The 72,089-nt window shown below is 33.6% G+C and overlaps 5 protein-coding genes, 1 long non-coding RNA gene and 1 pseudogene across 15 annotated transcripts; 5 read left to right on the top strand and 2 right to left on the bottom strand.

Annotated features, from left to right (window-relative positions):
• The first annotated feature begins 12,059 nt into the window (after window positions 1-12,059).
• On the top strand, window positions 12,060-15,029 carry LOC106415498 (polycomb group protein VERNALIZATION 2). 9 transcript variants are annotated; one of them, XM_048766133.1, is made up of 15 exons: window positions 12,060-12,204; window positions 12,344-12,529; window positions 12,600-12,655; window positions 12,736-12,803; window positions 12,883-12,935; window positions 13,012-13,089; window positions 13,168-13,230; window positions 13,306-13,349; window positions 13,451-13,581; window positions 13,704-13,875; window positions 13,964-14,012; window positions 14,122-14,205; window positions 14,292-14,377; window positions 14,509-14,598; window positions 14,674-15,029. In XM_048766133.1, exons 2-15 carry the CDS (start codon window positions 12,398-12,400, stop codon window positions 14,879-14,881), a joined length of 1,314 nt encoding a protein of 437 aa, XP_048622090.1. In that variant the 5' UTR covers window positions 12,060-12,204; window positions 12,344-12,397; the 3' UTR covers window positions 14,882-15,029. The 9 variants fall into 9 exon arrangements, with proteins under 9 accessions (XP_048622090.1, XP_048622093.1, XP_048622092.1 ...); XM_048766136.1 differs by having other exon boundaries at window positions 12,061-12,204; window positions 13,036-13,089; window positions 14,298-14,377; XM_048766135.1 differs by having other exon boundaries at window positions 12,061-12,204; window positions 14,298-14,377.
• A 1,942-nt stretch (window positions 15,030-16,971) lies between these two features.
• BNACNNG59140D lies at window positions 16,972-19,348 on the top strand. Of its 2 annotated transcripts, none has more exons than XM_013854834.3 (8): window positions 16,972-17,086; window positions 17,180-17,219; window positions 17,315-17,481; window positions 17,580-17,619; window positions 17,722-17,951; window positions 18,047-18,083; window positions 18,196-18,413; window positions 18,518-19,348. In XM_013854834.3, the coding sequence occupies exons 1-8, from the start codon at window positions 17,063-17,065 to the stop codon at window positions 19,178-19,180; spliced, it is 1,419 nt and encodes a 472-aa protein (XP_013710288.1). In that variant the 5' UTR covers window positions 16,972-17,062; the 3' UTR covers window positions 19,181-19,348. The 2 variants fall into 2 exon arrangements, with proteins under 2 accessions (XP_013710288.1, XP_013710287.1); XM_013854833.3 differs by having other exon boundaries at window positions 17,315-17,490.
• Window positions 19,349-21,451: 2,103 nt separating this feature from the next.
• On the top strand, window positions 21,452-23,583 carry LOC125575133 (probable enoyl-CoA hydratase 2, mitochondrial). The gene is made up of 7 exons (XM_048766130.1): window positions 21,452-21,761; window positions 22,068-22,237; window positions 22,357-22,431; window positions 22,661-22,751; window positions 22,840-22,891; window positions 22,975-23,078; window positions 23,187-23,583. Exons 1-7 carry the CDS (start codon window positions 21,602-21,604, stop codon window positions 23,438-23,440), a joined length of 906 nt encoding a protein of 301 aa, XP_048622087.1. The 5' UTR covers window positions 21,452-21,601; the 3' UTR covers window positions 23,441-23,583.
• Window positions 23,584-23,712: 129 nt separating this feature from the next.
• On the bottom strand, window positions 23,713-27,584 carry LOC125591624 (GTPase Der-like). The gene is made up of 2 exons (XM_048766131.1): window positions 26,978-27,584; window positions 23,713-26,898 (listed from the first exon to the last, which is right to left on the bottom strand). Exons 1-2 carry the CDS (start codon window positions 27,224-27,226, stop codon window positions 26,725-26,727), a joined length of 423 nt encoding a protein of 140 aa, XP_048622088.1. The 5' UTR covers window positions 27,227-27,584; the 3' UTR covers window positions 23,713-26,724.
• A 12,621-nt stretch (window positions 27,585-40,205) lies between these two features.
• LOC106411886 (serine/arginine repetitive matrix protein 1) lies at window positions 40,206-41,884 on the top strand. The gene has a single exon (XM_013852741.3). It carries the CDS (start codon window positions 40,353-40,355, stop codon window positions 41,712-41,714), a length of 1,362 nt encoding a protein of 453 aa, XP_013708195.2. The 5' UTR covers window positions 40,206-40,352; the 3' UTR covers window positions 41,715-41,884.
• Window positions 41,885-45,692: 3,808 nt separating this feature from the next.
• LOC106412869 lies at window positions 45,693-48,574 on the top strand (annotated as a pseudogene).
• A 4,142-nt stretch (window positions 48,575-52,716) lies between these two features.
• On the bottom strand, window positions 52,717-62,485 carry LOC111208513. Its single transcript, XR_002660417.2, has 6 exons — window positions 59,795-62,485; window positions 59,446-59,650; window positions 59,224-59,265; window positions 59,042-59,150; window positions 58,856-58,957; window positions 52,717-58,673 (listed from the first exon to the last, which is right to left on the bottom strand). It is a non-coding gene; the product is annotated as an uncharacterized LOC111208513 (long non-coding RNA).
• Between the last annotated feature and the right edge of the window lie 9,604 nt (window positions 62,486-72,089).

Below are 72,089 nucleotides of genomic sequence, written 5' to 3'. Positions count from 1 at the left end.
AAGATAGTAGTATATTACTTTGTTTTGAAGTTAAACTTAAAGAGAAATATTGTAAGTGGTTTTCTGATCGATTCAATAAAAATAAAATAAATGTGTTTGGTTTGTGATTATCTTGTTTGAATGAAAATAATAAATTATTTTATCCTCTTAAAGTAGTAACAATCGTCGCATGTTTTGTCAATGTCATGGATGTGGCAATCTATTAGGGGTTTCAGTGTAGACGTATTGATTAATTATTCTGTCTTTAAAATGATTTTGAATCCAGTAACTGAATTTTTTTTTTATCAAGGTCCAACATTGATCGGACCTAAATTAATTATTTTATTAGAATAGCTAAATTGTCTAAGGTGTGCGTTTTTGGTATTTTACAAATCGTAGTTGGTAAGTCGGATAGAGTAGCAATGGAGAGGGGTTCATTAAGTATTTTGTCTAACATTTGTTTTCATTTTGAACCATTTCATAATATATTAGGTGTGAATCAGTATTTCCGTTATTACTATTCTTATATGATTGTTGAGATTGTTTTCCTGGAGTATGATATGTTTTTCTTTTGGCGGTGTAGATTTTTACATCTACTGATTTTATTTTAAGTCATATATTGTTATTATTTTTCTTATGCATTTTTCATATTATTGTATATTGTGTCTTCCGTTTGGACAATGCCATTAAACAATTTTTATTTTAATATCAATATTAGATTTATGTTCAAGGCTTTTTGGAATTAACGAGATAACATTTTTAAGAATCAATTTTATTTTGTTTTATTTTTATATTTTGTTGTCATCCTATTTTTTTTTCTTTTTTTTGGGTTATGGTTTTGCATCAATATCTTGTTAATTTTAGCTAACATGAGTTTAGCAATTAAAAGAGAAAAAAATGTTAAATTCACTCTTTTGTTTTTTAGTTGATCTTGGTTTGATGAAACTTGAAAAATAAATATTATGAATGGATTTGTAATGAAGTTTAAATGGTTTAATGGGTGGCCTCTTATTTGTTGACTGGGTGCAACAATGGATGTTGCAGGTTGAACAGGAACAAATCAGTTTATACTGTTTTGTGCGTAAAACATTTTAGTTGCAATGAAGGTAGACTGGGTAGTAAGAGCATCGTTATCGGCGGCCCTTAGATCCGGACCTTATGTTATATTGGGTCGAAAATAAATCAAAAACATATAAAACCGTTTGGAACGGGCCTTAACTAAGGGGTGTTCGGCCTGGTCCTTAAGGCTACGTGGCAGCACTGGAGTGGGAGATGTAACCGAAGATGCAAAAGTCTTTTTCGTTGTGTTCTTCTGTCTTTCTCCAAATCTCAATCGGATTCCCTAATCGAAAACAAAAATCGAAAGCTCGATGGCGAAGACCTGATCTCCAGAACGATCTCTTCAAATCGAAAGCCAAAGCTCAGTCCACATCCGTCTTCTCTCTTTCATAATCTCCGAAGGCGAAGTCCCAGCTTCTGTCAGCGTTTGATCCCCAGATCGAAATCCAAACTCAATCCACATCGGTTCGCTTCCGGTCCTGTACGTCGAGAACCTATCATCCCCAAATCCTTTGAGAATCGACCCAATCTTAGCAAGGTATGTCTTTCACCTCCGATCTGAGATTGAATATTTGAGTAGGGTTGTGTAGGTTGCATGCGAATAAAATCGTATAGATTATATGGTTGTTTGATATCATTCTATGGTTGATATAGATTCTATGGTTCGAGAACAATTGTATAGATTCTATGGTTCGGAAAAAAACATCCTCCGTATAGATTGTATGATTGTTTCGTATAGATTTTATGATATTCGTATAGATTGTATGATTGTATGTGAAAATAACTGATTTATAGTTTGATATCTGTGAAAATTTACAATTTTTGGAATGAACAAATTAGAATTATAGTTTGATATCTGTGAAAATTTGAAAAAAAATCGTTTATTTTTACAATGTTAAAGTACATTTGTTGTTAATGTTAGCTGTATATTAAAGAAGACGCACCAGTAGACATTAGAATTATAGTTTGATATCCCGTTATAGTTTGATATCCCGTTATATTTTAATGATCTTGTTAGGATAGTTGATAGCTTGTAGTTGTGTAATAACTTCAGATTAGACATTTTTTGTTGATGGTTATTCATTATGTGCGTAACTTATTACTCTTCACTTCCTCCTATTAAACCCCATCTCATCCCGCTTAAATATACACAGCTACTTTCTCTTTTCTATCATCTCATTAGGATTTCTCCAATAAATCTCTTCTCTTTTCTTACTGGTATGGATCCAAGGAATCTTCATACTCAGTCCCCTAGTTACGTAGGACTGCTTCACAGTCAACAAGGAAGTGTTTTCCATGAAAACTTTCCTTATGAAAGTTTTCATTCTAGTGTTAACTTTGGAGAATCAGAAATTCCGGCTTTCAGTTCACAACAATCTGAAGACGCGTCAGTAGACACACCAGTGGAGCGTCTTGTAAGATGCAAATGGACCCCAACTGATGACGAGGTTCTAATCAGTGCGTGGCTTAACACTTCTAAGGATGCTATTGTTGGAAATGAGCAGAAGTCGGGGACCTTCTGGAAACGGGTTGGAGATTATTATGCAGCAAGTCCTCATGGAGGAGAGGATGGTGAAAAGAGAGAGCATCTTCATTGCAAGAAGAGGTGGCAGAGAATCAATGATCAGGTTAACAAGTTTTGTGCTGCATACTCGGCAGCAGAGAGACAAATAAGCAGTGGTATAATCCACTTGTATGGCGACGAATACCTAAGACGTCCCACACCGGAGGATCTACAAAGACTACTATATATTGGAGAAGAACGTGGATTTCCAGGGTTGGTTGAAAGCATCGACTGTATGCATTGAGAGTGGAAGAATTGCCCCACCGCTTGGAAAGAAATGTATTCACGAGGAACCGGAAAACCAACAATTGTCTTTGAGGCCGTAGCTTCATATGACCTCTGGATATGGCACGTGTTTTTTGGAGCTCCAGGTACTATGAACGATCTTAATATTCTTGATCGATCACCCGTTTTTGATGACATTATTAACGGAATAGCGCCACAAGTAAACTTCTATGTAAATGGTAATCCGTACCATTTGGCATATTATCTTATGGATGGTATTTATCCAAAATGGGCGACTTTTATTCAATCTATCCGACTACCACAAGGTCCGAAAAATTCATTATTTTCTAAAACCCAAGAAGTTGTGCGAAAAGATGTCGAGCGTGCCTTTGGAGTCCTGCAAGCTAGATTTGCCGTTGTCAAAAATCCTTCTAATTTATGGGATAAAGACAAAATAGCAAATATTATGAGAGCATGTATCATACTCCATAATATGATTGTCGAAGATGAACGATCATCATTCACTCAGTATGATGTTGATGAATTTCAAGAAAGAGAAGAGGTGGATACATTTTCCATCACTATGCCTTCAACCCTCGGCACTACAATTGATCGTCGAACGAGCGTTCGGAATAGACAAGACCATCAACATTTAAAAAATGATTTGATTGAAAATATATGGGCTAAATTTGGATATCTTCCAAATAACATATAATTTATAAGTTTCTATGAATTGAAAAAAATGTTTGTTTGCTTTTATTTATTATGATGTTTGTATTTTTTTCTTTTCAACTTTGTAATTTTCTTATGTTTTCAATTTTAATGTTAAACTTCTCTTTTATATGTTTTATTTAAAACTTCTCTTTTATATGTCATTAATTATTAAAATAAACAATTAATTTACTAAGGGACAAGAAAAGTCCTACCAATAATCTACAAATTTTAAAAAGTCCTTAGCTTTGTCCCTAAACATAAAAGTACTAATATAATATGTTAAGGGCTTTCATTTTAGTCCCACCAGTAATGATGCTCTAATGTGACTGCTAACCTCCTATGTTTGTTTCCTGCTTCAAAGAACCTGTTGAAAGAGTAAGACGCAGTGATTAGTTCCAGTTTTCTTTTCCAACTGCAGTTACAAAAAAAACTGAGAGTTCATATCAACTGGCTATGACGCTACGTTAGTGTGATTAGCAAAACATGTTACGACAGCCTAAATCATTACATTGTGACCATAAAGAAACTCGTTTATGACCTAAATTACTAATTTAATTGTTTATTAAATTGTTATAAAGCATAAATCTGAAGATGGGCTTCAGTCTTTTCTTTTCTCCAACTTAAAAGATGCTTTTAAAGTAAATAAATAAACCAAAGTACCAATATCAGAAAAGAAACGAAATTGTGTTTTTTTAAAAGTTGCTAAACGACAACATTAATGACTCGAACTAAAAACTGCAAACGCGTATGAACAATTTGTTGGGCGCTCATACTCTCCATAGTTGTAGTGTTTAGGTGGTGCAAGCCTTCTTACAACTTGGACTTTCTCATCGTTTGTTGTAGAATCAACGGCGGCAACAACTAAATGACTTTGCGGAGGCTGCGGTTCTAGGAGTACTGGTGGAGCATCGATAAATGAAGCAATATCAAACCTGTTGGTGTTATCTTCACCATTTCTTTTCACAACTGGGTTGGGATCCACAGAGAGCTTAACAGATCTTGCATATCGTCCCCTGGTGTGAGTTTTGTTTTAAAATGGTTATATGTACGGTACATTAAAACGTGTACGGAGTTGACCCGGTTTGCAAATTTAGCAACTGGTAGACGATTGGGGGGGGGGGGGATGGGAGACAGTGAACGATTGGTGCTTGCAGGTGAAGTTGAAATGAGATATCTTAAGCTGGAAAGTTGAAGTCCTCCCAGCAATATCTTTGAGGCACTCCGCTGACCTTCTCCAGCTGCGTCTAGTCTAAATGACATTTAAGAACATTTAAGTCAGGTTCTTAACAGAAAACCAGGTTTCCTCAATTTAATTATAATGTTCATACCATTAGTTGAGTAACCTCAGATGCACGTTGGTTAGCTTGGTTATTGGATCATCAAAGGCCACAAAAATTGCTGAATTTGAAAGTCTAGAATGCGTCACTCAACCATGCCTTTCGCAACCGAATGCCTTAACAGCATACATTAACTTATAACTTGGTTTCAAACCTTTGCCTTACTATAGAAACTGCTCTCTCATCATTGCATCCAGTGCACGTGAATAATAGAATCCACGTTGCAGTTTCCGTGAGCACTTTGAGCAGGAGATGTAGGAACATCCATTCATTGTCTTAATATCAGAGACCGAACTCAATTGCCTAGAGTTTACACAAGTTCAAAAGGATGTAAATGCAGTAGGATGAGTGGTAAACCTGATTGGAGTTAAATCATTTGTCATTAGCGAGTGAAAGTGCATGTGGGGATGAATTGAGGACATAGCTATTAAGCACAGAAAGTGTGTCAGTCTCGAGTTTCTTAACACTACCATATTTGCAAGAAGTAGAAGAGGATCCTTTCTCACATCGACGTAACCTGCGAAATGTGGTGTAATCTATGATTTGAAACAATACAAATCAAACGAAGAACATCAACTTTTGTTTCAAGTTACTTACTTTTTTTGAAAAAACCTGAGTGGCTTCGCTTTTGTTGTCGAAGTAGAAGTGCGTCCTTGAGGTAGTATTTAGGTATAGGTGATCTGAAATAAGATCGTGGTCAGGTAATTAAACTTACGCTATGATGTTTTTATAAATGAAAATTTTAAACAAAACATCTATACCTCCAACTATTTTGGGATTGAGTTGGTTGCAAACTTTCAACCATGGCCTTTGGTTCCAGATCCAAGACAACCAATTTTTCATGTAGGATAGTAGAAACCTTGTCAAATACGCTGACACACACAGTTGTTATCCTGCAGAAGTAGGTTAGGGATATCAAACCCACTATAAACCACACATCTAAATAATCTCAACAGCATAACACTATTTTCTTTAGGATTCCCTACTTGTCCATTTGGATAGTAATCATCACATTCTGAGTGGACTGGCTCTCATTGATGAGATGGTATTGATACTCACTCAACTCACCAAAAATATCTGATAAAACATTGTTGACATTGGCTGAATTAAAAAGAGATCATTATGCTTTTAAAATAAGTATATTAGGAGAAATACATACTTGGAAAATAAATGTCATTACTACTCATACTTATGAAACCTGAAATTCACTAATAAAATGCTTGCCGGCGTCTCCATACCTCGACAAAGTTGGTATTTTTGGTGAATCAAATACAAACATGTACATCGAAAAACTTGAAGTGGTTGTTGCTTCTAGAAACATCAAAATTACTAAGCTCATACAATCCACCTTCCCTGAATAGATTCTTGAAAGTGTTAAGTCTATGTGCTACGATTGAAATCTTGAATCAAGTTTGACTGCAAATTTTAGACATTGTGGATTCTAGGCTCATTAAAGTAGGCAACCTGGAATCAATCAAAAGAAAAATGTATCACACAAGTTTATAAGTACCTTCTCGTCAAGTAGAACCATGTCGAACCCAATTAGGTTGCCTTTTTTCTTCAGATTGCAAGCGTCCCAGAAACGAAAGCAGCAGTGTAACCACAACATCTTTACATCGCCCACCCTTAAAATCAGGAAAGAGGACTAGAAGCTTTAGTTTGAAGAGGATTTGTGAGATTAGGAGATGCAGAAACTGTGAGTTTGCAGCAAGAAGCCGAAAAAATACATCGTAGACTCTTTACAGAGAAGGTGGAACATCTCAACTGAAGAATACTTATTGAGTGGAAGTGTTTGTCTTGTCATTTAAGATGAGTTACACCGTAGAAGGGATGAGAAAGGAAGGAGAGCCGTCGATGGTTATACGCAACCGTATCGTCCCTAGGGTTGTGACTGTGGGCCTCCGGCGATCTTACTTATTGAGCTAATGGGTCAAATAAAATCATAAAGTCTGGATAAATAAAACAGATTTGTTAGCCCACAAAATAATAGATGACATTAAATGCTTAATCAGGAAGTGACAAGTGTCATAAAATGCCCTATGCAATGTGATGAGGTGGAGGAAGGAAGAAAGAGCATAGTCTATTTTATTGTATAAGATGTTATTTACACATGGAAACAATAAAAACACACTTCTTCTTCTTTTGACATAAAATATAGTAAAAATAATATTTTCTGTTCAGAATACTCTCTTCTAATTTTGTTCTAATATGATTTTAAAGTAATTTCCAAACACACATGGAAATAATACTTTATGTTCCATTGAAAATGGCCATCACGAACATCAAGACATTTTAATGTCAAGTATGAGTCCTACATTTCAGTGGCAATTATGCCAAAATATTTTCATGGATCAGACAATGTTATAGAAAATACATATTTCTATAAAAACTAACAGAAACACATTATATGTTTAATAAAGTTTTAACTTAACCCAAGCTGCGTTTTCATCTCAGTTCCAAGCTTAGGATTTATGTTGCCATGTTTTTTTTTTTTGACGTCAAACGGCCATTCTATTATTCAAGCTTGAGGTGGTCTGGGTAACCAGACCGGAATAGAACAACCAATGAAAAGTAGCTCCCTATGAAAGCTCCTAGCAGTCTTACCTAAAAAATCAGGAAACTGATTGCACAGACGTGTTACATGGGTGATTTTGAAATCCGGAAAACAAACCTGCAGAGTCTCTATCTTCTCCAGCTCTGTCGCAAATCTTGGCCACTTCTGGGGTTCATTTATCATTGCGATCAGCTCTTTGCAGTCCGTTCCAAAGCTCTGGCATGGTGAGTGTTGAAGCATGTTCTCCATCGCCCATCGCAGCGCCTCTACCTCCAAATGCAACGCTGATTCACATCGAGTAAAGTTTCATGTTCCCATAAGTTGTATGTCCTCCCTACTATCCATCCAGACCCATCCACATCCACTAAAGCGATCAGAAGCTGTCCAAGATCCATCTAGCAAGCAGATATTACCCAAGCTTAAGACTTGGTTTACATCATTATTGCTGTCCCGGACTTGTGGCGGTATCATCTCATTTGCGTTAAACCAGGCTTGGCATTCACTCTCTGCGTATCGAACGAGTTCCAAAGGGTCTCTATCTATACCCCTGAAAAGCTTATCATTGCGAGCCTTCCAAATATACCATATTATCCAGGGATACGGATCCCTGTCTTGGTCTGGTACAATGATATTATTTTTCCTCCAGAAAAGATAGTCCATGTTTGTGTAGATGTTCGCCGCTGGGAATATACGTGGACTTGTAGGAGTTACCGATAAAGACCATACTTGCAAGTAGGGGTGTCAATTCGGGTTGGCCTGGCCCGGTCCGGCCCAAACCCGCTAAGCCCGTAAATATTAGAGCCCGGCCCGGCCCGGCCCGAAAATAATTTGGGCCTAGAATTCAAAGCCCGGCCCGGCCCTTATAGGGTTACAGGGCTTTTCGGGCTTTTGTGGGCTTTTCGAAAAATAATTTGTCATTGTCACTTCCATCGTTTTAATACATGTGAATTTTCATTAAAAAAAGAGTTTCATTTTTAAAAAATAAAAAAAGTATAAAGTGAGTTTAAAATTTCTTGTCTATCACAAATTTTTTATTTTTTCGTATGTTTTAAAAACATTTTATACACAAACCAAATTTAATAAGATTTAAATAATCAAATATCAATTAAAACAAAAAAAATATAAGAGAACAAAATTTATGATAAACATGGTCAAACGTTTTATACTTTATATTTTGAAAATAAAAACATGTTGTACATGAAAGAAGAATGTAATTTTGTAAAATTTAAAATGTAACACTTGTAATGATGAAACAATAAAGTGCATTAAAAACTTTTATATTTGCTTTATTAGAGTTTAGATAAAAATATTAAAATAATATATCAATACTAATAATAGTTTCGATTACAAGAAAGAAGGATAATATTTACGCTAAAATATAAATTTCGGGTTTTCGGGCCGGCCCTAGCCCAAACGGACTTAAGCCCAAAATACCCAAAGCCCAAATGGGCTTAGCCCGAAAGGCCCAATTTTTTTGGGCTTATAAAGCTAAGCCCAAGCCCGGTAATTTTTAGGGCTGGGCGAGCTCGGGCTACGGGCTTCGGCCCTAATTGACATGTCTACTTGCAAGGCTAGAGGGCATTCAAATATTGCATGAGTTACATATTCCTCTATTTCCCCACACCTTGGGCAATAATTATCGCACCTCATATTACGCCTTACTAGATTCCTCGTTACTGCTACCTGACCCGTGATCAATTGCCATATAAGATGGCACATCTTCCTTGGCGCTTTCAACTTCCAAGCAAAGGCTTGAAGTTTAGTGATACTTGGCTCTAATATTTCATTTTCCTCTTCTTGCTTCAATAGGTTCTGAGCAACCCAGTATCCAGACTTGACTGTGTATTGGCCATTTCTCGTGTAGTTCCAACAAAAAGTATCTCGACGGTGAGTAGAGCTTATAGCCATACTGCGGATGAGAGGTATATCATCAGGATGGACATAATCATCTAGTAATCCTACATCCCACTCCTTTGATTCCTGATTAATGATGTCACTGACTCTCATGTTTAGGTTCATCACAGGGGCTATAGGTCTAGCCGGTCTAGCAGGCGTCGTTGGAATCCACAGATCCTCCCACACCCTGACGTCGTAACCAGAGTGAATCTTTTGTCTGATTCCTAGCAGTAAAAGCTTCCTTGCTGCGGAGATGCGTGTCCACACATATGATGGGCTGCTAGTAGAGGTTGCCCTCAATGGCGAGGTCATCCTATAATATCGCCCCCTTAATACTGGGGCAACCAGTGAATCAGGGTATTGGACCAGTCTCCATAATTGCTTTGCCAGTAGTGCTAAATTGAACTCATGAATTAGCCGGAAGCCAATACTGCCCTCTTCTTTGGGTAAACAAACATTGTCCCATTTTGCCCAGTGTCTCCCTTTTTTGGAGGATTCGAGCTCCACCAAAATTGTGCAATGGCACTTTCACAGATCTCCAATGGGAGCAGAAACGTCGACATAACGTATGTCGGAAGAGCTAGTAAAATGGATTTGATCATTACTTCCTTTCCTCCTTTTGAGAGCCATCGACCAATCCATCCATTGACTATGTGCATCAGATTATCCTTTAGAAATGCAAAAAGTTTACATTTAGAGCCACTAATATCCTCTGGGATCCCCAAATACTTTCCCATCCCTCCATCATTGAGTATTCCAAGTGTATCTTTAACCTCTTGCCGGGTGGCTGCATTAATCCTCTTACCAAAGAGTAAGGAAGACTTGTCAAAGTTTATACATTGGCCAGATGCTTTACCATATTTCCTGACTACTTTCATTACTTCTTCACATTCACGGGGCTCCGCCTTACCGAAGAAAAGGCTATCATCAACAAAGAGAAGGTGGAATACCAAAGGACATGCGCGTGTAATCTCTATATATTACATACTATATATTATATTTTATTTCCTGCATAAGTTGCAGGTCATATACGAGGGACAATATATAAATATGTAATACTTAAAAAATTTTGTTTAGTAATTACACAGCTACAAAAGAAAATATTTATTATTCCAAGAGAATATAACTTAAACATACGTAAACTTTTAATAAAAAAACATCAATATATATTTCACTCCGCACAGAGTGCGGGTTATCACCTAGTTAATGTTTTATTTTTGAAAAATATTTTATGTTACTTGTTGTGTTTTTGATAGGATATACTAATATTTTGGCTTGCAATGTATATTTTTTTTTGGGTTAGAATTTCCACTTAATTTATTTTAAAATAATATAATTTATTTTATTAGATTAAGGGTTATTTTAAAATATAGATTTTATTCATCTAAAATATTTAATCAAATTAATCAGAAATTAATATATATTTTTTACATTTTTAAATCCAAACTATTTTGTTTTTTTTTGTGTTTCAAAAAAAAACAAGCTAAAATTTATAAATATATACATATATATATATTTGTACTCGTTCGGGCTCAGATCAGATTTTTTGGATTTCAGTTTTATTTATAACACGTCCTATGTCTCATACTAGTAAATTTATAAGTATAGATCGGGATCGGATATAACACATCAGTTTCAGGTCTGTTTTGTATAACATCATGGAATTCATAAAATAACCATATATCGTTTGGATTCAAACTATATTGATCGGTTCGGTTATGGCTGAAGTAAAATCTAAAATTGTAAAGTAAAACATAAATAATATATATTTATTTATATAGAATTAGGAATTTAAGGTATTTATTTAAATTTAAAATACTTATTGTTAGATATGATATCAAAATAAATATGAAACTGAATATTTGATGTACATATTCATGTTTTAAATATTTATATTGTATATTAATTTGGACATTCAGATCGAATTTTTGGATATTTTACCCGCTCAGGTTCGATTAATAACATTTTGGTTCTTATATGTTTTATAAAACCCTACAAGACCCATTTGGGTATTTTTTTACATTTCGGACCGGCTACAGTTCGGATTTTTTTGGTTTTGGTTCGGTTTAGACTTCGGGTTACGAATTTTGTGTTCAGCCCTATACATATTAGTAACATGAAAGTAATAACAACCAAACTGAACTAGAAAATTGGTCAAAAAGTCAGTTAAAGTCGTCAAAACTGGTGACTCGGTTTCAATATCAAAACTTGGTTTTGAAATTTAAATTTAAAACAAAACGGGTAAATTAAAAGATATTTTATATTATTTTTAATCGAACAAAACCGCACTACTTTTTAATCAAAACCGCACTATTTTTTTTTATAAAATCAACACTTGTCCCGCAAACCATATGAACCGCAGTGTAATTCCGCACTGCTTATATTATCAAAACCGCGGTTATCATTCGGACTCAATGTATAGCCTAGTTGTGAACATATATTTATGTGAACTGGGAGTTGTTTTGATCAATGATAACAATCAATTAATAATGTAGATGATGGATGTAACATGTTTACAACCTATGCAAATTATGCTGGCCAAAACGAAACTGCCCTTTGGATGTCAACTTCCAAATGTTGTTGTTTATCATGTTTTCAACTTTTATTATTGTAAAACGTTAGATTTCAGTTCTTAATTCTACATACTTCCCATCAATTTTCTTTCAATTGTCATATTAAAAGGAAATAGGTTTTTTTTTAAATGTAAATTATATAATTGCTTACAAAGGAAACAGAAATTAGCAAAAATAAAATAAAAAATAGTAGAAAAGAAAGTACAAAAAAGAGAAAGAGAAGATGGCGTGGCGATGACTCAGTGGCTTGCATCTACTCCTCATCCTCCTCCTCTCTCTCTCTCTCTCTCTCTCTCTCATCAGGTTCCAGAGCTTCTCATGTTAGCTAATTTAGCCCTTGATTTCACTTTGTTCTTTTTAGGTTCAACTCCTTTTTGTTGCTTTTCATGGATCTGTTTCTTCGAACTTTAATTTTGATTTCAATTAATAATCCTAATTGCAGAAACTCAACACGGAAGAAGAAGATTAGGAGATCTAATTGAGTAGAGGAGAGAGAATGTGTAGGCATAATTGTTGCGCGAAATCGTCACAAGAGGAGGAGGTGATTTCACCACCTGATGAGAATCTCTTGATCTACTGTAAACCTGTTCGTCTCTACAACATTCTTCGCATTCGCTCCCTTTTCAACGTAAATCAACCTCCTTCTCTAAATCATTCTTTTAGTGTGATTCTCTTAACTTGTTTCTTTGTTTGTGCAGCCATCGTTTCTTCCTAGATGCTTGAGTTACAAAATTCGAGCAAAGGGCAAAAGAAAGTATGATTCTTTAATCCTTTTCTCGGGTCTAATTATGGAAACTCATGAATGGTTTCTTCTCGTTTTTTTTTTTGGTTTAGGTCCGGATCTGCTGGGATTGTAGTTTTTAATTATAAGGATTGTAATAACACATTGCAGAAAACTGAAGGTGTGTGTTTTATTAGTTTCTACTTCTTCCGTAATTCCATATCTGTTTCCTTTTTTTTATTTACTATTTTTTCATGCAGTTACGGAGAATTGTTCTTGTCCTTTTTGCTATATGACATGTGGTAGCTTCAAGGTGTGCGTTTCCATATGTTGTGTTTCTTGCTCTTGTTATCTGAGAAAAGGTGTTCGAGATTGAGCTTACATTACAGTCCATTGTTCTTGTGTCTGCGCAGGGGCTGCAACTTCATTTGAATTCGTTTCATGACTTGTTTGAATTTGAGTTCATGGTATGCTGTTTTTTTTTATTCCAACTCTCTTGTTTTGCTATGAAATTCTAGTTACAGCAAAAAAAATTCCTATTGTAGCTTTCAGAAGATGATTACCAGACAGTTAATGTCTCTGTAAGACTTGATGCATTCGAATCAGAGGTCAGTTACTTTAAACTTGGTTAACTTGGGAGCTGGTAGAAATTGTAGTTGATATTCATTCCTTCTTTGTACCAGGAAGAAGTCAACCATCAAGAGAAATATGAGCTTATCTCTTTTTGGTAACTTTCAGAAGCCCTTAATAAGTTAAATGTATATACATTAATAGCAGCAACTCCTTGTCAGAACATCTCTATTAACCCCAACCAATAATGTTCTGCAGCTCGAAACGTCGTAAGCGTAGACAAAGAGGTGGTAGAAATAACGCCAGGCGACTAAACGTAACCTTTTTACCCATGGATTCACCTAGTTTAGCCAATGGCACAGATAATGGAACCTCCCTACTGAGTAATGGTAAACTCTCTTCTTCTCATGTGGTATACTGTGTCTTGATTATTCAGTTAATGTACTTGTCCTCTGATTCTTTTCAAAATATTTACCATGACTTATGTACATAAATGAATGGCATTCTACAGGAAACCATGGTTTAGGATATCCCGTGGCAACACAATTTGGGATGAACAATTCTTCACCAGCCATAGCTCAATGTTCGCTAGACTCGAATGCCAAAGCTGTGTTAGCAAGCGAAGCTGTGGTCTCGGCTGCTAAGTCAAGAAAGTTATCTGCTGAGCGATCAGAGGCTAGAAGGTTTGTTATGTTGTTCCAAATTGTTCTTCCTGATTATGAATAGGTGTTTACTCTACTTCCGTATTGACTCGAGAAATTTTTCTTCCAGCAACCTACTTCTTCAGAAACGCCAGTTCTATCATTCTCACAGAGTTCAGGTGATTCAATAAGCTCTTTTACATACTTAATAATGCTATGTCCATGTTGTTGTCACGGTTTTACTGTCACTAACCCAAAAAAAAAACTGCATGGGTTTGTGTGATAAAGCCAATGTCACTTGAGCAAGTAATGTCTGATCGAGATAGCGAAGATGAAGTGGATGATGACGTTGCAGATCTGGAAGATCGCCAGGTATTACCATGATTTCTTTCTGCGTTCATTAATATATGGTATATTGATGTAACGTGGTAATGGATTATGAAATATTTTTGTAAAAGCTGCAGATGCTTGATGATTTCGTGGATGTGAACAAGAACGAAAAAAGATTCATGCATCTTTGGAACTCTTTTGTAAGAAAACAAAGGTAAACTACTTTTCTTACAAGTTTAATGCGACATTCATGCCAACTATAAGAATAATTGATCTGGTAATATCCACCAGTAGCATGTCTGAATGATGGAACATTTTGGAAAATTAATGAGTTTTTGGTTACAGGGTTGTGGCGGATGGTCATATACCATGGGCATGTGAAGCATTTTCCAAGTTTCACAAGGAAGAGTTGCTTCATTCCTCACCACTCTTCTGGTAAATTCATCTCGTAAATATACACAATAACAAGTATTTGTGTTTGATTGTGGGATAAACCATAAACATGAGCAGGTGCTGGAGATTATTTATGATAAAACTATGGAACATTGGACTTGTAGACTCGGCCACCATCAACAACTGCAATATCATCCTCGAGAATTGTGATAGTAACTCAGACAACAAGAACAAGAACAAGAACAAGAGTGCGGACGTTGGCATCGACATTAACAGTAACGCCATGGATGTTGACGACGATGTCAATAACAGCAAAGCCAAGTGATAGGAAGATTTTCCTGACTTAAAGAACCCGGCTGCAACCTTCATCTGTTTTATTAGTCTGCAAACCGATTTCATTTTCTGTTGTTATCAACCGACTCCAATCTATTAAGTTTAAGTTTAGTAGGAAGAATGATAATTCGGATAGGTAATTTTTTTGCCAGTTGAGCATGCTCATCGCAAACTACAGTTAAAAAATAGATTCTGCTAAATTTTATCAGTAATAATTTAAAACTAAAATATGGGAGATTTTTCCAGATAAATAAGAGATATAACTAATTGTTTCTTTTTATTTTATTTATATCAAATGACCATTATATTGTTCAAATTTGAATTGGTTCGGGAAACCAAACTGTAGTCGGTTCCCGTCTATTCAGGTTTCGGGTTTTTGGGATTAAATTTTTTAGCTTCATTTGAGTATTTACAAATTTCGGTTCGGGTTTGGATCTTTGCGGATTCAGATAACCCGTTTAAATTATTTACAAAAATTTAAAATTTAGTATATACTTTAAATCTTTCAAATTCTAAAAATAAATAATATATTACGTATAAATTTGAATAATGTATGGTAAAATACCTAAACTTAATATATAAACTGGTTTTACTTGAATATATGGATAGAAAATCAATAGATATTTCAAGAATTTTTAGTGTTTTGAGTATTGTTTAGTTATTTTAGATAATTACTTTTGACTATTTGTACATATTTTCAAGTATTTTTACCAATTTCAAAATATCCTATATATTTTAGATTTTTTAATATATAAAATCTAAAACTAATTAATACATCTAGGTATATAAATTTGTTTTGGATACATACGGATATCTGAAATATTTTGGTTCGGATTCGATTTTAGTTCTCTATATACCAAAATTTTGAACTAGTTTGGATATTTAACCAATTTTGGTTTAGATTTAATATTATTTTTTTGGATCGGTTCGGTTTGGTTCTTCGGATTCAGATTTTTTTGTTGGACCCTAGATGGGTCAGTCTTCTTCGGTCATGTATACTCTGTCGTTTTTTTGGTTAACAACCTAATTTATTATTGTTTGCTTAAATATCTATTGTTCTATCTTACAACATATATTTACTATTTGATTCAGAATTTTTTTATTCATAAATTTGTTCACTTAGTTAAAAATACAAAAAGTTAAATCCAACCGAACTCAACACAAAATACCTGAAAATCTGAAATACTCAAACCGAACCCGAATGTGTATTTAAATGTGTATTCGAACGATCACACATGTTCTATTGGAGCACCAACACATCTGCTGTTATGTAGACCTGGGCGCAAACCGGATACTTGGTCTTTTTACTCTACTCGCTACTTTACCTTGCCTTGTACGAGTATTAGAATTTTTGGCTTGTACTTGTACTTAATCCAATCAAGTACTTAATAATCAAGTACTTGCCTATATTTTTAATACTTGCAAATTACTTGACAATACTTGATACTTGTTTATTTAGGCTTAAAACTTTAAAACTAAATGTACCAAAATTGATAAGTACAACTAAACATGGAATAAATACTTTTACTTTTCCATATATGTGTTACTTTATTCAATCAATTCAAGTAATTTGATTTAGTGTGTGTACATAACCCATTCAAAATAAGTATTTATAATATAAAATACCTAAAAAATAATATTTTTAATTTTATTACAGTGTCAGAAGTAAAACAAGTATTTTAATAGGTCATATATATTTTTAGAACCAAAAATAAGTAATAAAACAAGTAATGGGTCGAGTATTAAAAAAAAACCGTAATACTTGATACTTGATTTATACTTGCAAGTAGTAAGATTTGCGGACTTGCTACTTGACTTACAACGTCAAGTACTTGCATTTTTAAGCCGAGCACGAGTCAAGTAGCAAGTATTGACCGAGTATCAAGTATTAATGCCCAGCACTTAGTGTCATGTGCTTCCAGATAATTTATATTAATCGTGTACCAAAAAAAATTAATCTTTATACGCTATAGATATTGGGAAAGGTGTGTTAATCAATTTTGGTTTGTGAGCAAAGGGCCCATTGATATTAAAAGGCCCAGTATCATATTTTTTGGTTTTCCGCTTCTCAGGAAAGAAGCGCGGGAAATCATAAAAATTCGAAAAAGTAAAATACGCTGCAGAATCCTGAGTGAGGAAGAAAAGCAAAGAGAGCAAGAGACGTCGTAATCTAATGGAAGAAGTTCACTCAGCGGCGGTGAGAAATTCATTTCTATCCCCTTTTTTTTTGTTTTGTTCCTGAATTTCTGGGGAATTAGCTGAGAAATCGAGCTTTGTTTGTGTGTGGCAGGAACCTATTGGATACTCCGATTCTCCATTTACCATATCCCGTGAGTTATTTGAATTGAATGCTGGGAATTCTTCTAATTGCAATTTTCAAGTCTTGTTGTTGACATTTTTTTTTAATTTAATTTACGTCTAACAGAGCCGCCAGATATTACGAATTGGTTTTCAAGTTACGTCTATGAATCTCTTGCACTGACTTCTTCAGGCAAGGACGACGGTGAAAGCGAACCGAACGGGTTTTCTGTTAGAGAGGAAGATAAATACATTCTTGGTGCGGACAAAGATCATAAACCTATGAACAAGAATGTGGGTCAGGTTACAATTGATTCACTCTTCTTGGGTGGTTCTTTGATTTGTTATAACCATTTTTAAAATTCATTTTTTTTTTTAAATTTTTGTGGCAGATTCAAGAGACAAATCTCTATGAGTCACCACTCCCTTCTGGTATATACTCCTTTTGATTGTTAAACTTATGGTTGAACGTGGAAAGTCTCTAGCTTTTTTTTTTATGGGTTATGTTTGTAACTTTTTATGTGTGCTTCTCAGAACCTCCTGATATAGGCAATTGGTTTTCTAGTTATGCTTATGAATCACCGCCAGTCCTGGATACAAATGATGCTCTTTACTTTTCGGTTGGTGGAGAAGATAGTGAATGTGTACAGGAGACGCAAGCAGAAGAAGAAGAAGAAGAAGAAGAAGAGACTAACGACATTGAAGGAAAAGATGATGTTTGTCCTAGTTTGTTTGAGCAACAACTCGTCTCTTCTTCTGCAAAGGTACATAATTTTCTACTTCCTATGCCTTAGTGTTAGATTATCTTATATGAATCTTTGTTTCTCTTAGCTCTCTGATGCTTCTTGCTACTAATTAGGTTACAGATTTCTCTCAGTCTCAGCATCTTCTTTCAGGTTGGTAAAAAACTAGTTTTATTTGGTACATAAGTCATTACTGTTTCTGCTTTCTTAACATGTGTTATAGTTTAAGAACGCCAGAGTTTAATCTTCTTCTTTCTTTTATCAGAGCCTCCTGATGTTGGAAACTGGTTTTCAAGCTATGAGTATCAATCTCCTCACCTTTCAGACACTCATGAACTTGAATTTTGTTCTTCTGAGAAAGATGATCAACTAATTGTTGAGGAGAGTGACACTGAGGGAGAAAATAGTTCTGGTATTTTCCGAAAAACTAAGAGCAAGCAAGAGACTATTGCTCCTGGCTGGTTAAAATCAAATGACTGCACGGTAAGCTATCTTCTTGAACCTTGTAGTTCAAAGAAAGAGACTTGTGGGGGATCACTTTGAAAATCCATTTGTCATTGACACTTTCTCAATTTTGTACATGTTAGGAGGCCAAGGAGGTCTCTGCAGATGATGAATATTCAAACCAAGAAAGGGAAAAGAAGTCAACGGTTATATTGTTCAATGCTTCAACCAAAAAAGTGGACAAAGATTCAAGCTTCAAGCAAGAACCATTGTTCAGTGAAACGAAAGAAGAAGCAAACTTTATCCCCAAAGGCTACAACCCAAAACCACAATCATTAGCTTATTTAGAGGAGCTGAGACCAAAACATATCCAAGAAACCATTTCCAACAGGCAAATGTCTCCAAGAAAAGCTGCTCAAAAGGCTCGTCCAGAAGAAAATATGGAGTCAGTAAACCAAGAATCAGATGACAAGGAAAATGTTGACGGAAAAAGCACTGAAACTGGATTTATAACTATGAAGAAGGCAAGATTTAGAGAATCAAGAGACCAAAGTTCCATGAAGAAACCAATCAGAGGAGTTCTGGGGGAGTGCTTGAGAAGTAAAGAGCTAAAGAAGATGGCCACAGAAGAAGATGAAGAAAGAAAGAAGAAGAAGAAGAGAAGAGTTTTGGGTGGAATGTGGAATCATCAGCTTTCTGGGGGAGAGGAGACTGCAGGAAAATGGAGTTGCCCTCAGAAAAAGAAAGGGAAATCAGGACCGCCATTGAAACAGCTTCGACTTGATGCGTGGATGCATAAAGTCTGAGTCTTTGAGGAGGAGGCTTCACCAACAAACAATGTACTATAACACTACTAGATGATAATCTGCTAATTTTTATAATAATGTTTGTTCATTAGATAGTTTTAACATTTTGTAATACTACAATCTTTATTGATCATAAAATGACGAATACAAATGTTGGTCTCTTAAATATATCATCGTTGTTGAAGAGTTAATGTATTACAGCCCATTTTAATGATTTTTAAGACTTCATATGCACAAAAAAAATTAAGTTTTGGGGTTGACACAAATCACCAAAACCAAATAGGCAACATCGATTGTATAATGATGAAAGGGGATTAGATTTTCTGCTCTCGATTTGTTTACTACTGACTTTCCATAAGTGATTTCATTTTCTATCTCTATAAAATTGTGCTTTCGTTCTTGTTTCTGTTTCATTGATATGAATTTTTTTTTTTTAACTTCTTCTATGAATTCGATGAATTACATAAGTGTCAATTTAAAAAGATGGGTGTTTCTAAAAATTAGTTCCACTCCAGATAAAAAATTGTATGCATAAAGTATATACATTAGAGTAAGCACATAGATCAAAAGCAATACATTTTGTAATTTACAATCATGTGTTTGGTAAATAAATCAAACAATCATTTTATTTATTTTATATGGTATAAATTAAACTTTAGTGATATTGACATAGATACATAGTATATTTTAATATAAATATTTATTATTGACACTTCCTACTCATATAATTTTTCTAACATTTGTATATTTTCTGTAACAAAAATTTAAACCGTTAATCACAAAACTTTTAGTGTGAGATTTTTCAATCCAAATTTCAAAATTAAAATATTAAGATCTCAATAATTTTTCACTGAAAATTTTGAAATTAACATATTTATATATTTTTATACAGTATATAATTTATTTCAAATGATATTAATATATATAATATGAATATCTACTAATAAGATTTATACGATTTATTAGGGTGGACATTTTATCCGATACCCAAACCCGTATTAAATCCGATCCGAAAATCCAAACTGAAGCAGAAAAATATCCGAACAGTTATTGAATTTGGAGACATTGGATATCCGAACCCAAACAGGTAATATCCGAAACCAAACGGGTAATATCCGAACCCGAATGCATACCCGAAGATAACCAAACATCAGTATACTTAACCCTATATTTCTAGTTTACTTCTCTTATTTTATTCAAAATATTTATATTAATGATGCGCATTGCTCAAAATTAGGCAATATACATATAATTACGGGTAAAATCATTTGCTACTCATTGGAAATACATTTCAAGCTCTTGTTTCTTGCATTAACAAAAATTGCATCTAAAATTTCAAAACAACAACTAAATTAGTGTCTTTCTATTTTAAAAGTTTTATCTCCAAACCTATTAATAGTTTAATTTTTAAAAAATTAATAAACCAGTTAAGTTAAAAGTATATTTTAAATAAAAAAACTTAAACAATGAATAATTTATTTATTTTTTCTTCAAAATTTAAATATCCAATCCCGACACAAAATATCTGAACCCGAACATAAAATACCCGAACCCGACCCGAAATGTAAAAATACCCGAATGGTTTCTATACCTTTTTACTGATTTATCTGTAAATCCTAAATACCCGATACGAACCTGAACATGTATCCGAACGCCCACTCCTACGATATATGATCATTTGTATCTTGTTTGACTAAAAAATGTTAAACTATTGATCGCAAAATTTTTAATGTGGGACTTTTATCATTTCTAGTCATTTATAGTTTTTTAATTCAAAATATAACATATAAGAAAAAATATAATTTTTTTTATTATATGCTTAATGCAATTTTTTAATTTATTTTAATAATATAAAATTAAACAAAAAAAGAGAGGATACAAAAATTATTATCAAATATGTATTATTCATAATTATTAATTGTCATATATATATTATTCATATTAGGTAATTCAATAGTTTTTATTTAAAAAAAAAATTTCTTTTGTACACGACTAATTAATTTGATAGTTAGTTTAATAAAAAACATAATATATGTTTACATGAACTAACTTATTTTCTAAGAATTCCAAGAGTCATACTCATGACACGTGATTACAAAAACATGTTGTAATGCTCAATGATTAATATACATGAGATTGTTTCCCTCTCTTTATATGTTCTTACCTGGTAATAACAAAAACTTGGTAGATAACACAAACCGGATCAGACCGGATTCAATTTTAGTTAGATTACACAATATAAAGAGAACCGGAAACCCAAAAAGAAAGATTGAGAATCAGATCGAAGTACATGTTTGTTTGGTTGGATAAGCATTGACCACTACGGACTGACAGAACCAGGAATGTAAAGTCTGTCATTTTCAATTTACCAGGAAAAAAGATTTCTACAAAATCAAAACTTTGGAGTAAGAGACGGTGAAGATGAGCTTTGTCAAGTATCTCCGCCGTGATAGTTTGCTCCAGTTAGCCGGAAAACGATCCCTTAGCCGAAGTTGCATGCTTCAGACCTGCCGGACTCTCATCATTGAAACCGCCCCGCCTGAATCTGTCAAGCTTAACCGTCTCTCTGGTTCCGATTCTGGTAAAATTTCCCTTATCGAATAGGTGTGTGTTTATTGGGTTCTATTGTTAGGGTTAGTTAATACCGTTGGATGTGTTATTTGCTTCTCTAGTTAAACCTTTTAGTCACCAATGAATCTTGTCTGAATTTGATATTGTCCTGAAAATCTGAGTCACGTTTTGTTTCTTATTTGTGTTTTTGGATGTCTGAGCATTGTTACTGTCGGATTAATGTCTGGTCTGGTGACCTTTTTGTGTTTGCACAAAAATATCCTAAAGGAAAGATGGCAAATGCAGTGCTTTATGTGAGTTTGTGAGTGATTTACAGGGATTGTCGAGGTCAATCTAGACAGGTCTGTGGCCAAAAATTCCATTAATAAAGAGATGCTGAAAGGTCTCCAGACCACATTTGAGACCATACATCATGATAGTTCCGCTAGAGTTGTGATGATCACAAGTCTGGTTCCAGGAGTTTTCTGTGCAGGTGCAGATCTCAAGGTAGTTTTGCCCCACTCTCTCTCATTTCCGTCTGGAACGTTCGTATTCAATAGGGTTGGGTTGGTTACGCATGCTTGAAAAAATTTGTATGTTTTTTTCTTATTTATTTTTCATGTCAGGAACGTAGAACTATGAGTCCATCTGAGGTTCACACATATGTCAACTCCTTGCGCTACATGTTCTCCTTCATAGAGGTATTAATCCCTATTCAACAAATTCTTTTTCAAATCGACTACATTTGTAAACTTACTTTTACTTTATCAAGATATGGAAAATTTATTAGTCTTCAAACTTATAAAAGAGAAGAGGAATGTATAAATGGTTCTAGTGAGATGAAACTATTAGCTTCATGTGCTACTTTACTTCTCTGTAAATGCTCTAGGATTTGGCTCTCCTCATGCTATAGTGGCTTGTGTATTCTAGGCATTGAGTATCCCAACTATTGCTGCAATAGAAGGTGTGGCACTAGGAGGTGGACTCGAAATGGCTTTATCCTGTGATCTTCGAATCTGTGGTATTCTATTTTCACATGTCATCATTTTTCTTATTTAGAGTCTTTCTGCTATATTCTCCAATTCTTGTTAATGTTCTGAATATTTCAGGCGAAAATGCAGTATTTGGTTTGCCTGAAACAGGACTCGCTGTAATCCCTGGGTACATATACTATAAGCTCCATCCATGACTCCCCATTTTATCAATCTTCTGATGATTTCTTCTTTCTCTCGGCTTCTATTCAGTGCTGGTGGGACACAGAGACTCTCAAGGCTGGTTGGAAGATCAGTTTCAAAGGAACTTATATTCACAGGTCGAAAGATTGATGCAAGAGAAGCTGCAAAGAAAGGTCTGTGACTATTAAAGTTGAATTGTGAACTTGTTTTTTATGACATATACATCCACCAAATAGAGGATGATTCTTAATACTCTCTTTTTTGTTGTTGTTGTCGTGTAGGGCTAGTTAACTTCTGTGTTGCGGCGGGTGAGGCTCATAAGAAAGCAATGGAAGTGGCTCAGCAGATAAATAATAAAGGTCCAATGGCGATAAAGATGGCGAAGAAAGCGATTGATGAAGGAATAGAGACGAATATGGCTTCAGGATTAGAGCTAGAGGAGATGTGTTATCAGAAGCTTCTAAACACTGAAGATCGTCTGGAAGGATTAGCTGCGTTTGCTGAGAAACGTAAGCCTCGTTACACTGGCAAGTGAAGCTCTTTTAGTTTCAATAACCGGGGGGAGATAACCATTGTATTGGATGTTAAGAACCGGGATGGTTTAGGATTATAATAATGTGTATGACACAGAAACCAAGTAAAAATAAACATTTGAATATCACTCGTTCTATTTGTGCATTCATTGGCTTAATAAAATTAAATTCGGATGCAATCATGCAAGTTAAAAGCAATGGTTATATACACTAGAGACTTTTTTCTTGCATATTTTAAATAAATTTTGATGTATTTTTTTGTTTGAGTATTTAAATGTAATATAATTTCCAATATATTAATTATGGAGTATTACAACATTTTTTGGTGACCATGTGTCATATATGAAAATTATTTTCAGAATTGTTAAAAAAAACAGGTTGATCTATCTACACATATATTATGTTTTTTTAAACTAACTATTAAATGAATTAGTAGAATACAATTCTTTCTTTAAACAAAAACTACAAAATTACCTAATATGATTAACATATATATCATAATTAATGATTATAAATAATAAATATTTAATAGCAATTTTTTATCCTCTATTTATTTTGTTTTATTTATATAATTATATATATTATATATGCAATAAAAAAATTATATATTACATTAAATATATAATTAAAAATTATATTTTTTCTTATATGTTATATTTCAAATTTTCTAAAACGACTATAAATTATTAAAAATAGTTAAAAGTCTCACATAAAATTTATGATTATTGGTAACATTTTTTTAGTTCAGCTCATCGTTTTTTTAATGGGTCTTGAATGATTAACTAAATAGACCACATACAGAGTAGAAAATGTTTTGTTTTAAAAATTGTTGCATACTCAAAATAAATATGAACCATCATCGGTTTCGTTTAAAATTATGTTACAATAAAAAGTATAAGGTTGCGTAAAATTCCGAATCCAAATAACCGAACCAAATCCAATCCGAAAATTCTGGTATCTAAACCCGATCCGAATCGAAATATTTGAGGTATCAGAGTTTATTTGAACCAAATTTATATACTTAAATATATTAAATTATTTACAATTTTAATATCTAAAAGAATATACAAAATACATAAGATGTTTTAAAATTGTGCAAAATACTTAAAAATATAAAAATAGTGAAAACTATATGTTTAAAATAGATAAACGTTACTCAAAATACCAAAAATACTGAAAATATCACTTGATTTTCTATACAAATATTTAAGCTAAACTAATTTTAATGTCAAGTCTAAATATTTTAACATACATTATTCAAATTTATATGCTATACATTATTTTTATTTTTAGATTTTTATAAATTTAAAGTATATATGAACTTTACTTTAAAAATAAAAATAAATGAGTTATTCTAACCTAAACCTAAACCGAACATGCAAAAATTTGAACTAAACCCGCAAAGATACGAACAGTACCTAACCGAACCAAATGATACTCGAATGCTATCCCTAATCAATCGTAAAAAAAGTGATTGATAACAAAATATGAATTGTTTATAATATTTAAATACAACATATTTAAAAAAAAACATTATTCCGCACAAAGCATGGATTATCATCTTGTAATTATTTATTTGTTCATTTTCCTAAAACTCTAGTATGAAGGCTACAGAACATGAAATGGACTGTTGGGGAGAGGAAGACGGTTTTATTTCCTCGTTACGTTTTCTTTATCAAAAATGTTTTAATTTTTATAATTTAGAAATAGTTCACTAATAAACTAATATGAATAATGTTTAGTTTTTGAATTTTATTAGTTGAATTGATTATTAAGTAATTGAAAATTGTTTTTAGTTACATTGAAGTGATAAATTTTATTTTAAAATTTTTTGTACTTTATTTTCTTTTAATTTAAGTTTGTTTTCTTAATCTGAAAATACGTGTGTTTGTTAATTTGTTGTCTTTAACACTTTGAGTATTTAAGATTAGTTAATTTTTCTTTGTTGTATATTTTTATATATTCATCTAACGGTATTGGGTAAGGGTGGATGTTTGGCTATCCGTTCGGGTTCGGATCAGATATTTTGAATTTTTGAGTATTTCGGTATAGAAATATAAAATCCGTTCGGTTATTTTTAATCTTCGGATCTGGTTTGGGTTTTTTAGTTCGGATTCTGTTATTTTGGATCGGGTTTGGATATTTAGATTTTTTAAAAGAAAATATTCATTGCTCAAGGTTTTTAGTATTTAAAAATATACCTTTAACTAAACTGAGTTTTCTAAAAGTTTAATAGAATAACTGATTAATAATTTTGAAGATAATTTTCTTTTAAAAAGACACTAATTTGTTTATTATAATTAAAATTTTGGATACAATTTTTGTTAATGCACAAAACAAAGCTTGACATGTTTTTTAAGTGAATAACAATCCATAATTATATATATTATCTGATATAAACTTATATGTAGCATTAATATAATTATTTTGAATAAAATAAAAGAAATAAACTAAAAATATAAGATCAAGTATACATATCTTTGATAATCTTTGGATATCCATTCGGGTTCGGATATTATCTGTTTGGGTTTAGGTATCTAATCTCTCCTAACTCAATATCCACTCGGGTATTTTATTACTTCAATTTGGATTCCGGTTCGAGTTTTTGGATCGAATTCGAATGCGGTTTTGGATATCGGATAAAGTACCCAACCTTAGTATTGGGGAAGGTAAATATGATTTCACATATTAGTTCAAACTCGAGTTTTTCATTTTTAATGTTAATAGACTATGAATTTCTATGGGATATGTAAGTTACAATTATTTAACAGGATATTAATGATTGATATAATATCTTTGTGATTCCATCATCCTTAATTAACCAGCGGTTGAGGCGACCAGTGAAAGTCTAGAGCACCATCTCGTGTATGTGCCAATGACTTCGTTCATTACTTGTAAACGTTCATTACTTGTAAACGTCCTCTTCCCTCTAATGCAGAGGTGAACACAACAGGGATTCCTGTAATCTGTAACCAAAACATTATGTTTCTCATCGCTCAAGAACCTCAAGAGTTCACAAAAGATCGGTTTCTTTCTTTCAATTATTACTAAGGAGTAATGACAGATCAGATAACCTGTGGAATAACTGCCTGAACTTCAATGGGAACAGCTTCTTTGATTTTCTTGTACATCTCAGAGTTTTGTTTCCCTCTTAGACAATCCATTTTGTTAACGATAACGACTAAACCACGTCCTTCTTCTACAGCCCGTCTAGCTATAACTACTTCTGAATGTGTCATACTGCGTTGAGATTTTATGATCTGGAACAAAAAAACATGTCATCGCTTTAGTTTTGCAACAGAAAGAAGGCAACTATGTTTGAATATGACAGAACCTCTTCAGCATTGAGAACTAAAGCGACAATATATGCACGCATCAGACTCTTTTTTGACTGCATGATACTTAAAGACGCTGGTCCTTTGTCTCGCTCTGTTCTCTCTAACCAACCATCAGTGTCAACCTTAACAAACATCCAACATAAACATCAAACGAAGTGAATTAGTGAGGCATGTCCAGCTAATGAGAATCTGTAAACGTACCATATAGACGGTCCTGCCCTGAAACTCGTACTGAACTCTCACAGCATCTCTTGTGAGACCAGCTTCTGGACCCACCAACACACGCTCTTCTTCCAACAATGCATTTAGCAATGTTGATTTCCCAACGTTAGGCCTACCCACAATAGCTAACTGCAATGGCAACTTGGACTCGTCTTCTTCAGAGAGGTTCTCATCACTTGGAACATCATCTTGAGTACATCTATCTGAATATACAACTATGAGGTTCATCACTAAAGAGAGAAAACAAAGAAGCAGCTTCTTCTAGTCAAGTGATTCTTGACACAGTTTTATTTCCATTTAAGGTTTGGACCATGTAATCCTCTAGTAAAGGATGGAGAACTTCATAAAGTGCTGTCATCCCAAGTCCTGTCTCAGCCGAGTTAGCAGTAGGCTCACCGAATCCAAGCGCAAGAGCCTCAGAAGCAACTTCAGCAAGAGATTCACCAATAGACTCCGATTTGTTCATCACTACTATAGGCTTAATTTGTGGCGCATGCTTGCTTAGCCATTTACCAACTTCCAAATCCAAAGGATGCAAACCCGCCCTACAAAAAAACATGAACACAAGAATATGAATAAAGCACTAACAACAGCTTAGTCGATTGCAACTTGAGATTAAAAAAAAAACTTTCACCTCACGTCGATAATAAGAACTGCAAACTGAGTCCTTGCAAGAACATTAGCAGTCATAGATGTGGTTTTCCCGAGAATAGTACCAGAAGAAACTTCGGTCAGCAGAGTCCAAAACATTGAACCTCAAGTCACTTAACCAACATGGATTTGGAACCCTAATCTCTGATTTAAGCTTACCATTCAATCCCAGATCTTTAATCACAGCTCCGATAGCATCCTTGCTGCTATAGATTTGGCCCTGATAGTAGGTGGTTGCAATTTCAGGGGATGTCATCTTATTTTGTTAGTTCAGCGGAGCCTTGCCGTCGGGGTTCTCAGATTTCATAGCCATTGTTTGGTGTGGTTGAAGCTATGTTTGGGCGAAAAAGTTTATTTAAAGAGAGAAAGGAGTGGAGTCGGATTGTGAACGTCTTTTTGGCGTTGCAAAGATTAATAAAGGGAATTAAATGTAAAAAGGTGGGGGTGGAGTTAACTACAGACGGCAGAATGATAACAATTGTGGAGACGATGAAGGTGAAGAGTCGGTAATTCCACGTATTTTCGTCCAGTTCAATTGGACACAGTAATTAAGTGACATGGCATGAAAATGATTCCTGATTGGTAGATTTTATTGTCCGACGTGGACGTCCTCTCTGATCAATATATCCTCCTTTTAGTATAGGTTAGATTGTGCGTATGATTTAAGCAAATTCTCTTTTTTTTTTTTAATCTTTTGCTATAAGTTTAAGCTAATGGTTTTAAATCAGACATTAACTTAAACTTGGTTTCATCTATACGTCATCTCTATTAGTTTTTTTTTTTTTTTGAGAAAGGGCTTTTGTCATCTCCATTAGTTGCAGAAATGTTTCCTTGAATTTGAAGTATAGAGTAAAAGGAAAAAGCTTGAGAGATAATAAATGTAGCCGACCAGTGAGTCCACAGCCCAATCAAATTGGTTCAAAAAATGATGTGCTGATGATAATTTTCGTTTACATATTTCAGTGATTGTTCATTTGTTTGACTAATCATCAGACTTAAAGCTGCGAAGGTAAAATAATGTCTTCATTTATTTAAATAATAAAATGATTAAGAACCATTATATCTCAGTCATGATGAATATAATGCCTGAGATATAACCGAACGGATATTGAGTTAGGAGAGATTGGATATTCAAACCTGAGCGGATAATATCCAAACCCGAATGGATATCCAAACATTTGTATACTTCATCCTATATTTTTAATTTAGTTCTCTTATTTTATTCAAAATATTTATATTAATGATGCACGCGGCTAAATATAAGATAATATATATATTATTGACACAACCATTTGCTAGTCAATCAAAATGCATTTCAAGATCTTGCTTCGTGTATTAACAAACGTTGCATCCAAAAACTCAAAACAATAACCAAATTAGTGTCTTTTTGTTTTTAAAATCGTATATCTAAACCTATTAATCGTTCAATCTATTAAAACTTAGAAAAACAGTTATATTAAAAATATATTTTTAAAATACAAAAAATCTTAAGCAATGGAGAATTTGTTTTTTCTTTCAAAATTTAAATATCCGAACCAAACCTAAAATAAACGAAACCCAAACTTTAAATATCTGAACCCGATCGGAATGTAAAATACCTGAACGGGTTCTATACCCCGGTATCAAAATACCCAAAAACCTGAAATATCCGATCCAACCCCGAAAGAGTATTCGAACACCCACCCCTAATACCACTGTTATTGAAACTAGAAGCATAAATAAAAAGTTTGTTTATGGAGTAGTCTGACATTCATATATAACAGTCAGGGACGGCCCATCCTTATTAAAGGCTCTATTCAGAATAAAAATTTTGGGCCCTTTTCTTTAAAGGTAAACTAGATTTTGATTTGCACACCCGTACATCTATTTTCTTCAACTTTTATATTGTCCAAAATTTATTTTATAAGATTGAATATATATATATATATATATATATATATATTAAAAACTTACCAATATTAAATAAGTGTTTAATATGTAGTTTTTAAACACACAATTTGATAAGAGAGATCAACAATAATTTTATTGTGTTTTCAACAGCAAGAATATTATACAATTTTATATATATTTGTCTTGTTATATTAAATTTCCAATAGAATCAATAATGTAAATGTGCGTAAAAATACATATTTATAATCAATTTTTATTTTACATAATAATTTTCCAGTTGGTGATGTTAATTGATTATTTACACATGTTTTAAATATTTTTAATTCTTAGGAATAAATAGTTAGGTATTGGATTCTATTTTTAGACAAAATATTTCACATTAATTTAAAACATTTTTAATTTATAAAATCATTTACGATAAAATATTCAGCATTAATTTAAAACATTTTAGAGTATATCATATTTGGTTAGTTAAGATTATATATTATGATTTTGTAATAGAAAATTTAATTTTCTACTATGAAGTAGTTTTATAAAAAGAATATTCGTGTTTCAAATATTCTATTAACGATTTTAATTGAAAACTTGACATTATTTTATATATGTGATATTATATATATGAAAAGAATCTCGTTGTTCATTTTTATTTTAGGTTTTATAATACTTAATTGTTTATCTTCTATATATGGTTAATCAAGAATATATATTATATACAAAATATTGATTTTTTTAAGTTAATTTGATAGCAATAAATTAGGGATGCCTTAATTTGGAATGTCCTTGATATTAGAAATATTTTGTGGAGTTAATTTTAACTTTTGGACATTTTTTATATTTTTTAATATGTAAAAGACAAAAGAAACTTAAAGATAAGTTCATTGAATGCATAAGTGGTATTGGAGTGTAAATAACTTGCAAAAATAAACGGTAATTTTATTTTGTACTCCTCTTTTAATATATTAGATGACCTGAATTTTTTTGGAAAAATTGCCAAAACGGAATAAAAATTCAGCATGGTTGTCCCTTTGGTATAATACTATCATTAAGTTGTTCCTTTAGTATAATTTTTTTCATAATCCCAAAACTAACCCTTGATTAATCAAATTAATCAAATAAATACATTTTAAAAGTATTTAAATATTTAAAACGAATTCAAAATATATATTTATATATATAATTTTAAGTCAACATTTTAGAATACCTTAATAAAAATTAATAAAAACTAATATATTTAACATTTTTATATTAATATAATTTTTTTGATATAAACAATTGAATTCAAAATAATTATATAAATAAATACATTAATAAAAAGAAATGAATATATTAATAAAATTTTAACTAAAATAAAGAGCACACAAAAAATAATATTTTTTTATAAACTGTACATTTAAATTTACAGATATTTTCAAAATATCGACTAAAAGTTTTGGTCGATATTCATTAATTTTTAGTGTATTTTATAAATTATTTAAATATATTAAAATTTTATTAAATATTTTAAATGTTTAATCATATTTTGATAAATAATTTTATAATTTAAACAGTCATAATAAGTAACACTTATATACTAATATTTTTACGATACTTATATACTTTAATTCATTTATTACTTTTAATATATAATGTTAATGAAAAATAAAATATTCTCATGCATAGCATGGACAATAACATTTATATATTCCCCGTGATATATACAATTGAATTTCAAATAATTCTATAAATAAATATATTAATAAAATATAAACAATTATACATAAATAAATTTTACTTGATATATGTTTGTAAATATATAAAAAAACGTTGAATATATATATATGTATATATGTTTGTAAACATATCAAAAATCAAAAATATATGTTTGTAACATTTTAGACGAGCACATAGGTTATAAATATTTTTAGAATATTTTTGTGACCAAATATACACGTTTTAGGAAGTTGGAATATTTCAAATTTTTTTAGAATATTTTCTTAACTGAAATTTCCTAAATTTTTGCAAAAATCAGGTTTTCTTATACGTAAAAGGCCCTTTCTACATTGCGTAGAACAAAGACAAAAATTATATTAGCAGATTCTACCTCATGTAGCCGTCAGAGTAATGTTTAGATTTCACATTCCGGGAGTTGTAAAATACGTAATAAAAGTAAAAGATGCATTCTACAGAAAAGTAGCTATTTTTACAATTAGTAAAATTCACTTTCTCTTTATTTAGAACTTTAAGTAAAAGTAGATTGTTCGTTCTAAAAAAAGTAGACGAATTTGTTTAATCTAGAATTCACTTTCTACTAACTCATTTTTCGTAGAAGATGAATTCTATTTTTAGTAGAACGTAATTTTAAAATTTATTTTATCAAGTTTTTCAACCAAAAAGAAATATCAGTTTGTGTATATGGGTGTTTTATCAATTGTTTTCATTTTTTACAATTTTTTTGATTCATAAAAATATTTATTTCATTAACTTTAGATTTGGAAAAGGTAAAAGAGAGAAAAAGTGGACAGAAATTTTTTTATACCAAAAAGACAACTATACTGAATTTTTGTTCGTTCTGGGAATTTTCTCAAATTGTTTTTGGACCATTTTTCTTAAGCTTAAAAACCTCGAAAACATTAACATCTGGACCCTAGACGAGAGTGCTTACTTTGCCTATGCCATAGCCCGGACCTGATAACAGTTAAACGTTCTATGTTGAAGCTTTAATACAAAAACATAAAAGAATAAAATAAATTCGTTTTTGCTGCTCCCGTTTTGAATTTTTAAACTTTATTATATATAAAAGGGTATATATGCCTTATCGACAAGTTTGGTCTTCTTAATAAAAGAAATAAAACTGTTATTTATTTAGGGTCTTCCAAAGTTGTGAACTAAACTTAGTATATTTTTTACGCTGATTTATTATGATACTATAATTATAAGAAAGATTACATAGACGATTCGACGACCGACAATATTATCTGTCTTGTGAGGATCTATGCCTAACTGAATCACCTGAGCCGTCTTACGAAGACCTACGCCTGATTTATTTTAAATCGATTTGGTTAGTACTTATATCGTTTTAAAACCAAAAAAGTATTGGTAAAATGTTTCCAGACAGGTGATGCGTAAGAAAAAGCTTTAGCGTTTACAGACCAAAAGAAGAAATTCCATCCATATTCTTCTTCCTAGGTCCAATATGCCTACGCGACCCACCTCTCCAATATTGTCTTAAATATTTTGTATTACCAACTAATTACGCCTTAATTATACACTTTACATTTAACAATTTCAGTAATCTGCTATCTTTATAGCTTTAGCCGACCAACCTTATCGGCTTGCGATGGTCGTACTTTTCTGTTTCATAATTTCTGTCATTTTCAGTAATTTTATAATCGAAGATGGGTGTGTTTTATTTTATAAAAAGTTCTATAAGAATATCTCAACCACATTTTCTTAAGATTTTTAATACACAAAATTTTTTGTTATCCAATTTAATTTCCAACTAATTATTTTCTCATTTTAATATATAAAATTTCAATACCCAGATTTTGTTTATTTTAATTAAAATAGTAACAAATTTCAGACAAAATTTAAAATATCTCAGAAAATTCTAATTTTATTTCTGTTTGAGAAATAAGAGTAAATAAATTGTTTATAATCTTAGATTTTGTAATAAAATTTTTAATTTTTAAATAGTGAATTTAGTTTGTTTTCTGAAATAGGAAACAAACTTATTTATTTTCCTTCAAAATTAAAATTGAAAATTTTATCCCTAATTTATTTACCTTCTTTCTTAAATCTTAAAATAAAATTAGGTTTGAAATTTATAAATAAACAACGTTTGGGTATTAAAAGGGGCCCAGTTTTAAAATTTTGTGTATTAACAATATAATTAGTTGGGGTATTAGACTGGATAGCAAAAAAAATTGAGCATTAAACAGCTTAATGAAATTTAGTTGGGGTATAAGCATTTAACAATATGGCAAATAGGAAAATTAAAAGAGAAAATGACTAGGGTAGCACTAAAAAAGTTTTTGTTATAAATATAGCCTCTAAAAATAAAAATGACCAAAATATCACTTAATGTTTTATCAAAAGAGATAAATATACACTAATGGTAAATTAATTTAGACATTAGGGTTTAGAGTTAAAGGGTGGGGTTTCTTTAGGATTTAGGGTTTAGGATTTAGAGTTTAGGGTTTAGGGTTTAGAGTTAAGGGGTGGGGTTTAGGATTTAGGGTTTAGGGTTTAGGATTTAGGGTTTAGGATTTAGGGTTTAGGGTTTAGGATTTAGAGTTTAGGGTTTAGGGTTTAGGGTTTAGAGTTAAGGGGTGGGGTTTAGGATTTAGGGTTTAGGGTTTAGGATTTAGGGTTTAGGATGTAGGGTTTAGGATTTAGGGTTTAGGGTTTAGGATTTAGGTTTTAGGGTTTAGAATTAGGGAGTAGGGTTTTGGGATAAGATTTCAAATTTTGAAAAATAAAAAAAATTTAAATTTTTCAATAGATAAAATGCTATTTTGATCATTTTAATTTTTGAAAGTTATTTTTGTGACATAAACTTAGAAATGTGCTATTTTGAAGATTTGTCCAAATGAAAATTTAATTGACACATGAGATAACCTAGTACACAAATATAATTGAACATTTTCAGAGAAAAAAATGAATGTACACTAGGTGGTATTTACTCAAATATGTTAAATATGATGAACCTTCAAAAATGACCAAACTATATCAACGAAAGTAACTAACAAAATTAATATTTTCATCTTCAAAGATGTTAGGAAAGTTTTCAGGTAAAAAGATTTAGACAATTTTCAAATCGTTTCTATATTTCTGTCTAAAATACAAAGATTATATATAATAACATAGAATGAAGTAAATCAACTTCTATAATATAATTTATTTAGGGCAATTCTTCTAAATAGACAATTTTCAAGTTTTGATCACAAAAATAGACCACAAGGAGAAAAATGACAAAAATGTTTCATTTAATAGGTAAAAAGACCCTAATACCCTAGATATATTAAAAAATAAAATATTTTTTAATAGTTTTAGATTATATCTTTTTAAATTCGAAATTTTGTTATAATTTTTTTTAAAAAAATATTTTTTTCAAAAAATTTTTGTATTTTTTTTTCAAATTTTCTTTTTGTAATTCGAAAATACTTTTTGAAACTATTTTTTTAATTTTTATTTTAAAATTTTTAATATTTATATTTTATTTTATAAAATTTTAAATCTCAATCCCAAATCCCCACTTCTTAACTCTAAACCCTAAGGTTTGGATTAGTTAACTCTAGGGGTATAAATGTATATTTACCTCTTTAATGAAACATTTTGGTCATTTTGATCCTTAGAGTCTATATTTGTGACATAAAATTTTTTAGTGCTATTCTAGGGTAACCCATTTATTTATTTTAGAAGAAAATATAAAAAAATGTAGAGATGGGTTAGATTAGTTCTTACTAATAAGGTCGACTAGTTGATATTCACTTTGTACATGTAGAAGTCTTCTAAAAAACACAAGTGATGCACTCAACAGTAGGCATGGGCATTCGGGTCTTCGGGTCAGGTTCGGATCGGGTCGTTGCGGGTCCAGATCCTTCGGATCAAAGAGTTTAACACTTGATAGGGTAATTTGAAATTCTCGGGTCGGGGTCGGTTCGGGTCTTCTCGGATCTGGGTCGGGTCTTAGATAGTTGGACCAAATAGGGTAATTAGAGTTTGTCGATTCAGATTCGGCTCGGTTACAGATCGGGTTCGGTTCGGGTCATGTCGGGTCCAACAAAAAAAAACCTAAAACACACAGAAAATATCTGAAAATATTTAAATACTCGAAAAATATGAGAAATTTTATTTAAAATCTGATCCAAAGACATGAAATATATCTGAAGTTTTATCTGATTATCCGAATTATATTTTTGAAAATCAAAATTTTTATCCGAAACCCAAAACCATACCCAAAAACTAAAATTTGAAACTTAAAAAATACCCATAATACCAAAAATAAAATGAAACACCCATATATACTTAATATATACTAGAAGTTTGAGGTTTTCGAGTACCCCCAACTTGAATCAAACGCAAAAGTAACACAAAAAACTAGTGAAATTACAAGTATCCCTTATGACAAAAAAAGACAGAATGTCTTTTACGAATATAACCCTTGGAAGTTTTCTGGAGGCTTTATAAGTCTTTTGGGAGAAGATTTCTAGGAAGTCTTCTCATACCATAGATCTTAGGTATACTTTATAAATTTTATTTAAAAATATTTTGATGGGGGAAAATTGAAAATATGGAAGTCTTCTGATAGAATCTTCTAAAACATATAAATTTTGTTTTCAAGCTTATCTTCTCAGAAGACTTAAATTTCAAGCGGAAAAATAAAATATAAACAGGAAATTTAAGAGGGAAATTAAAACTTAGGCGGAAAATTTAAGTGAAAATTAAAAATTTAAATCTCATGAAAATTAAAAAGTATATCTTATGATCTAAGAAGACATATTAAACCATATAACTTGATAATATTGAAGTTACTTAACACTTTTGAAAGTTAAAAAATATCTTAAAGTTACTTAACAAATTTACAAAAAATAACGTGAGAGTTTTCTCGAACTAGCTAAAAACATTAATAAACATGAGTGTTGCTAACCTCATAATTAAAATCAATTAAGTGATGAATTTTATTCAGGAACCCTAATATCGATTAATATACATGAATCACCAAGAAAATTTTAAAAAGCATTTATAATTTTTGAGAAAATGAAAGTTTATGAAACATTGACGTAGAAGACTTCCACAAAAATCGTCTGCCAGAAGACTTTCAGGAAGTCGACTTCCATTTAGGTCATTTTTGAAATTGAAAATTTACAAAGGAAGACTTCTATAGAAGTCTCTACAGCAGACTTCTTTGGAAGTCTTCCTTTGTAAATATCGGCTTACTTTTGTTTTTGAAAAAATCTCAAAAATACCAGAGAAGACTTACCGGTAAGTCTTCTAGGATAAATATGTTAGTTTTGCAATTGACCGAACTGTGTCAGAAATTTGATTTTTTTCTAGAAGACTTGCATGGAAGTCGTCCACTAGAAAAACTAAACTTAAAAATTACATTTATCTAGACGACTTCCATGTAAGTCGTCTCATGTCTTTTGCAATTGACAAATAAAACTTAAATATTTAATTTTAATTAGACGACTTCGATGTAAGTCTTCCGACATAAGATTTACCAGAAATTCTTCTGTGATAACCAAGGTTTGACCAGAATCTTAGAATAAAATTCTGGAAGACTTTCGTGTAAGTCGTCTCTCGGAAGACTTACATGGAATTCGTCTAATTAAAATTAAATATTTAAGCTTTATTTTTCAATTGCAAAATAAACCGAGATGACTTTCACCGACAGTGAGAAGACTTCCACCCAAAGTCCGAAAGACTTACATGGAATTCGTCTAATTAAAATTAAATATTTAAATTTTATTTTTCAATTGCAAAAGTAACCCGAGACGACTTTCATCGACAGTGAAAAGACTTCTACCGAGAGTTCGGAAGACTTACATGGAAGACTTCTGTCTAAGTTATCTAGAGAAAGTCAAAATTCTGACATAATCCAGTCAATTGCAAAACTAACTTGTGTATCCTAGACGACTTACTAGGAAGTCTTCTCTGGTATTTTCGAGATTTTGGTGTTAACAAAAAAAAGTTGGAAGACTTCCAAAGAAGCCGTCTCTAAAAACACACTTAAAGTCAATTGCAAAACTAACCTATGTATTGAAGAGAAGACTTCCGTATAAGTCTTCTACGGCCATAAAACTTACACAGAAGTCTTTTGACAAACAGATCTCGAAAAAAAATTAGTTTCATACTTTCAACCAACGAGACAACTTGATTAGCTTCTCCTATCACATATAAATTCACCACGAAACAAACCCACTTGTTAATGACCAAGAATTATGAGTTTGAACCTTACAAAGTTTAGAATCAAAATCTTGGTTTTTTTTATGAATATAGAGAGAAAATGAAAGAGATGTAATTTGTGTGCATAAGTAATGAGATATGAAGAGTAAAAATCGAAACTTTGGTGCATTAAGAGCTTCAAATTGGTTGTTCATGATGGATTGGTGTACTGATTGCAATGGTAATATTGTAAACTAGTATTACAGCCCGGCGTAGCCGGGTCTAATTAACTGTTTTTTAAATTATTTAAACATTGTCATAATTTTTAATCAGAATAAACTTTTTTACAAAAATGTTATATGAACAATGGCACATAATATTAGAAGTGTTGCATTAAAATAAAGCAGTTGAAAAAGTACAACAATAACTTATATTATTATAAGATGGTACATGCTTGTAGGATTTTTCAAAAATAAATAAAATATAAAATATAGTTAAATACTTTACTTGATCCATTAACTTATTCAATGATTTCTTTCGGAATAACAAAAACTTAGGGTATGAATGGTGACCAGAGAACATCGAGAAATAATGCATTCCCTAACGTTCCTAAAAAATATCATCATTCACAAGGAATAATTTTTTATTCTCATTCTCTACCATTCTTTTTTTTTTGTAGAGAAATAAAGAACAAAAGTATTCCTTGTTAAATTTGAAAAAGAACAATCATTCTTTTTCATTCCTGCAATTTTATTTCTTTACGTTCCTTTTCTATTAGTTCCTCTTATTTTCAGAATGGTCACCAGTCGAACCCTTAATTTATCTTAATATATATTAATTTGGTTTTGGTGAATCAAATAAATTTACTATTACAATTTATTTAATTTACCTAACATTTTTTTTTTGAAAAGCACACATTCAAAACAAAATTAACCCACATTGTTTATTTTGTAGTTTGTTGAATTTATAAGATTAAAATTTACAACTTTAGTTATTTACAACTTTAGTTTGCTTTTTATAAAATTATAGTGAATTGTTATGTCTTGGTGAAAAATTGCCATAGTCAACCTTGCAAAAATGTTATTGTCGAACTCAATTGCAGTTATGACTACTGAAAAAATATTGTTTTCAAGTTTCAGCAAAGGAAACATTAACCAATAAATCTAAATTTGGGAAGGAGAAATAGTAAAAAGTGGAAATCATGCAAACCTTATTCGTGAGGCCAAAGCTTGAGGTTTGTTCCTTTAGTAAAGTGGAAGATCACTGCGTGAGTGTAGTTTTATAAGCTTTCCTCGATAATAATTTTGTTTATGCTCCACCCCATCTCTCCAATCCGTGACCTTCATGACCTGTTTTAATTGATAAAGGAAGCTTCAAAGTTAGCTATACTGTAATGATCTAAAGTCAAATATATTAAAAAAAAAAAGAAAAAAGAATAATATTCAAAATCATCATTAGTTTCAATTTCTTCAGAAATGACCATACCAGTATCAATATTTTTCTAATGTGATTTAAAACTCCACTGCCACAATCCACTTGATGCTTTGAAAGTGAATCGAAGACAACTTTATTCGACCCTTGCTATCTAAAATCTTGTCGTGATGAACTTTACAGTAAAAATCCAGAAAATGAATAACAAAAGTTTTGAACTGGTGCAGAAAAAAAGAAAGATGATTTAAAGAAACCGGTGGAAAACAAAACTGAAATTTTAGTAGAGAAAAAAAATATGTTTTTTTTTTTTGAAAAACAGGTTAAAATCGTGGTCAACTGTTGTGAATGTAGATGAGATATATTTTGAGAAAAAATAGGAAGTAGTTACTTAAAATTAGGGATCGAAAATATTTTTGTTTGAATCAATTGGTTTTTTTATTTTTAAAGCATTTCCATATGTCAAATTTTGATTTGTTAGGTGACTTGTGATTTAATATATAAGGGATACGTGATGAAGATGAGATGATAGAGTAAAACACTCATTTTCGGAAAAAAAAAAGGTAATAAATAGCATTTTTGTGAGTAATCCAAACTTTTGAGATGAATATGGCAAATGAAAATTCCAAAAAAAAAAATCATGAGTTAGTTTTGTGTTTCAGTTTTTGTTTTAAGTCATATTTAAGAAAAAACCCAAACCGCATACTTCAAAGAGAAAATGATTAGAATAGCACTAAAAATTTTTTTGTCACAAATATAGCCTCTAAAAATAAAAATGACAAAAATAGCAATTAATATTTTATCAAAAGAGATAAATATACATTTATACCCCAATGGTAAATTAATTTAGACATTAGGGTTTAGAGTTAAGGGGCTTTAGGATTTAGGGTTTAGGGTTTAGGGTTTAGGGTTTAGGGTTTAGAGTTTAGGGGTGGGGTTTAAGGTTTAGGGTTTAGAGTTAAGGGGTGGGGTTTGGGATTTAGGGTTTAGGGTTTAGGATTTAGGGTTTAGGGTTTTAGAGTTTAGGGTTTAGAGTTTAGATTTTAGGGTTTAGAGTTAGATAGTGGAGTTTTGGGATAAGATTTCAAATTTTGAAAAATAAAAACAATTTAATTTTTTCAAAAGATAGAATGCTATTTTGGTCAATTTAGTTTTTGAGAGCTATTTTTGTGACATAAACTTAGAAATGTGCTATTTTGAAAATTTGCCCTGCTTGGAAAGTAATCAACATTTGGATGTTCAACATAGCGATTCTCCGGTCGCTGTCAACCATCAGAAATAACGTTAGAATAGTATCAGAAACCCCACAAAATTAAAGTTGGGAATGAATTCACACATCAACTTGGACGTCAGATTTTGTTCTCTTCAATCTCTTTCTTATTCTCACATTTTTTATAAACCCCCAAAAAAAACAGAACTTAACCTCGAAGTCTTAGCACTTCCACTAACTTTGGTCTTTTAATCGTATTTTCAAACCATCTTTCATCACCAACCTAAAGTACAACTCACTTTCTCTCTAATGGTGGAAACAACAAGAAGCTCGAAGAAAACAACTCAATCGGGTGACAAAAAAGATCAAAACCCTAGAAAATTCTACTCTCGATTCCTCTTTAAAGCCCTAATCCTCGCCCTTTTATGCTCCCTCGTACCAGTCTTCCTTTCTCAGACGCCTGAGCTCGCTAATCAAACCAGACTCCTCGAGCTTCTCCATATGATTTTCGTCGGCATCGCCGTCTCCTACGGCCTCTTCAGCCGCCGGAACTACGAAGGAGGAGGAGAAAGCAATAACAATACTAATAACCCTCATCCCTATGTGCCTAAGATTCTCGAAGTATCATCCTCTGTTTTCAACGTGGATCATCACGAGAGTGGATCCGATGATTCCTCCCTCGACAACCACCACCACCACCACCGTAGGATTCAGACATGGAGGAACAAGTACCAGACGAAAATTCCAGAGACCGTTCTCTCTACTTCAGGTGTCAGAGAAAAGCCTCTGCTTTTGCCTGTTCGAAGCTTGAACTACTCTCGCGGTTCTGATTCCGGCAGATGGGAGAGTGTGAGATCAAAGAGACAGCTCTTGAAGACTCTCGTTGATGATAACAGCAGCGATGCGCTTCCTTCTCCGATTCCGTGGAGGTCAAGATCATCGTCGATGGAGATTGAATCTCAGCCGTTGATCAAGACTCCGGCGAATCTGACGTCATCTTCCTCTTCTTCAACGCCTTTACCTAAGCTTACATCTGAGTCTGGAGCTGAGGACACCGTGAGGAAGAAGGAGTTTCACCCGTCACCGTCACCTCCTCCTCCTCCGCCACCGCCGCCGTTGCCGGCGTTTTATAACTCGGCGCCGAGAAAGGATTATCCTCCTCCCCGAAGCTACAGAGAATCAGTTCAGAAGAAGAATTATACTCCTCCACCGCCTCCGCCACCACCACCTCCGATGGACTACTATAAGTCGCCTCCGAGTAAACTCAGAGTAAGCAGCGAACGGAGAAAACTGTCGGAGCAAAAGATGAAACTCGATGAACGTTCAGCGACAAGAAACTCTCCTACAAAAGTCTGGTGGTCTGATCCAATCGCGGAAACGAAAGAAGATATCAGAGAAGACATGAACAGGAATGATAGAAGAAGTTTCGTGGGGAGCAAGGCAACTGAAGAATCCGAGGATAAAGAAGATATGATAACAGAAAATGTAATCCACGAAGATGGTGAACATAGTGAGAAGAAGATAGAAGAGGAAATAAATTGTGGGAACATCAGTGACGTGGACAAGAAGGCTGATGAGTTCATTGCAAAGTTCAGAGAACAGATTAGGTTACAAAGAATCGAATCCATCAAGAGATCTGCTTGTAAGATCTCTGCAAATTCATCGAGGTAGAGAACGTATTGAATGTTCTAATTACAGACAAAATAAATAACATTTTTCAGTTTACTCTGCTTGTCTTCATAAACTTGTAAAAGACTTTTGTGTTATAGTTATTCAGGCTGAAAAAGATAGCAACTGGAATGCTGATTTATGTGAATAAAAACTCAGATTGATTATACACACTGCCATGTGTCACACTGATTACATATTTCACTACCTTGAACAATGTTTCCAATATCCATCTCAAAACTGGAATACAGTGTTGGACAACAGCATGATAAAAACTACAAACCTAGTTGCCAGTTTACTGTTTAGTAATATGTTGTCAGTACACTATTTTTGCAAGGAGTCCCTGAAATGAGAAGCATGGTTGTACGGTAGCCATCTCCTTTGTTTATTCAAGATCTCTTCGTATAGGTATAGGGTGTCAATTGGACGGGCTGGGTGGGTTTGGGCGTGTCCAGATGGACTTATTTTTTTCTGGACGGTTTTGGTCGAAGCCCAAACAAGACTATATCCAAATAGGACCATAACCAAATAGGACCATGACCAGATGGGTTGTCCATGGGGTCCAGACGTCTACTTTATGTAAAAAGTCTAATTTTCAATTTAAAAGATGTGCAGATTCTAAATGTCATTTAAAAGATGTACATATTCTAAAAAGTCTAATTTTCAATTTAAAAGATGATACTTAAAGTCTTAAACTTAAACTTAAACTTCATGTTTTACAAACTTAAACTTAAACTCCATGTTTTACAAACTTAAACTCCATGTTTTACAAAAGGTACTTAAACTTTAACGGCTACTTGAACCGGAACTCCAAAAGGTACTTAAACTTCATTCCTTCACTTAATCTCACTTCCTTCTCTTCTTTCTTCCACTTTCTTCTTCAGCTTCACCTTCATTCTCTTCTTCTTCTTTTTCTTCTTCATCATCTTCAGAATCACCTAATGAGACATTCAGCATGTTTAATCCACAAGTAAAGATGCAAGCAAATCAGTATAAAAATCACAGCAGCCAAGTAAAGAGACATATAAACAATGCAATCGAGTAAAGAGACATATAATGAACATTTCAATATAAAATCAGAAAGCTTACTCGTCACTTCAAACCCACGCAACCAATTTCTTCCACAAATGAGAGCTTGTACATTTGATGGAAGAAGCTGACTCCTATATTTGCTAAGAACACGGCTTCCAGCACTGAATGACGACTCAGAAGACACAGTTGTAATGAGAATTGAAAGAACATCACACGCCATGCGGGACAGCTCCTTAAACCGTGTTGCATTGTTTTTCCAATATCTCAAGACATCTAGAGTCTTAAAGGCAGCCATATCTAAAACCGGTTCAGCCAAGTACACATCTAAAGCTGACTTTCCTGTTCCCGCATTTTGTGAAAAGAACATAAAAATCCTACATTATGAACATAAAAACATTAAGAACACACCGATACTAAAATTCATACATTATGAACATAAAAACATCAAGAACACACCAACTACTTACCCCATACCCAGCTGGTATACTGTTCACCAGGGAGGTTTTTGAAGTGCTTGCAGTAGTGCTCTTAGAATCCTTCTTATAAACTTCGTATAGCTTTTTTATCTTCTTTCAGATATGATCGACTTTCAACTTGCTTGTTAATGGATCCAAGGTGTCATAACAATACTCCATGGCAGCAAACTTTAACCTTGGATCCAACACCGCAGCAATAGAAAGGATGTCACTGTATTCTTCCCAGTACTTGTCAAACTTCAGCTTCATTGTTTCCACCATTTGACAAATTGTCTCATCTTCTGAAGTCTCATGTGCTCTCAGCCAACATTCTATTTTCCAGATTTGCATAAAATTAAAGTTCGCAGTCGGATATGATAAGCCAGATATCAGATTTGTCATCTCAGCAAATGGACAAAAAATCACAGATGAGTGCTCCTCTAGACCACTCCAAATCTGATGGAAAGCACTTGTAACTCGGATATACTTCAGAAAGATTACGCAATGCTTCTCTAAACGGAATGGCTCTAGATAACATCTGAAAGGAAGGTGGAATTCCACCTCTTTGCCACATCCAAAACAAGACCAGCAAACCCAGAATCTCAAACACCATCAAACCTAGAATCGCAAACCCCATCAAACCCATAATAGAAAACTCATCCCTAAATCGAGAGAGAGACTACAACAAACCTGAAAACGGAAGAGGATGAAGTTAGAAAGCTTGAGCTACGATAGTGAAGAAGATAAAGTGAAGAATCTCAAAATCAATTTCTCCGTTTATAATTTTGATTTTGATTTTTCCCCAAATATATTAACCTATATATTTTTAAGATTTGGGCCGTCGAGTGTCCATGTGGTTTTGCGCATTTGGGCTACGGGTATATCTGGACGTCGCCTATTTGGACAAAATATTTTCTGGACAGATTTGGACATGTCCATATTAGTCCAAATTGATTTGGGCATGAGCTACCCATGGACATTTCGCCCATTTGACATCCCTACTGGCCAAGCAAGTTAAAGTCTCATAAAACGTTTTCTCCAAACTATTTGACATCTCATCTCGGAGAACCCAACAAATAGTACAAAAATTTTCCTTATTGGATCATTCCTTTTTACTTCTTAATTACCTTAATGAATGTTCAGAATAATACAAATCAAGGTTCAAACAGTTATAAAATAGGGCCCCTTGAGACTTAACACCTAGCTCCTACAGAGACTCTCTTTTTTTTTTTTTCAAATCAGTTTAGGATGATTTTCTGCTTAAATCAGATTTTTTTTTATAATTATTTTGGGTTTAACCAATTTGCCGCCTACGCCGACTATAGAACATTGACATCAAGAGATCTGTAGTAAAAACAATTCCTAAAACTGTGTCAAAGCCTTCACCATCGCATCCGACTTCTCTATATACCCTTGCCTCGATGAAAATGATGTCTTCTACCGAAAGAAGTTTACTTTCTCTATTATTCGTTGTAGAAAATGATGTCTTCTACCGAAAGAAGTTTCTTTACGCACATACATCGCTGGAGCAAGGGTTGTCTATAAATCTCATTAACTTGAAAGTCCTAATTTTTTTTTTTAATTATACATGGATATCTTGACCACAGTGGTCCAGACTAGTCACATGTTGCCACTTGTCGGTCACCGGTCTTTGGCGATGCCAGAATGTTAATTTTTCATTGGCCGGGACTCGAATCATGGTTTCTTCTCCGTATTAGGCTTTTACCCTCAAGTTAATCACCACCAGACCACAAGTCCTGGTTGAAAGAACTTTAAACAAACAATGAGAACAAAATAGAAATAGGCATTTATGGTCCCATTTTAGTATCATACAAAACATGCCTTTGATTAAAACCCACTTCAACACTCGCATTCTATTTTATTGTCAGTCAAAACGAAGATCAGAGCAAAACCACTCAGAGATTATGAAAATGGAGACGTCACTTGTACTTCCTATCATCGATATCTCTTTGCCGAACAAGATATCCACAGCATAGTTGATTCGTAAGGTTCGTCTTCACCGTAGTAGTCTCTCTCTCTGTTATCTCTATCATCTGCTTTCACAAGAGTAGAAACTCTTCTTCTTCTTTATGTACTAATAGCTCTGCTTGGTGATCAGAAGATCTATGCTTGTTGCTTGAGAGTTGAGACAATTCTATGTTCTAATTCTTAACTGTTTTGATGTTCTTTGTCTGTAATAAGGCATGTCTTGAACATGGGTTCTTCTATGTCAAGATCCTGATTTCTGGTATATGTGGAAGGGTTTAAGAGAATTGATTTTGTTACCTATGTTACCAAAGTACACTTACCTTTTTGGGTATACATTCATTTAGACCTCCTGAGTTAAGCGTACGTGCTTGAGCTGGAAAAATGGAATGACGGGTGACCTATTGAAAGTGATTCGCGATATCGTGTGAGTTACGTCAAAGCACGAAAAAAGTCACGTGGTGATTGCAGGGTTAGTAAACAATACTTACGGGCCTTGAAAAAATTAATGCACCGCCCGTCGGACGGTATGAAGCCCACAGACCGAAAGAGCAAACCTGAGTGGTCCATTAGCTGTGGGCGGTCGGTGCATTTTTCTATGCGGAGAAACTCGACCCATCCTTGACCTCCTTCACATGTGATGATGTTATATACCATTTTGCATATATGGCTTCTTTTTTTTGCTGAGTTCATCTAAAGGTTTTTTTAGCTCTCTGTTTTTTTTAGGTGATTCTAAGGAAAGCTTTTATCTTGGCTCTTTGGAAGGAGCTCTGGGACAACATTATCCAAACCAATGGCCTCCTGAAGGTAATATATATTTTACTACCTGTTTCTGTTTCATTTAACGGTTTCTATCTTATCTCTCACGGGTTATGTGTCCGTGTGGAAAAGATCTCTTGCCATCATAGAGGAAAACCATGGAATGTTACTACAAGAATGTTCTGGAACCATGTATTTCTTATTTTTTTTTGCTAAATTGTAAATGTCATTAAGTCAATAATGATGGTTTGATTACAAGTTTGAGCCTGCAATCCAGTTTGCTCGAGAGCCAAACCGATGCTTAGAGCCGCAAAAAAGTTAAAAAAAACCTTAAACATCACAAATTCAATGCTTGTCCAACAAAGCCAAGCAATGAAACACAATTCAGCAACAAACATCAGCAATATTGGTCCAAATCAAAGCACTTCCTAAACCCGAGAAGGATAGAGGAGAAGGTCCAAAGGGCTATGATTTACTGGGGTTAACCCGGAGGTCTCTCGTTAAGCGACACCGGACAGCTGGCAAGACGCGCTCCGGTGCTAGTCGAGGAGGACCGCGTTGAAAACAATTTCCTGGCGACCACTCGGAGATAGGACTTCATGACCAAACAAACAGACACACACACTTGCTTGAAGCACAATTCTGATCAAGCGCAGGCGGTACAATACGCTCCCCAAACCGGCCACGCGATCAATAAGATAAGCACATACGTCCGCAGCGGTCTCAAAGAACTCACCGGAAGCTTTGAAATGGAGGTGAGATGCAGGAGGAGCAAAACGTCTCCTCAAAACAGGCAAGTCCACGGTGGCTACAGCTCACCCTTTAGATCTAGGGGGAAACGATGGGTCTGTCCTCTAAACCTTTGCTTCCAAAACTCCCATATCTTAGAGACGAGCCAGCTACTCACCAACAAAGGACTGCCATGCCTGCTGATGCTTGAGACTAGGAAAAGAGGTTCTCAGCGTTTTGCCACAAAAACGCTTTACTCTGTAACAGAGTGGAGAAGCTCTAAAGACCTTAACCTCGGACCCACCATGCTGAACGTCAACAGGAGAAGAGGAGGAACCGGAAAGCAGGAGGCAGCGACGCTACAACTCACCGGCGAACTCTTGGAACTAGTTCTGACCCAGATCCAGTCTCTGTCGACCACAGGGGAAAGCGGCTAAGGACCCAAAGACGAAGCCATCGCAGATCTCTTCGCTTGAGCTCCAGGGACACCCTAGACACCAAGGTTTCACCATAGATTCGCCAACATTGACGAAAATCCAGAGACTCAAACAAGGAAGAGAGGAGAGACGAAAAGATCTAAGGGTGAGGCAAGGAACATAGTAGGTTTAAAACTTAAAGTTGAATATAGGTTTCAAGTTGATAATATCGACAGTTAGTTTTGACAAATAGGCTGGTTACAAATGTACAATATAGGTGTCTGTTGTGTTCTTGATATATCTTCTTTTCATCTTTTACATGTAAATGAGGTTAATATATATCTCAAGATTTTTTCTCTCTCTTCTATATTAGTTTTTTTCTAGATCAATTTGCTAGTTGTGCTTGACATATTGATTTGCTGCTCTAAGGTCCGTTGGTCGAAAGTTTCTCGGCTTGATTGCGTTGGCATTGGATTTAGATGAGGGTTTCTTCGAAAATATCGGAGCCTTGAATGATCCTACAACAGTTGTTCGCCTCTTATGCTATCCAGGTATCTATGTACATCAAACAGACGACTGTGCATTTGCTATGGAGTATAGGTGAAGTGATCAGGGGAAAGATAGATCAATCCCATATTTAGGGAGTTCGAGTCTAGTTTTGATCTCTACACTTGCTATGGATTATATAGGTGAAGTGATGTCGTCGGTTGTAGAAACATATGGTGCCTCAGCTCACTCGGATTACAGGATGGTCACTTTTCTTTTAACTGATGGAGTCCCAGGGTTTCATGTAAACATTTCTAAATTTACATTGTAACTCTCGTCATACTCTTCTCTTTTGCGTAGCCTTTTGTTCTTACAGCTGTGTATGAACAACAATTGGTGATAACTTCTCCTGTGGGAAGGTTATTAAAGGATGATGTTTTGGGTTCGATGAACGCCAAGCGCACCAACAACCTACCTAGAGAGCTTAGGGCTTACAGGTGAAGGATTGGGATCGTTTCTCAGCAGTGCCAGCCTGGGTCCCATGGGGCGGGTTGTTACAAATACTTGAGTCCTTTCATATGAATTGGTTTCTATTCGGTGCAGATTCCCGCCTATCCTTGCCGGTGACTATATTGGGTAACCTACAAGTCTTAGTTTTAGTCTGTATGTTTTTTTTTGTTACGAAATGTAATATATTATTCAACATATAACGCATGAATTTATGGTATGAAAATAATATTTTCAAAAGTTTACTTTAAAGATCGATATTGCGAAGACTTGAGATTCTATGACGGCCAGAATCAATGGGACTACATCGGAACAACAGGTTTGCATCAAGAAGACCTTATATTTCCTCTGGGAGTTCAAACGGTGCATATTAGATCATGTGAGATGAAGACAGATCAAGAAGATAAAGTAGTTAGTTAAAAAACAGTTCAAATAAAGTAAATTCCATATTTAAATAAAATAAAATTACAATAAAAAAAATCAAAATATACGATAAAAATGCAATACATAAATTATAATAATATTACGCTAAAGCCATGTTACTGTAGTTTTAAAATCAAAGTTTGAAAACATTAGTAATTAACGAAACACATATATCGTTCATTAATACATATTTAAACCACAATACTATATATTTACATAATACATATTATAATTAAAAACACATGCATCATGTAAATAATGTAAATAAATTTAAAATTTATATGAAAAAAATAAAAAGAGAGATAAATAGACAATGAGAGTTCTTTGTATTATCAAAACTGAAATAAAATATAGGGTTTTTTTGCAAAATTGACATATAACTCAAAGTCAAACACAAAACTAACCTCCTTTAAAAAAAAAAATTAGTTATGCCCTATCCACTACACAAGTTCATATAATTCACGAAATTACCATTACATTTTTTTTTTCTTTTCGAAAATGACATTTTTACTATCTCACCCTCATCATCTTCAAGTAATTACAAGATTGCCATTGTCATCAATACCTCAACCACCATGAACAACCAATTTGAAGCTCTTAATGCTCCAAAATCGATTTACCCTTCTTCTTTCTCCATTCTTATAAACTAAACACAACATCTCTCTCACTTTCTCTCCACATTCAGCTAAAAAAAACCCAAGATTTTGATTTTACATTTTTTATGGTTCATAGAGTCATAGAAGATAACGATTCTAGGTGGGTCACTTTCGTTTGAGATTCTGTGTGCTTGGAGAAACCTTATGTGTGCTAAGGAAGTTATCTCACCAATTTAAGGTATGAAATCGAGTTTTTTTCCAGATCTGTTCGTCCAGACGACTTCCCAAGTAAGTCGTCTGGCTATAGACGACTACCTAGAACTCATCTGGTCAATGCAGAGGTTATTTTTGCAATTGACTTTGAAATCTGTTTCCTGAGACGACTGAAATATAAGTCGCTTTTGTTTGGTTACAAAAAAAATCTCCAAAGAACCTAGACGACTTACATGTAAGTCGTCATAGGTTAGTTTTGCATTTGACTGAATTTTGTCGGAATTTTGACTTTCCTGGACGACTTATTTTCAGTCGTCTCGTGGAAAATTGAAATATCAATATTTTATTAAAACCCGACGACTTACATGTAAGTCGTCATAGGTTAGTTTTGCCATTGAATTTTTTTTTTAATATTTTATTATACCTAAACAACTTACAATTCAGTCGTCCGCCCGACGACTTACATGTAAGTCGTCCATAATTTTATTCCGAGATTCTGGTCAAACCTCGTAAATCCATGTAAGTCGTCGGACGGACGACTGAATTGTAAGTCGTCGGACGGACGACTGAATTGTAAGTCGTCTATATATAATTAAATATTGAAGTTTTATTTTTTAATTGCAAATCTGACCCATGATTACTTAATTGTAAGTCGTCGAGTTTAAATAAAATATTGATATTTCAATTTTTCACCAGACGACTGAAATGTAAGTCGTCCAGAAAAGTCAAACTTCTGAAATAATCCAGTCAAATGCAAAACTAACATATGACGACTGAAATGTAAGTCGTCTAGCTTTTTTGGAGTTTTTTTTACCCAAACAAAAGTAGACGACTTATTTTTCTGTCATCTCAGATAACAGATTTCAAAGTCAATTGCAAAAATAGCCTATGCGTTGACCAGACGACTTATATTTTAGTCGTCTGGAAGACTTAGATTGAAGTCGTCCGCGTCGATCTTTAATAAACTTTCGTTTTCTTTGTTCTATGTTTGCTAATGTGTTTTATTTTGACTTTTTCAGATGATGCCTCAGTTATATGCAGTGTATGGAGAATGGTTGTTGAAAGATGGATGTTGGAATTTTGTGGTTGATCATTTCAAAGGAGCGAGAATGTTATTTTTGAGTGAAGGTTCGACACATGCTGATCTTGTTGCAATGGGTCAAGAAGATTATAACCTGGACATGAACACATAGTCTGTGGAGTTAACCTACCTGTTACAACAGATGGCTCCAGACCTTCCTCCTATTCATATTACAAGTGATAGACAAGTTCAGAACTTGCTCGAGATAACTAAAATGCATGAAATACGTCTTTGTGTATCAAGCTTTAGCAAGATGAGAACGGTTTCAGAGGAAATGGATGAAGCTGATGTGGGGGATGAAGCTGAGGAGGGGGATGAAGCTGAGGATCATGATGGGGAGGAGGATGCTGACATCCCTGTTGCCACTGATGCTGAGGATTATAGTGAGTATGGAAAGGTTAAAGACGAGGATGAGGAAGAAGATGATGAAATCTGTTTTGAAGATTACAAAGGGGCTTATGGTTGTGAAGGAAAATGATCATCTGCTGACAGAATCTATGTCAACTAGAGTTTTGCTAGTAGGGATGCACTGCTTTCAGAGTTGCGGTTGACATCGGTGAGGCGTAGGTTCTCCTACAGAATATACAAGTCAACGAAAACTCTCTTTGTGGCAACATGTCGTGTTAGTGGTTGTCAATGGAAGGCCAGAGCAAGTGTGAAACATGGGACTAAAACGTTTTGGGTAACCAAGTATGTGGAAACTCATACATCTTCCATCACAGACAGAATCGCTCAGCAGAAACACTGTACTCCGAAGTACATTGATCGACTTTTCATAGATTGTGTTGGAATCATTGATGTGTTGAATCCGCAGCATATCAAAGATGTAATGAAGAACATGTTTGGCATGACACTTGATTACACCACTTCATACAGAGTATTGTTATACGCGCAAGAAATGGTGAGAGGATCAGCGGAAGATGTGTATGAGCGACTGCCTTCATATTTGGAGAAAATCAAGGCAGCAAATCCGGGTTCTATCACTGCTATAGAACTTGATTCTCTGAATAGATTTAAGTATCTATTTCTCTCTTTTAGAGCTTCTATCAGAGGTTTTAAGTATCAGAGAAAGGTCATTGTAGTGGATGGGACTCACCTAAGTGGGAAGTATGAGGGTACTATGTTGGTTGCAGCCGTACAAGATGGTAATTTTCAGATATATCCATTGGCTTTTGGGATCGTAGATGGTGAAAATGATGAATCTTGGGAATGGTTTTTCACAAAATTGGCGAGTTGTGTATCTGATGAGTATCCTCTGGTGATAGTCTCCGACAGGCACTCCTCCATTATAAGAGCATGTGAAAAGGTGTTTCCTCGGGCAACCCGAGGAATATGTTATTATCACCTTCAAGAGAATATTGTCAAAAAGTATAAAGGGAAGCATCTCTTGTACTTTGTGAAAGGTGCTGCTTATTCTCATACACTACGATTTTGATCGGTACATTGATGAGATACGGAGTGCAAATCCGGATCTTGCTGAGTATCTGGAGGATGCTAATGTGAGCCTATGGTCAAGGGTTCATTATCAGGGAGACATGTACAATTTAAAAAGAGCAATATCGCTGAATCAATTAATTCCGCACTGAAGCGGGCAAGAGGATTTCATATTCAGTTCCTGCTGGAGTTCATAAGGGAGAAGCTAGGAAGGTGGTATTGGAAAAGGAGAGGAGATGCTTTGAGTCTTACAACTCAATATAGTCGGGGTGTTGAACACTTGCTTGTTGTTCGAGAGGAGATCGCGTATACTCTGAGACTCCAACAAATTGATGGATGGAAGATCTTTGTGAAAGGTGGCAATAGGGACTGTAATGTTGATCTGGAACTTCAAAAGTGTGATTGTGGTGTCTATCAAGTCGAGAAAATACCTTGCTCTCATGCTATAGCAGCTGGAACAACAGCTGGTTTACATATCTCCACACTTGTATGGCCGGTCTACTCAAAGGATACTTTGTTTGCAGGATACTCAGAGAATATATATCCTTGTGTTGGACAACAAGTTGAGGCACGCACATGCTTTCCTTCAGAAGTAAAGCGTGGTCCGGGGAGACAGAAGAAATCAAGATGGCAATCTTGGTTAGAGCTATCCAGGATGAGAGGACGCACACCCCGGAAGCAACACAGGGTTTATAGGTGCTCAGTCTGCAAATAAACTGGCCATAAGCGTCCACAATGTAAGAACTGACGTGGAAGACCTTCAAGTAAGTCGTCCAGAAGACCTTCTGGTTAGTCGTCGACCGACTTAACTAGAATTCTCTCATGTCTTCGAATCTATCTATCTAACTGTAGACTCTATGTTTTATGAACTTCTCTGTAGAATTTATGTTTTATGAAGTTCTCTGTAGACTCTATGTTTTATGAACTTCTCTGTAGACTTAACTTTAAGTCGTCTGAGAAGTCTTCCAACAAAAAGACCACGCAGACGACTTAAAGTTAAGTTGTCTGAGTGGTCTTTTTGTTGGAAGTGGTGGTAAATCGTCCAGACGACCTTCTGGTTAGTCGCCCAACGACAATGCAATTTAAAAAGACTAGTCAAACATTACATTATCCGAAAGGTTACTGCACTACCAAACTAATTTCCTACGGAATTCTAGTTTGGTATGAGGATAGGTTACAAAAAACATCATCCTATCCTGACCCTGTTAACGTAGCATAATCTACCATACAACAGTACACAAAAGCATCAAGTTCAAATACAAATAACACATCCAATATCTACTCATACGTGCCCAGGTTCTCATCATTGTCTTGGTTTTCCCATTCGCGGCACATAGGAAGCTCTTGAAATATATCCACCGCCATCTTCTCCCTGATGGTCTTCCCATTTCTAGTACAAAACGCTTTGGGAAATTCCATCCCAAGAGCATGACATTCAATGTACTTCAGAGTGAAGGGGCCACAATCACCAGCTCGGCACTGAGGTACTCTAACGGTTTGTCTCTCATATGTGTATGGCTCCAATGTGTATTGAACCTTTTGTTCGCCAGGGACAGCGCACTCAACAAGCAGATAAGGGACCATTGTGACAAAAGGCTCCATTACCTCATCGAGTTCTTCAGGGCTAATATGTTTGATGATGCTGTCCCAGACGACTATTTGCCTAGGTGTCATTCATAGGTGAAGTTTAGAGTTAATTTTCTTAATTTGATTGGTTGTTTGTATTTGAATTTTCTTTTATTTAGTTAAAGTTTAAAAAAGAAAACTAATCCTATAACTACGTAATCTAATCTATATTACCATAAAAACAATTAAACATTTAAAAAAATAGATGAATTAACATAATTTGTTTATAGAAACAATTAAATATTATAGATTACAATATAGAAATTTAAAATATACATATAAATACATATGGTATGATAGAAATAATTATATAAACGATTTTAACATATTTATATTAACAGTGGATACAATAAATGATAGATTACAGAAGATTAATTAAACTAAACCTAATAATATTTTGTTATACTCACAATATATATGTTTTTCAAAAATGTATCCGATGAATTAAAACAGTCAAATATATAACTTTAAAAATATTCAGTCATTTTTCAGTGACAAATGTTGATTGTATAGTTGGGCTATTACTTTTAGAAATGATTAAAATATTTGTATATATAAAAACAGAAAAATATATAGTAAATCTTTTAATATAATTTTAATAAATGAAAATATTTATTATGATATTAAATTGAAAAATTAGAACATTATACTAATACGAGACTAAAGTTAATATACTCTATAAATATAATTCTTATAGCCTTGATTATAATAAATTTATATGGTAAATTCTTTAAAATAATATTAATCAATGAAAAAAATTATTATAATATAAATTAAAAAGATGAGAACAATATATTAATACAGGACTAGAGTTAAGACTCTATTGATATAGTTTTGCTTATAATAAAATTGACTTGCTTATTTTGTAATAGAAAAAAAAGAAAGGATACATATATAAAACATCAGTGAAAAATAATAACACTTTTTTGTTGTATTCTTGGTTATATTCTGTGTTATTTTATATTTTTACGTACTTAATTTTTTATATGTTTGCCGAAATACATGTGTTTAACGTATTATTATAACTGTTAATTAATTATTTGTAACTATTTACTTCTAAATAAAATAAAGTGGTAGAAAAAATAATGCGAAAATAGAAAGTGTTATAAGATAACTTTTTGTTCATTAATATTTGGTTTTTTTTATTAATAAAAAATTATGTCAAAAAAGACTTTTTGGAAACTTATAATAAAATTTATAGAATTAACTATATATTTCAATATCTTTTAAGAGTATACAATACCAAGACTTTTGATTTTCAAACTATTTAAAATAAAATGTTATTTTAATAGTTATGATTATTATTCAAAATTACAAGATTATAAACATCATATATAATTTTCAAAAAGTATTTATTCCCGCGAAATCGTGGGCAACCACCTACTTATAAATATACATATAGTTATATTTAGTATGAAATATATCAATTTTTAAAAGATAAATATCAATTAAAATGTAAATGTTGCATATAGTAACTAATATGCACTTTAATGTGTTTTATCTACAGTATATGCTTACATAGGAAGATCGTATAAAATATAAATATTGGATCATAAACTATCATGTAGGTACTTTTTAATACGTATCATTTATTAAAAAAAATCTTCATTTTAAAATTTTTTTTGGTCAACCCTTTTAAAAGTTTTGTTCTGAAAAAACCTTCTTGTCAAACGAAACATTTTACCTATCAACTTTCATTGATTTGGAAACTTGGTTGTTTATTGCATACGTCCATAGATATAATAATTACAGTATATGCTTAAACATGTAAATCATTTTCTAATGAATTGTCTTTTCGTTTCACTTGGTTCATCTTTGTAATTATTATACTACTATCTTACCTATATAGCTATTATTCGAACTTTAATTTATATTAGTATGTGTTTTAATGGAAAAAATATGAAACCATTATGATTAATAAGAATATAAAAGAATTATTATTAGATATTAAAACATTGATTGACAATAAAGAGAAATATCAACAAACTGTAAATTCATATAGATGTTTAAACAGTATTAGATATAGTAATTTTTTTCACATTTGTGACAAATTCCTTTCGACCTCTTATCAATAGCAACCGTTTTTTTGACACTGTTTTTGCTTTGGCTTGTAACTTCCCATGTGGAATGGAACAAGAATGATTTTTCATGACGTTCTTGTTTAGATCTTCTAACTTTATCCTGTTGATTATATCATCCAGAGACGTTAAACTACCTCGAACTTCCAGGAATCTTCTCGATCAAATTGCTAAAAATAAAAGTATTGCAAAGAGAAATACCCTCCGAATTCAAATCGCTGCAGATTTAATTGCTCAATTTTTTTAACAATAGGTTTAGAGTCCACCATCTCGAAGTGTAAGAATTTGGCAGTGGCAAAATATTGACGCCTCATAACATGATTCTTCTCCAAAGATAATCACAACGGCTTAGAAGTTTTTTCCTGAGAATACAATGCATAAAAGGGATCAATTAGTCGGCCTAATATCACTCATTTATACATATAATCACCATCTATCCACGATTCTTCACTTCTTAAATTGAAGACATCGGTGTTACCAACATGATTTACTGGTTTGTCATCACTAAGATAATCAATTTCAAATGCGTTAAATATTGTTCCATCTCTTGTTGCCAAATACATAAATTTTTTCCGTCAAACTTATCCGGCAGTAGTGGATCTGAAATACTGCACAATTCATAGTCCACACTGCCTTGTGATTTGCTTGTCCGTCGAAGTTGGTAAGATTCATCTGCATGACCAATACAAAAACAAAAAAGTATCATTAAACGGATATAATATAAACACAAAATAACCAAATGAATGATAACGTTTCAAACAAATTGAATAAAATCTAATTTACCGCTAGCTATATGTATAAGGACTGCTTTGATTTATGAAAAGATATCGAGTTAATATATAGGGTAACTAGAGTAACCATGCGCTACGCGTAGGATTTGATTTAAATGTGATGTATATAATTATATAATTATATAATTATATATTTTCATTGCATATATTTTATAAATTTAAGTAAAAAAAATAAAAATAAAATATAAATTCAATATTTTAAATTATAAGATAAAATATTTATCATTAAATATAATAAAATATATATTATTTATTTATTATAGTTTTGATGATTTAAAAGATAAAACATTCAACAAATGTTTTTTAGTAACAAATTAAAACTAAACGCAATTTTATCCAGCCGACCCGAATATGTGTCTAGTTGACGGTTAAACCTGTCCGACTGTTAATTCGGTTCGAGTTTTAAAATAATGGCAAATTTGTTACTCAGCGTGGAAGTAGAAACATGCACCACCTCATCTGACAGTAACTCCATAGCCCATAATTTAATTGTTATTTAGATTATAAGATTTGTGTTATACGGTGTTTGTTGTATGACAAAGGTAATTTCAAAATCAAAACAATGACCAAAGAAAAAATCATTTTGATCAATTTTCTAACTTGTAATATTTGCTTTTATCAAAGAAACGATTAAAGTTGATTAGAAGAGGCATAAATGGATAATAAGCTTAATTTCAATTAAAGCCCAGTTTAGTTAAAAGCCTATGTCCTATTTAAGGTCGAGTCTTCCATTCCACTTTTGCCACTTTTTTCTTAGTCATATTTCAGCTCCGACTGGTGACCTTTTCGGGAACACGAGGAACGAATAGGAAATGAACGTATAGGAATAAAATTGCAGGAATGAAAAGGAATGCATGTTCCTTATCAAATTTAACAAAGAATGCTTTTGTTCTATATTTCTCTACAAAAAAAGGAATGGGGAGGAACAAGAAGGAAAAACTATTCCTTGTGAATGGTGATTTTTTTTGGGAATGATAAGGAATTCAGTGTTCCCTTTCGTTCCTTGGTCACCATTCAAAGCCTTCGTTCTTTTTTGTAACCGCCGGTAATTTTTTCAATTTTGTTATAGCTTTATTTAGTTCTATTGAAATCACTATCTGTGAATTGACTGTCACGTGAGTTTGCAATTGAAAGCATTGACCAAATAACTTGGTCATATATGTATTATTTTTTTGAACGGCAGTCAACTATGAAATATATTTTATAGGAAATAAATCTCCTACAGTCAAACCAAGAGGAGGTGGATTTTCAAGCGATTTCTTCTTCCCAAAAGTATTATTTGTGTTAATCGCAGTGAGATCTTTGGTAGACTCTGCTTCATATTCGTCCTTGGGAAGAGTTTGTTTCCAAGTGTTCCGATAGCTCGGAAGGTTTCTTGTCTTGGGGCCAATTTTGGAGGCCTCTATTCAAAGCATGTCCAGATAAATCTTGAGCTATATATATACATCACCAAACAAATCAATGATATATTCAAAGTGTTTTAATGTATTAGTCTTCATTGTATAAGAAAATTTATCAAGCAAATCTGAAGTTGACTCATGTTTTGTTAACCAACTAAAAATTTGTGCACAACAAAAGTAGAAAAGTACACGGATAAAGAAAGATCAACTCAATACAAAATATAAGTTTTTTTTTGGGGTCAAAATACAAAATATAAGTTTATACTGAAACAAACATTCATGATTCAGGAGACATAAATAAGCACATGTATGTGTGTATCAGTAAAATTTTATTCTTCTGCCGATGATCTTTTATTTCTCCTTCAATAGCTTTAAGAGATAAAGATGATCATAATGGTCCATGTTTTAAAAAACACACAGTAAATATAAGTCCAGGAAGGCAGGAACTAAAACATTGGTTAAAGTCCCTAACTCCCTAAAAACTCTAGAACTCAAGTTTTTCAAAAACAAAAATAAAAAACTCTAGAACTCAGTTTCGTACAATTTCAAGTCACCACTTCTGTAGCACTTTCTTTGTGAAAGTTAATGAACGTTGGGTTCACAAAAGTCTCATTCCTTATATCTAAAAATGGTTTAAGATTGCTTTTTAGATTTTTGCACAGTTGATTACAATCGTTAGCATGACACTACCATAATTGAATAGTAAGAACATAATTTAAGTGTGCTTCTATAAGCGAAGCTAAAAAGATACAAATCAACCATTTTGCAACCCTAACAGTCATATTAGGTGTCTCTACCAAAGTTTCCAGAGCATACTTGAAACCTGCATATTCTTCTACGTTTCACAATTTGATTAACTCTTCGTGAGTTGCATTGAATTTCATTTTCAGAATTCTAATTTCTATGGCTGCTTCTGTTAGAGGTAAATTTTTGCGCTGCCTTTTTTGACCCTGAAGAAAACCAAAAGAGAAACTTGAAGTCAAGAAACGGTGCAGATTAGCTAATTTATGTAAGGCTAATGATGAATTTGAATTGGCGTTTCTATGAAGCTCGAAGATTCTATTTTTTAACTTGGTTTAATCATCCCGCATAGAGAGATAGTGATATATACCTATAAAAACTTGTCTCTTACCTAAAACCCACTTTATAAGTTAGTTGTCCTCTCATTGTAATCTGAAAAGCCAAAATCTATTGCCTTAAACTGAGAGGTGTCTTTTGAGGGAAACAGAAAATTCTGTAGCAAACAATGTTTAGTACACATTGATAAGATGGTGATAAAACATCAAATGTATAAGCGGAAGTGAAGAGTTTTAATCACCTTGGGTTTGAGATCTCGGTGTACAACACCTTGGAGATGACAAAATGAAATCACTTACAATATTTGTATCAAAACAAACTTTGCATCCTCCTCCTTATACTTCCCACCTCTGCACATAAAACACACCACTAAGTTCAGTATAGAACAAACAATCCTGCGTCTGAAGTGTATTGTTCCCTTACCTTGAAAGTATTATATCCAAAAGCTCTCCTCCTTCCCATAGCCTAAAACAACAAATCACTACATCACTATATAGACATTATCATGATCCTCATATGCATCATAGAACTGAGAAAGGTTATATCATGACCAGACAAAGCTCTCAATATCTTCACTACTCTACACAACAAATTACAGAAATCATTACTACAGAACCCGAAGACTTCAAATCAAAAAGCATTAACCTTTGCTTTGTTATCATTTCTCTTAAACTTAGCAGCAGAAGTGTCTTAAAAATGGCCACGACCAAATTCATCACCAAGCTCACCGCGATCCTATAAGTCGCCGGAGATCTCCCCGGAGCCTTCTTGGAGAAGAAGGACTGAGCTGGACTCGCACCATAAAACGGGAAAAGTGGCTAGCATTCACGGTGGCTGGCATGATAGTTGCCTGAAACATTATTGGAAAGATATTATAATAGCAAAGCATATCATACATGGCTAACGAATTCTCTTATAGAACAGATTCGTAATATTAACGGTAGGTCAGTGGAAATCGACATAACTATTGTCAGAAGTATAAGAACAGACTCACCTTCGAAGCAGGCAAGAGCGTATGGACGGACATGAGTTCACCACCTCGCCTAACATGTCTCGTCTCCCAGCATCGCAACAATCTAACTTGAACTCTAGAAGAACATTTATCGGACTTCAAATCCGAAAGCAAAATTTTGGAGTTAGCCATATCTCAGAAAATAAATGTGTGTTTGCTGTTTAAACAGATTGTTAAGATGATTGCAAGAGGAAGAATGCTCGCCTATTTATACTCGTAGATACACCGACTTCGAATCAAAGCACGCATTAAAAGCCACATCGTGTTTGATTGAATTAATGGAGATTAAACACGACGAATAAATAATCGTGAACGTTTCTGTGCTGAGATGGTAGAGATGAAAATGAGAAGTCTCGAAGGGGACGACAAAGCGACAAGCTTAGGATTTTCCTTTTTTTTTTATCAAAAGCTTAGGGTTTTCCTTATTCAGGTTATGGGCCTGTTTTAAAATCAACCTTAGCCTACCATTTTCCCAGCCCAGAGATACAAAAACACGACTCAAATTAATGAAACGCCCGAGTATTGATATCAGGACACACGTCATTGTCTGGTGCTTTCAATTAGTGACGTGTTTCTCTCATAATTGAATCATCTCTTCTTTATATAATTACTAGGACCGGCCCGCCCTACGGGCGGGATGCTATTTTAAAAATTATGTAAATAATTAGAGTAAATATTCAATATAAATTGTTATATTTTAAAATATACATATTAGTTAAATTCTGTATATGTTATTGTATTTGATGACTAAATATACCATGGCGTATTGATAAGTATTTTTTTTCATGGTGCCATCACATCATTTTTAGAAATTTTCTGGAGTTGGATGAATCTAAAGAGTATTAATAGTGAGGAAATAGACAAACTTGTAATTATAGTACCGTATCTTAACATGTTGGGCAACTTAAATTTGATATAAACCAGTCAACGATGCACTGGTGGTGAAAGATATGGTTGCAAGGCAATTCGTTGAATTCTCTTTGCTTACAATATTGTTAATGCATACAGTGCAGAGTTCATCTTCTTCTTAGGTGTGAGTGTGCTAATATATACATCTGAATCAATAATTACACAATATTTCTGGATATTATATGCAACTCATAAGTTATTATATAATAACAACTTCCATAACCACAACATAAGTACCCAATTAAGAGTAAAATATAAGCTAAAATAAATAATATATATAAAATTATATTTTAAACCCAATAAAGCATTTGGATGAAATAAATAATATATAATGATCAAATCTTAGTGATTTTTATGTTTTTTTTCGTACTCAGTATATTATGTGTTGAACTTGAAAAATGACTATAAATTAATAAGCTATTAAATTCTCACCGAAATTTTGTGATTGATGTTTAGATATTTATAACATAATACAAAATAATACAAAAGCATACGGAATATAGTTAACAATAAAATATTATTATATTAAACTAAATAACTATTCAAAATTTGATCTAAATAGCTGCATTGTATTTTTAATATGAATTGTTAATTAGTAAAACAAACACCCTTTTAAAAATTATATATATATATATATATATATATATATTGTTTCCCATCGAAATATATGAATGACTATTTCTTCTTAACAATAAATATTTATAAAAAAAATATGCAATCTATTTTTTTAATATTACTATTATTTTAGTTATAAGTATGCTTGATTAGTTTTTGTTGTATGGATTATATTTTATGAGGTTATGTTATGCACCAGTTGTGTCGATTTATTTGAAATATAATTATTTTATTTGCTGTGTAAATAAGGTAGTAAATACATATTAGGGACTCTGTATTTGAAGCCATTTATTTAACTAATAGGGTCAGTTTAATAGGATGTTTTTCATCAGAATGGGAAATGTAGAACTGTAAATAAGTTAGAGTCATATGTCGACGGAAATTTAAAATAAAAACGGAGTCAAGAGTTTCAAACTATTATTATTTGTATTTCCGAAAACAATGGCTTCGTATAAGCTCAAAAGGGTTGAATTTCAGATTGGTTGTTGTTCCTGTGATGAAAGTGGTTTAGTAAATATTTTTTTTTTTAAATCAGATCAGAGATCGTCTTGCTACGGCCGGGGTATTTCCATAATATTTATTTTTAATTCTATCATTTTAATTTATTTCAATATTATGTATATATTAACATTTATTATTAAAATATAAATCATTAGACAATTTTTTTTAAAAAAGATTTTTTTTATGAAATTAAATATTTTTGGTCTATTAGATTTGAATCTTTTACTACTCAAAATAAGTTATTTTTATTAATGCAAATTATATATCACGTGATGAAAAACATATAAAATGATATAAGCTTAGTTTAATCTGAATATTTTATCGTACTTATTTAATTTTAATTAAAATAAATTTTATGCACAATCCATTTAAATTTTATTTTAGCTTTAAAACCGTTAAATTTATAATGTTTAAGGATATTAGAACATTTATCTTTTGTTTTTTTCTTCCTCTTCATCATCCATCTCCGTTGATGTATTTGCTATCTATATACAATTTGTTTGAATAATGTTCATAATCGTATTTACATAATACTGTTATTTACTCAGAATGGGTTGGTGATCAAAATAATTATTAACAAAGTATAACAAATATTGTATTGCGGTTAGAAATCTATATTATAGTTTTCTTTGGATTTCACATGCTAATACATGATATGTAACTAAAGTTTTTTCGAAATAGGCATGCTGATCATTGTACATCATCCATCGATTACAAATGCTTCTTGTTTTTATATTTTACGTGTATTGTCCTCAACCTAGAAGAGAAAAGCTTTATCATACGTTTGATTTTATGCTTACTCAAGTGTGCTCAAGTATGTTAATTAAGTATTACCACTACAAGAAAACAGGGGGATTCTGATGGCCGAAATCGTCGGAAATTCGTCGGAATCGGTCTATTCCGACGAATTTCCGACGAACCCGTCCGTCGGTATCGTTTCGTCGGAAAAAAAAAATTCGTCGGAATTTCGTCAGAAATTCCGACGACTTTCTGACGAATACCGAGAAACGTCATTCTGACGAACTTCCGACGATATTACGATGCGGCTACACGAGACCAGAGTTCATCGGAAAACTACAATTCCGACGAACGTAGTTCCTCGGTTTATTCCGACGAACTTTGGGCGTCGGAATTTACCGACGGACATCGGTCGTCGGAATATACCGACGAACCACGTTCGTCGGTATATTCCGACGGAAATGAGTTTGTCGGTAAATTCCGACGGATATATGTCCGTCGGTATATTCCGACGACCGTTGTCCGTCGGTATATACCTTTTTTTTTTACAAATTAATTTTGCATTTTTATATATTTTTTGATATTAATAAATTTAAAAAATTGGAAATTTAAAACTAATAATATTATAAAATTTAAATTCATAAAAACCGAAATAGGAAAAAAACATTCATAAAGTTTAAAATTCATACAAACCGAAATAGAAAAAAAAAACATTCCGAAAGTTTTATAAAGCCGAAATAAACTAAGATGAACTCGAAGACATCAAACGATCTAGCTTCTGCATAATCTCGGTGTTGAACTTCTTCTGGGATGCCAACTCAGCAAGGATAGTGGCATTCTCCGAACGGATAGTGGCATTCTCCGAAAGGATAGTGGTGTTCTGCTCCTCCAATGCCCCAATCCGTTCATCTTTGTCATGTAGCTCCTCGAGAATCATGGGATCGGCATACGGAGCTTGCGAAGAAGATGCCGGATACGAAGAAGCACGACGGGCCAACCCAACTAAACGGCCTCCTTTCCTTTTAGGAACCGCCTACAAAAATATTTAAAGTAAGTAAATATGGACAAGTAAGTAATCGACATTATAAAAAAAATATATTAATAAAAAAAATTACCTTTTCAACCATCTCATTTATTTGCAATAGAGACAGGTTGGTTGAAGCTCCCGTGGAGTCGCCGTCATCAGAGAGAGGCTGAGATTGAGAAACTATCTCAGCTTCCACCAAATCAACTACACCTCTGATCACGGGGTCCTGAATTTGACCCGTCGTCTTGTTAGTGTGAGCCACCTTAATGAGTTGGAGACGATCAACGGGATTACCGTCATTTGCTTCGATCTAAAAAAACCGCCATTATTAGCCAAAAAATATATAAAATATTTATTTAAAAAATATAAAGATAAATAATAATAAAAAACTTACAAGTTCATCCTCCTTAGTAGACATGGAGCAAGCGCCGAGGTTGTGCACATACATACCTTTCCCGCCACGATCGCTCTTCCGGTTCCTGGAGTTCCTAGAAGACGTCTCTGCAGTGTCTTCCCTCTCCCAATGAGCTATCAACTGCTCCCACACCCCCCCGTTGATGAACCGTGGCTTCTTGTTCTTCTGCCAAACTGTCTTCCACGCGTTTATCTGCTTTGTGTAAGAGTCCATGGCCTTTTCGTTGAATTTCTTACGGACTGTTTCCGTAAGATCGGAGTGCCAGTTGAACTCTTGCTACAAAACAAACACAATTTAATAAGTAAATATATGTAAAAAAATGTAAAAACTTAAAAAAAATGAAGGGTTACTATACCGCAAACTGACGAAACCACAACTCTCGTTCGTCGGAAGGGATCACACTCCACTTTGGATATCCAAAACGGAGCATGGAGTACATCATCTGGTTGATGCTCCGGCTAATGCCATTTTTCGACTTGGTGAACCTTTAAAAAAAAATACAAGTTAGCAAGTTAATTAAAGCAAAAAATATAACGGTACAAATAAAAAAAAATACTAACCAAGTGCTATGGCCTCGTCGTGGGTTGAGTTGGAGAAACGGGAGATGCTCTCGACCTGGTTGTTGAACCAATAGATGAACCGGCATGACCCCCGGATCCTGTTGAGCAGCAGCGTGAGGGGCAGCGTGAGGGGCAGAGGGAGCTGGAGCGGGAATATATGCGGGAACCGAGTCATGAGACGATACCGATGCACGGGAACCGCTCACCGAACTACGTCGAAGACGGGCTGCGGGGCGGGCTTCATCCTCGGCCCTAAAAAAAAAAAATTAACCCATCAAACATATTTTCATTTATATATTTACAAAAGGTTTTATAAACGTTTTAAAAAAAACTATTAAACCTTTTATATATATATATATATATATGTATACAAAATTATAAAAAATTTATAAATATAGAAAAATGTTGTTAAAAATTTATAAATGAAGAAAAATGTTGTTAAATATTTATATTTTAAAAAAAAAATGTTGTTAAATATTTATTAGTGGAAACTTAAAAAAAATATAAAAATTTTTAAAATTTTAAATTTTTTACTATACATGATTTACATATATATATATATGTATACAAAATTATAAAAAATTTATAAATATAGAAAAATGTTGTTAAAATTTATAAATGAAGAAAAATGGTGTTAAATATTTATATTTTTTTCAAAAAAACGTTTTTAAAAATCAAAAAACGTTTTTAAAAATCAAAAAACTTTTTTAAAAATCAAAAAACGTTTTTAAAAATAAAAAAAAACGTTTTAAAAAATCAAAAAACGTTTTTAAAAATCAAAAAATGTTCCAAAAAAAACTAAAACAACAATCCTAACTTATATATCCTAAACTATCCATTCAATCCTAAAATGTTCAATCAAACAACCTAAAATCCGAGATCAACTTCCAAAACCCTAAACAATTGAAAAAAAAAAGGTTTGGGATGATTCTTACATGATTTGGGGTTTGGGGAAGAGATAGGAGGGTGAGGAGAGGATTCGCCGGTGAGAGAGGTGGAGAAAGGCCGGAATCGCCGGAGAGGAGAGAAATCGCCGGAGTGTTTTGAGAGAGAGAGAGGCCGCGGAGATAACGAAGAAGAAAGGAGGAGGGTTTTTATTTCCGAGGATTCCGACGGACACGGGTTCGTCGGTATTCCGTCGGTATATTTAAAATATACCAAATGCCGATTCGCGAAAATTTTCAAGCGGTTTGGTTCTCCCGGGCTAATTGAAATTCCGACGGAACGTGTCCGTCAGTATTTTCCGACGGACACATTCCGTCGGTATATTCCGACGGAATTCCGACGACTTAGTGTTTAGGGTGTTCTTTTCAAGTTTCTAAATGCAAAATCCAAACCTTTGATAATATATATAGTATTTGCATAAAGATTTAACAATAAAAATGTTTTATAACACGATTTTACACAACAATATTTTTTGTAGTGTAAGCTTATATAAATATGATTGTATAAGTACATAATGTTAAGATGAGATGTTATGAAAACAATGATATGCATACATAAATATTTTAATGAGTTGTTATATTTGAACGGTTGCGATCTAATACTATACTAAACACTTATTATGTGTTATTTTCATAGTTTTGGCATCTAAATTTATAGATTTTTATGATTGAAACTTTATAGAAAAACATGTCGTCGGTATTTCGTCGGAAAATACCGACGACATTCCGACGAACTCGACAAGTTCGTCGGAATGTCGTCGGTATTTTCCGACAAATACCGACGACTTTCCAATTTTCAATGAAACCCGTTGTCGTCGCTATGTCGTCGGTATATTGCGAGGGATTTCCGACGGACCATTAAAAAAAAAAAAAAAAAAAAACTAATCAGAATCTTCTGAATCTTCATCAAACTCCCCAACCTCGGCTTCCGGCTCTGAATGTACGACAGCATCATGTCCAAACACAGTCAAATTCTCAACGAGTTGAACATTTTCCAAATCTTCAACTGCCTGGGCGTTGCTGGTAGACTCTGGTTGCAATGGTTCATCATCATCAGAAGTTCCATCCACTCGTCCTCTTGGGTTGATTTGCGTTACAGTAACCCATGGATCGTCTCTGTACGTCACCCGAGGGTAACTGATGTAGCACACCTATACATATCAATTATACAAAGTATTAGTTCAATATATAACATTAATTAATTATATTGGTAAAAAATTATGAATATATTGACATACCTGATCAGCTTGCGAACCAAGAATGAAGGGATCATAATATTGAAGTTTCCGCCGCGAATGAACTGATGTAACACCAAACGCATCAATCTTCACTCCTCTATCTGGGGTGGTGTCATACCAATCACAATAGAATACTACACAACGCAATCCAACCATTCCAGGAAATTGGATTTCCAATATTTCTTTTATGTTGCCGTAGTAGACATCGTCACCAGAAGAAGATGAAACACCAGCATCATATGTTGTCTTAGAATGACCTTTCCTTGTGAATGCATATCCTCGCGTACAAAATTTAGGATATGATTTGACCACATAGTTTGGTCCCTGCACAAATTCGCGTATCCAATCATCGAACACAAGACCTCTGGCCAAACCATCATTCACCTATAAAAAAAACATATATGCAAAATTAATTAGTTTATATATATTAAATTTAAACTAATCATTTGCATAGGGTAATAGGATATATGACTCACATAACTACGAAGCCACGCAGCAAATCCGTTATCTCTAAGTTGTCGAAGCTCATCTTCTGTTGCATGCCTGTGAGTCATACGCAACTCCGCCATATATACACTATATACAAAAATATTATCAATATGAAATAAATTTATTGAATATTAATCTAACAATAAATGAATAAATATTTTTACCTCTCATATTGTAGAACATCTTCACAGTTGGTGAGCAAATATGTTTGCAAATGAGCGTTCTCAGTGTCCGTAAGTCTCCGCTTCGTGAATTTTCCACTAAGTCGTCCTATTTCCTTGAACATGCTTGGGACAGTAACATGATATGTTGCTCTCTCCCCTCTATCATCATGCCGAGCAGGTCTTCGGTGTTTTGTTTGCACTTCTGGTGGAAAATAATTTTCAGCAAAGATTGCAGTTTCTTCATTGATCACCTGTGCCACTATAGATCCTTCCACCCTGCTTTGATTTTTGACCATCTTCTTCAGATGATGCATATAACGCTCAAAAATATACATCCATCTGTACTGCACAGGACCACCAAGTTCCAATTCTCTTGCGAGATGAATAGCAAGATGTTCCATTACATCAAAGAATGATGGAGGAAATATCTTCTCAAGGTTGCACATGCTGACTGGTGCGTTTGTCTTCAAATTATTAATACCCTCTTCAGTCAATACTCTGCTGCATAAGTCACGGAAAAAAACACTAATCCCTGCAATTGCTTCATGAACATTACGTGGCAATAATGCTGAAAAGGCAAACGGAAGGAGGCGCTGCATAATTACATGACAATCATGACTCTTCAAGCCAGTAAACTTTCCTTCGCTTCTATCAACGCAGTTCCCCAAATTTGATGCATATCCGTCAGGAAATTTCACTTTCTCTGTAATCCAATCAAAGAACTCTTCTTTTCTAGCACCATCTAGCCGATAAATGGGAAAAGGGGCCGTACCGTTCTCATCAACGTGAAGTTCAGAACGATCACAAATATCGACTAAATCCAACCTTGACTTCAAATTATCCTTCGTTTTACCTTGGATGTTAAGGACTGTGTTCATCAGATTATCGAAGAAGTTCTTCTCAATATGCATGACATCTAAATTATGCCGCAATAGATGACTCTCCCAATATGGTAGATCCCAGAAAATACTCTTTTTGTGCCAGTTATGTAGCTCTCCAACCGCATTGACTCGAATGTTTTCATGTCCACCTACATCTGGCGTCCTTTCTGCATCAAAATACCTAAACTGCTTCAACAAATCTTTCCCACTAACTTCCTCAGGTGGACCATCAAACACCTGCTTGTTCTTCGTAAACGAAGTCTTACTCCTGCGGTATGGATGATCAGGTGGTAGAAATCGTCTGTGACAGTCAAACCAACACGTTTTCCTTCCGTTCTTTAGTTGGAAAGCATCTGTGTCATCTTGACAATATGGACATGATAGCTTCCCATGTGTTGTCCATCCAGATAACATACCATATGCTGGAAAGTCACTTATTGTCCACATAAGTACTGCCCGCATCTGAAAGTTTTCTTTGCGCGAAACATCGTATGTCTCAAAACCATGCGCCCATAGTTGTTGCAACTCATATATTAGTGGTTGAAGAAACACATCTAGTGATCTTTTAGGATGATCTGGCCCGGGGACTAGAATTGAGAGAAACAAAAACTCTCGTCGCATGCACAAGCTCGGCCGTAAGTTGTACGGTGTCACAATAACTGGCCATAGAGAATACTGCCTTCCATGCTTTCCAAATGGGCTGAAACCATCAGTAGATAATCCAAGATAAACATTTCTTCTCTCTTCCGCAAATTCTGGATATGTTGACTGGAAATGTTTCCAAGCCTTTGCATCTGAAGGATGTCTAATCTCACCATTTGTGGAATGCTCTGCATGCCATCTCATTGCTTTTGCTGTGCGCTCACACTGATACAACCTCTTCAATCTTTCCGTCAAAGGCAAATACCACATTCTTTTGAATGGGATCGGAACTCTTCCCCTCGTCTCCTGATAACGAGGTTTCCCACAAAATTTGCATACATTCCGTGTCTCATCCGCTCTCCAGTAGATCATGCAGTTGTCAATACATACATCTATCACTTCATACGGTAGTTGAAGACCTGCAACAAGTTTCTGAACCTCGTAGTATGAACCCGGTGCAAGGTTATCCTCAGGTAGAATACCTTTGACAAAATCAGTAATCGCATCCATACATTCTTCAGCCAAATTATAGTCTGTCTTAATACCCATTAATCTAGTTGCAGATGATAAGACTGAATGACCATCTCTACAATTTTGATACAAAGGTTGTTTTCCTGCATCCAACATGTCAAAAAATCTCCTAGACTCGGGGTTTGGTTCTTCCCCTCTATAATGATCATGTACCATCTGCTCAGTACCTACACCATAATCTATATCCGTTCTAGATTCTTCTAACCTAATATCAGGCTGAGGTTCACTAACAGGCTGAGGTTCGCTAGTACTACCATATTCATAACCAGTTTCCCCATGAAGGTACCAAACTTTATAATTACGTGAAAACCCTTTCATATACAAATGAGTCCAAACATCAAATTCTTTTATAACCTTATTATTATTGCAAGAAGAGCAGGGACATCTTAACATACCACTTTTTGCATCCGGTTGCTGTTGAACAAGCCTCATGAATTCTCCAATCCCTTGAACGTATTCTTCCGTAAGCAAATTGGTGTTCGGATCCAAATGAGGTTTATCCATCCACGAACGATAATAAACTTCTGAAGACATGATTTTCACGGAATTGTTATGACTAAAGAGAATGAAGAGAGAATGAAGTGTGAATGAGTTGAATGAGGAGGGGTTGTATTTATAGGAAATTGCTTACGGACCTCCGACGACTTTCCGACGAAATTCCGACGGATGTAAAGCAGTCCGTCGGAATTCCGTCGGAATTGTCCAATCCCAAACGGCTATACAACGGTCATATCTATTTGTCGGCAACGGTCACATGGTTCGTCGGAATTCCGTCGGAAAATACCGACGGAATTCCGACGTCTTTGCTGTTAATCGGAATGTCGTCGGAAATTCGTCGGAATATACCGACGAACTTCCGACGACTACAACGGTTACATTTTTTATCAGAATGTCGTCGAAAAGTCGTCGGAATATTCCGACGACCCATATTTCGTCGGAATTCCGTCGGAAATGGCCGACGGAATTCCGACGACTTAATTTTTTTGGATTTCGTCGGAAAGTTGTCAGTATTCCGTCACAAATGTCCGACGACCTTGGTGTCCGTCGGAACCTCCGTCGGAATTCGGTGTGTTTTCTTGTAGTGAATGCATCATTTATTTCAAATATTGTTCCACCTGGCATTGTAAATTTCGCTCTTCCAGAGCCCATAATAATCTTTGCATTACCAGATATTGTACTTACGCTTCCAGCGTAATCTCTTATTTTGAGACTGGAGAAATATTTCTTATCTTTAATTATCGTGTGCGTTGACGCACTATTTGCCAAACACAAATCTCCATCCATAGTCTCAAAGTTTGGCATTTTCTGAATATAAAGCATATATTATTAAACATTAAACATGAAACATAACATATATCTTACAACAAAAGATATAGATACTATAATACAGTCTATTTATATCACATCAATCTATATCACTCATCAATACTCTCTGGCTCAACCAGAAAATCTGATATGTCGAGATGAGTATCATCGTTCAAACCATGAAAGGATGGCCTAGGTTCACCAGAGATGAAGTTTGTTTCACCTCTTCCTTTCTCTTTTCCCTTTTGGGATTCTCTATACAGATCGGCTAAATGTTTTGGCGTTTACGTACCCAATGACCTTTCATGCCGCATCTGTAGCAAACCTTTCCTGTTTGCCTTTTATCATCCTGGCCCTTTTCATTCCTTTCATTTTCGTGGAAGTCTTTATTATTTCTTTCGTCATAGGGACGGAATCTTCTTCCTCGTCCTCTTCCACGACCATGATAACGGTTTCCACTACGTCCACGACCTCGTCCTCTTCTATTATCATAACTGGATGATGCAACATTCACTTAAGGGAATGGAGCAGATCCAGTGGGACGAGCTTGATGGTTTAAAGTCACGAGTTGATTATTCTGTTCCGCTACAAGGAGGACTTGCCTCAACTCCGAGTAACGGGTATATCCATTCACCCGGTACTGTTGCTGCAGGATTACATTTTCAGGATGGAACGTAGAGAGAGTTTTTTCGATCATATCATAATCACTTATTTTCTCTCCACATAACATCATCCTCGAAGTAATTCCGAACATCGCAGAATTAAACTCACTAACACTTTTGTAATCCTGGAACCGGAGATGGATCCACTCGTGTTTAGCTTTCGGTAAGATCACATATTTCTGGTGATCGAACCTCTCTTTTAAAGATTTCCAGAGGTCACAAGGATCCTCTTTCATGATATATTCATCCTTTAAACCATCATGGATGTGGTGTCATAAAAATATCATGGCTTTAGCTTTTTTCTCATCCGACACCGTTTTCGAACTATCGATGGTTTCCAAAAGCCCGTTTCCTCTCAGGTGCATTTTTGCACCCACTGCACAGGTCATATAATTATTTCCCGTAATATCCAGGGCATTAATTTCGAGCTTTGTCAAATTCGACATGATAACTGTATTCATAGAATAATATTATAAATATAGTAAAGACGAGAATTTAAATGCATAATTTAAATGCAAAAATTAAAGGTATAAAATAAAAGCATAAACTTAAATTGCATAAATTTAAATTGCAGAAATTTAAATAACATAAATAAAATCGGGTGACTCAGCCTACCACATGATCCGAGGAGTCATAGACTACCATATTGATCATTT

The sequence above is a fragment of the Brassica napus genome, chromosome C8 (assembly GCF_020379485.1).
Source record: "Brassica napus cultivar Da-Ae chromosome C8, Da-Ae, whole genome shotgun sequence".
Classification (NCBI taxonomy): Eukaryota; Viridiplantae; Streptophyta; class Magnoliopsida; order Brassicales; family Brassicaceae; genus Brassica; species Brassica napus.
This window is presented reverse-complemented; position numbering and strand designations above follow the sequence as displayed.

Coding starts and splice junctions, on each gene's coding strand:
- LOC106415498 (XM_048766133.1), top strand. CDS start 12,398: ATGTGTAGGCATAATTGTTGCGCGAAATCGTCACAAGAGGAGGAGGTG. Junction 12,804..12,882: donor CACATTGCAGAAAACTGAAG/GTGTGTGTTTTA, acceptor TTTTTCATGCAG/TTACGGAGAATTGTTCTTGT. Junction 14,013..14,121: donor ATCATTCTCACAGAGTTCAG/GTGATTCAATAA, acceptor TGTGTGATAAAG/CCAATGTCACTTGAGCAAGT.
- BNACNNG59140D (XM_013854833.3), top strand. CDS start 17,063: ATGGAAGAAGTTCACTCAGCGGCG. Junction 17,620..17,721: donor TGAGTCACCACTCCCTTCTG/GTATATACTCCT, acceptor TGTGCTTCTCAG/AACCTCCTGATATAGGCAAT. Junction 18,414..18,517: donor TAAAATCAAATGACTGCACG/GTAAGCTATCTT, acceptor TGTACATGTTAG/GAGGCCAAGGAGGTCTCTGC.
- LOC125575133 (XM_048766130.1), top strand. CDS start 21,602: ATGAGCTTTGTCAAGTATCTCCGCCGTGATAGTTTGCTCCAGTTAGCC. Junction 22,432..22,660: donor ACATGTTCTCCTTCATAGAG/GTATTAATCCCT, acceptor TGTGTATTCTAG/GCATTGAGTATCCCAACTAT. Junction 22,892..22,974: donor GGACTCGCTGTAATCCCTGG/GTACATATACTA, acceptor GCTTCTATTCAG/TGCTGGTGGGACACAGAGAC.
- LOC125591624 (XM_048766131.1), bottom strand. CDS start 27,226: ATGAACCTCATAGTTGTATATTCAGATAGATGTACTCAAGATGATGTT. Junction 26,899..26,977: donor AGGGCAGGACCGTCTATATG/GTACGTTTACAG, acceptor ATGTTTGTTAAG/GTTGACACTGATGGTTGGTT.
- LOC106411886 (XM_013852741.3), top strand. CDS start 40,353: ATGGTGGAAACAACAAGAAGCTCGAAGAAAACAACTCAATCGGGTGAC.